This window comes from Enhydra lutris, unplaced genomic scaffold, assembly GCF_002288905.1.
Source record: "Enhydra lutris kenyoni isolate GAN:26980312 unplaced genomic scaffold, ASM228890v2 scaffoldscaffold1, whole genome shotgun sequence".
Taxonomy (NCBI): Eukaryota; Metazoa; Chordata; class Mammalia; order Carnivora; family Mustelidae; genus Enhydra; species Enhydra lutris.
This window is the reverse complement of record NW_019154085.1, coordinates 6,599,896-6,671,984: the sequence shown is the minus strand read 5'-3', so window position 1 is coordinate 6,671,984 and position 72,089 is coordinate 6,599,896.

Sequence of the window (72,089 nt, the reverse complement as noted above, 5' to 3'; positions counted from 1 at the left end):
CTGAGCAGAGAGCCCGATGCGGGACTCGATCCCAGGACCCTGAGATCATGACCTGAGCCGAAGGCAGCGGCTTAAACCACTGAGCCACCCAGGCGCCCTCTGTTGATATTTTGATAGGGATTGCATTAAAGCTGTGGATTGTTTTGGGTTGTATGGACTTTTTAACAATATTTATCTTTTTACATATGAAGAATCCATAGCTAACATCATACTCAATGGTGAAAAGCAGTTTTCCCCTAAGATCAGGAATAAGACAAGGGTGTTTAATCACTTTAAATCAACATAGTACTAGAAATCCTAGCCATAACAGTTAGACTAGAAAAAGGAATAAAAGGCATCCAAATTGTTAAGAAAGAAGTAAAGTTTCACTATTTGCAGATGACGTTATACTATATAGAGACTCCTAAAGATTACATCAAAAAACTCTAGAACTGATAAGTGAATTCAGGAAGGCCACAGGATACAAAATAAATGTACAGAAATCTGTTACATTTCTATGCACTAATAATGAAGTGGCAGAAAAAGAAATTAAGAAAACAATTCCATTTATAATCAAACTGAAAAAAATACCAAAGAGCTGAAAGACTTGTACCCTGAACTATAAAACATTGATAAAATAAATTAAAGACAACATAAATGGAAAGATATTCCGCATCGTGGATTCTAATAACAAATATTATACCTTAATTTTCATCCATAAATAAAGTTTCTGAATTTAGAATGATTATAAAATGACCATTTTATCACTTTTCACATACTTTTGGGATACAAGTAATGGACTATCCTCAAAGTAACCAATGTTGTAATGTAAAATTAAATTACTGCTTTGAATTAGTATGCTGGTTGCCTCCCATTTTACTCACCATCCGTATTCAAAACCTGACCTTGCCCATGCATCAGTCAATGGCCTGGCAATGCCGAGTTGCTGATAATATTTTATAACATTTACTTTCAATGTCTAGGGTTATATTGTCATGAAGAAGTTAAAAAAAAAGTTAATTAATCAGCACCAATCCCCAGGTTGATTGATTGATTGATTGATTGATTAGTTGATATTTATTTTATTTATTTTTTTTAGTACTGTTTTAGAAGATTCTGGGATAATTTCCTGGCAACACCCAGGAAAGTCTTCAAGGAGAATCTTGGATGATATCCTGACAATGTCATATTGCTATAGAAATTTCAGTATACTTATTCTTACTTTTTGTACTTATTTTGTCATAGATTTTAAAGCAGTTTATAAAAGAGTGCCAGTACACAGTTCATATTTTGGTAGTTCTAGAAAATCTTTGATTAATTTTAAATTTATAAGCCTTAATTCCTTAATACTATATGCTCAATGAAATATTGCATACCCTTTATCTTTCTTTTTTTTCCCTTTTCTTTATATTCTGTATGAATGTATCTTGTAAGTTTAGATCTATGATCCACTTTAAATTAATTTTTTGAATATGGCATGGGGTAAAATCAAGGTTATTTTTTCCTATGGTTATCTAGTTATTCCAGAAAACCTTTGGAAAAACTTTCCTTCCTCTTTTAGATATTTTGACACCATTCTCCAAATTATCAAGGGCCTTATAAATGTGGGTTTATTTCTAGTCCTTCTTTATACTTGTATAAAGTATATGAAGTATACTTTATACTCTGACATGACTATGTCAAAGTCATGCTATCTTGATTATTATAGTTTTATTATAGTCCTTAAAATAAGACAATATAAACAGCACAGTATTTTTCTTCATTTTTGAGATTGTTCTAGATATTAACATATTTTCATTTTCATATAATCATTTAAAGAATACATTGAGCTCCAATCATTTGGTGAAGAATTAACATTTTAACAATATTGAATATTTCAGTACACAAACATGAGGTATCTCTCTGGTAAAATAGGCATTTTCACATTTTCATAGCAATACACCTCAGGTAAATGTTTAGTGTTCAGCTCTTGTCAGAATATTTCTACTTATTTGTAAGCATAGCTTTCATGGATGCTTTAAACTTTAAATCAAAAGTCGGACACTTAACCTACTGAGCCACCCAAGCACCCCTTTTTGGACACTTAACCAACTGAGTCACCCCTTTTGGGGTGCCTGACCTCTGGCTCCACACACAGCACAGAGTTTGCTTCAGATTCTCTCCCTCTACACCTCCTCTGTCGCCACCCCACTTGTGCTCTCTTTCTCTCTCCCTCTCTCTAAAATAAATAAATAAATCTTAAAAAACTGTTTTGTTTATTCATTAAAGCATATGTGTCATCTTGAGACTCATTGTCTCTTTGAGAATTGAAACATTTAAAGAAATTTTTGTGGGAGTACTTCTGGATTTTATCAGGGATATCTTAAGAGTTTTATTGGGGAGGCTATGGATTTGTTATGCACTATCTTTTGGAGTGTTCATTATTTATTTTTAAATAGACAATTTGACTCAAACTGCAAATTCTGTGCCTTATTGGGTAGCTAAAATCTCAGTTAAGTTTTTGCATCTTTAGCTGGGTTCTGTCCCACACACGCATGGGTTGATGATAATCAAAGTTTTGGACAGAATTTAAATACAAAATATAAGCCTCCTTTTCTTAGTATCCACCTCTCTATCCATCAGCTATGGTGCCCAACTCTGTGCACTACCTCTTCAGAGCAGGGAGACTTCAGATTTTCTATTGAAATTTTAATTTCCTTATGCATTACTAACTTGGCCTTCCTTCAAGAAGGAAGTGGTTTTTTCTGTTCTAATTAATTATTCTCAAAAAATTTTATGCTCCTCCATATCTTTCTCCTATTTTTGTTCATTCTCCAATGACTTCAAGTGTTTTATTGTTGTTGCTTGTTTTTCTTTAAATATAATACTGTGCAGAATTTGGAGTTGTTAGCTAAGTAAAGGTAATATCAATAAAAAACTACTTAGACATGCTGAAAATTAACAGTTAGATTGAAATTACCCTAAAAGTTAATGTGACAAAAGCAATTACTCATATACTTAATTTTGTGGTAATATATAGGAAGGTCTTAAAGACTTTTTGAATACTTTTAATATTTTCCCCTCTATTAAATTAGTAGAACAGATACTGAGAAAACAAAAATCAGTTGTAGAAAGAACGAATACAATTTTATACAAAATAAAATTTAATTTTACAGGTTTTATCTTGTGAGATACTTGAAATGTTACTACACTTGATCTTAGCCAAAAGGCCGAGAAGTGATGATACTTGAAATGTTACAAAGATAATAGATTTGGATTAAGAATAGTGACCTATCAGAATTATTGAATGAGTAAATGAAATGTTCACATTTGCTTTTATCCGTCTTTATACATTACCGCAGAATGTCATTAATAAGGCTCATAAATACTACAAGTAGCACTGTTCCTTTTATGGGACTCTAATTAGTGATTGCTAGGATATTTTTAAGTTTAAATTTTTTATATTCTCTAAGTCTATAAAAAACAAACTTTGAAACATAGTTTAAAAATTAAAAGACAAACTTTGTAATCAAATAGACAGGATTTCAAGTCCCAGCTTACAGTCTATAAAAATTTTGGCAACTGACTTAATCACTTTAATCTTCATTTAAAAAAATGTGTACGAAAGCATGTAATATATAGTTTTTACTGTAAATGAGAGTACAATTTAGTCAGCTGTCATATTGACCTTACATGTTCATATCACTCACTGACCTCAATCATTGAAAAATATAAAACCATTAAGAATGACGTTTAAACTATATATTCCCTGAAATACTTACGTTTAAATATTATATTCTAGTATAATGTAAACTATATCCTAAATCTGCTTTTGTTTACAGAGCTCTAATTACATATCTTTCTTTCTATTATTTCTCTCAATCCTTTCTTTTGTCACATAAATTTCTCTCACCTAATATGCATATAAAATCTACACCTATCCTCAGTTTATAATCTTTTGGAGAGTACAAATTATTTTTTCCCCTAATCTATGATGCTTTGAGTTGCCACAGAATTTAATGTTAATGACAATTTGTTTTCAAAGTATGTGTAACCCAGTTTTTAGCTCAGTTTTTGTTTTTTTTGTAAATTCTGCAAAAACAGTTGGGAAATTCAGTCAATTTATTTTTATTGGAAATAATGTGACTCAAAGCTCCATTGACAGATAAGAAAAATGGGGAATGCAAATGATGATGAACATCTCTAATTTTTTTTCAAAATATCTCCTATTAGGGTAGAATTTATTAGACATTTGGAAGTAATTAAATGGGTTACAAATATTTTAATATCCAATGTATAAATATATTCAAGGTATAAGCAAAAGTATGTGTTAGTCTCCCATAAAAGCAAATCAAACTATTCCTCTCTCTTTTCCTAAAACCAAAAATATTGAAGGTTCTAGAAGAAAACTTATTAAAGTTTAAGAAATGCTTAAAGTATCTTTTTTTAAAAAGGTACTTTGGGGTTTATGGATGTTGCAATTAGGGAGAATGGGCTCAGCAATTATAAATATGCAAGGAACTGTCTATATATAGTGATAAAAATTTATGTTCAGAATTTATCTAAAATGAGGCATCTTGGGCTTATATTTTAGTTGTCTTGAAATAACACTTTATTGTGAATAGCATATCAGACTTTTAACTATAGTACAGCATGTTAACAAGTATTGTGGTTAATGAAAACCAAATTAGTGTAAGTAGTTTTATTAAATTGTCATGTGTTTGTTTTCCTTAAATATTTAGACTTCAGAGAAAGTAGTCTATTTGCTTGAGGTAGTGTAAGTAGTTTTATTAAATTGTCATGTATTTGTTTTCCTTAAATATTTAGACTTCAGAGAAACTAGTCTATTTAGTTTCTTGAGGTAATAATGCCAAATATAATTAAAACTACTCTCTAATAAGTGTACTGATGCCTACTGTTTTGAGTTTAATTTCACTAATTATGCTTTTGGTTAGCAGCCTACTACTCATTTAGCTAAAAAACACATACAATATTATTATTTCTGTGTAAAATTATCTTCACAGAACATTAAATAATTAAATGTAAGGAAAACACTAAGAAACAGGGAGTGAAGACTTGGTGCTATGATTAGCATTCATAAATACCAAAATAAGTCCAGCAACAACATGCCAGTATGTTAGAATATTACATACTGAGTTCATTAACACATAGGTTTGTCTAATATTTTTGGCCACTGAATAAAGGCAGATACTTTTTAAGTAAATGTAAAAATTATTATAAATGAGTTCTGAAAAATTCATTACACATTTTCACAATAAGTCAATAATAAAAGAGATAACATACTAATTTATATTTATGAAAAACAGCTCAAACATCAGCCAGGTGGTTCTGTGAGTTACTGTGTTTCCGGATCACTAGCCAGTATTTTTTCCTTCCATATTGCTTTGCAAAATAAAAAGTATACTTCTCATTAGTTATATTATGCATCTATGTAGAAGCTACATTAAAGATCAAGCCATAAAATTTGGAATATTGAGAATTAATTAGATTTGAATTTTTAACAGTGTTGTACTTGAAGAGAAGAAATTTGATGTTTTTTCTAATTCTCCCATAAATACCTTGACCAAGTCATGAAAAATTACATAAAATAAGGCATTGTTCCACAAGAATATAATTTTTTACATTTATTTTTCCAACAGATAATTATTATATATTAGGTGCCACATCCTGGGCTAAACATTTGAGATAAAAATCTGAATAAATCATTGTTCCTATCTAAATACTTCAGTAGTCAAAAAAACAGAGACAAACCTGTAATCAAACCATGTAATTAAGTATGGACTATAAGAGCAGTTTCAGAAAGGAATCATGAATACTTCTTAAGGAATCAGGTCCTTAATCAAGACCCAGTAATTACATGATTAATTTTATAAAACATTGTCAACGTGTTTTCAACCAACAATGTATAAGTGATCTGGTTGTCGACATCATTTTATATTACTATTTCTTGTTTTTTGTTTTGTTTTGTTTTCTTAAAGTTTTATTTATTTATTCAACTGAGAGAGACAGAGAGAGAGGGAACACAAACAGGGGGAGTGGGAAAGGGAGAAGCAGGCTTCCCACTGAGCGGGGAGACCAGTGTGATGTGGGGCTCCATTCCAGGCCCTGAGATCATGACCTGAGCTGAAGGCAGACGCTTAATGACTGAGCCACCCAGGCGCCCTTGTTTCTTGTTTTAAATTTTAGACATACTGATAGGTTTGTAGTGTTATCTTACGGTGGTTTTAATTTGTATTTCCCTAATAGCTAGTGATCTTGAACATCTTTTCATGTGCTTATCACCATATATACATCCTTTAGGTAAAATGTTTATTCATTACCTTTGCTTTTTTTTAATTAGATTTTTTTGTTGTTGTTTGATGGTTATATTCTGGGACTTCTTTATATATTTTAGATACTAATCCTTTGTCATATGTGTGGTTTATAAACAATTTGTTCCCAATCTGCATCTTGTGTTCATTCTCTTCACATGGCTCTTTACAGAGCAAATGTTTTTAATTTTCATGAGGTCCAACTTATCAATGTTTTCTTTTATTGATCATAATTTTGGTGTTAAATCTAATAGCTATCTGTCTTAAAATTTTTTTTCTAAAGTTTTGTGTTTTTTTGCCTAAGGTTTATATTTCTACATTTCCCATTTATTTAATTCCATAACTAATAATTGAGTCAATCTTGTATAAGAGGTGAGGTTTATGTGTGTCTGCTTTTGTTTGTTATTGTTATTTACCTATGAATGCCCATCTGTTCGAGTGCCATTTATTGAAAACAAAAAGCAAAAAATACCCCATTCTATCTCCATTGAATCATCTGTATAACTTTGTTAAAAATCAGTTGAGCATATTTATAAGGTTCTGTTTCTATGTCCTCCCTGTGGTTATATTTTTCTGTGTTTCTATCACTCTGCCGATACCACACTGTTATGTGACTATAGCTATATAGGAAGCTCTAATATTCAATACAGTGATATTTTTCATATTTGTTGTTACTAAGACTGTTTTAGATATTAAATTTTCCCCCATATAAGTTTTAGACTAAACTTGACTATGTCTACAGAAACATAAAACTTTCAGGGATTTTGATAGCAGGTGCTTTAAACTTATAGATCATTTTGTGATAATTAATACCTTTCTTATATGGAGTCTTCCAGGACATAAATAAAGCACATCTTTTTAAATTATTTAGATATTCTTTGGTATCTTTCATCAGCATTTTATAATTTCCAATACACAGAACGTGTACATGTTTTGTTAGATTTATAACTAAGTATTTTGTAATAATAAGAGTCCCAATAAGAGGGAGGCAACGTATTTCCTTCTCTTCTATCTTCTGGAATAGACTGTATAAAATTCATGTTAATTGTTCTTTAAACATTTTGTAGAATTACTAGAAAACTATCTGGAACTGGGGATTTCTTTTTTGAGAGCTTTTGAAATTTTAAAATAAATTATTTTAATAATTGTAGATTTATCCAATGGTCCCTTTCAAATTGTTTGAGTTTTACTTGTTTGTGGTTTTTTTCAGGAATTTGTCCATTTTATGTGTTGTTTAACTTATAAGATTGCTTATATATTCCTTTTCCTTTGTAATGGGTCCATTATTTGTGGCAGTATATCTTATTTCACTCTTGATATTGGTAAAATTTGTCTTCTTTTTTTACTGTTGTCATTTTTGCTAGAGACTTATCAATGTTATTGGTCTTTTCAAATAATCATCTTTTTATTTCATTGATTTCCTCTATTTTTTTTCCTAATTTCAATCAAAGTGGTTTTTGCTAGTGTCTTTATTATTTTCCTACTTCCAGTTGCTTTGACTGTATTTTGGTCTTTGGTTTCTAATTTCTTGAGGTAGGATACTGCAGTATTTTGAAAGAAACTTCTTTTTGAGAGTTTACTTAGATTGTTATTCATTGAGTTCAGTTAAGAAATAACAAGTTATAACATAAGAGTAAAATGGTCAATGGAATGAAAAGATTTACACCTAATTTTTAAACACTAATGCTAGATTAATAATTGTCTAGGGGATACCTGGGTGCCTCGTCAGTTAAACATCTGCCTTTGGTTCAGGTCATGATCCTGGGCTTCTGGGATCCAGCCCCATGTCTGGTTCCCTGGTCAGTAGGGAGTCTGTTCTCCCCTTCCCTCTGCCTGCCCCCTCTACTCTCCCTCTCCCCCCGCCCCTGCACTACTTACTCTAGCTTACTTGCTCTCTCAAATAAATAAATAAAATCTTAAAAAAAATTGTTGTCTAGAGATGTGAATTTAGAAATTAGTATGTGTAAGTATTTACATGGATTTAATTATGCAAGTATCAGAACATTTTGAGTTTATAAAATATGTCATTTATTTTACATTAAGTTTTTAAACCAGTGACAAATTCAAAGTGAAGTATTAGTTTGTAAACTATCTGTATAAAATAAAATGTGCTGAAAATGATTTTCATATAAACATAGGTAAGTATGATCACCCTAAAGTCAGTGAGAAAATGGCACAGAGTGGAAATGTGTCTAGGTAGTCTAAAATGGAATCAAATATAAATGATGCCATCATTTGTCAGGTAGATGGTAAAATTTGAAGAATGGGGGATTAGATGGATAACATCAAGAAAAATGTCAGAATCAAATTATTTACCAAAACATAGTAGTGTGTTTAAACACCATGAACCTGATGGTAACATTTAAATGTATATATTCAGGATAGACATAGACCATAAAATCCAGATTTATTTAACTATTTTTTAAAAATATTTTATCTTTGACAGACAGAGATGACAAGTAGGCAGAGAGGCAGGCAGAGAGAGAGAGAGGAGGAGCAGGCCGCCTGCTGAGCAGAGAGCCCGATGCGGGGCTTGATCCCAAGACCCAGGGATAGTGACCTGAGCCGAAGGCCAAGGCTTTAACCCACTGAGCCACCCAGGTGCCCCTTATTTAACTATTTTATCTGTACTTTTAAAAAACTTCTTTTTTATCTGTCCAGAGGGTAGAAGACAGACAATAAATAATCCTTATTTTTATTTTATTGTTTTTTAAAGAATTTTGCCCTATACCAATATTAATAATTTAGACCTACAGAAACAAGACTAACTCTGCAAAGCAAGGAAGACCATCAAGATGGATATTTTTCTTGTTGTCAGTTATAAAAATCCAAGGAAACATTAATTTCTAAACTTGAACCTTCTCGTTCTCTGGTGACATACGAACAGATTATCAATTCAATCAATATGACAGCTGCCTTCTTAATTGGAGGATGTGCTATGGAAATGTCAGGCAGAATTTGCTGCCTTAGTAATAACACACAAATTTTTCTTCTGTTGTGTACATCCTTAACCATTAATTACCCCAAAATAAGATTCTAACAAGCATACTTGTTGCGTTTCATAAACCAATATGTACCTTTTTATGTGAAGACCAAAAAAAAGCTTTTTAAATTTCTAATTAGAAGAAAAAATGTAGTAAATTAAACAGAAATTATTGTTGCTTGTATTTACATTTTTTCTCAAATTCCAGTGGCTTCATTATGTATTTGCTGCTGGAAATATTATCTAAATCTTATATAAACATACAAGGCAGATTCCTTCACTCCCCCATCTTTTCTTTATTGGGTAACATGCCAGCTCATGGAATAATGACTTAAAAAGTGTTTTTTTGTTTTTGTTTTTTTTGTACAAAATAGAATTCTGCGATTTTTCAAAAATGCTAATCATGATTTAAGCAAATAATTTTCTGTAAAATGATTCATTTTTATCATGGGAAGTAGACATCTTGGGTGAGAATGAAAATGTTAACCTTTGTTATTATTATTGTGGACATAGGTGGATCAGTTTATTAATCTAAGAAATTATGTATGGAATATTAGGAAGGAACAAACTAAAGTAGAAATAATTCTCATCGTGACACCTCCAAAACATTGGGCTCCAATATTCTTTTAAATAATAGAAAGTAAAATAATAGAAAATAAAACATAACTGGTTTAATTATATTTATAAATGTGACATAAGTAAAAACAATTGATAATAAGAAGAGTCAGCAAGGTCTTACTTTTTCCATTAAAGGATGGTTTCAAAATTGATAAGATTATTTCACTTTTTACAGTTTGTAAGATTATTTCATGGCTTTAGGCATGTTTGTATATTTGTAAAATAGTTTCCTTTATCACCCCTATATGCAAAGGCTTAGAGTAATCCCCATAGGGTAAACTTTTTGGCTTACTCTAACATTTTTGCAGCCTCTACACTGCTCCAGTACACGGAATAGCACCTTACATTGTGTCATTTTAGGCAGCCTGGCTGTATATTCCAGTGGTGGTCAAATCTGCAAAGATGGCTGGGATTTGAGGATCTTTTTCATGATTTATTAAATACATATTTCTCAAGATTCTACAAGCTTTACCCTTCGTTAAACAGATCAGCAAAAGTCCGAGACAAAGCTAACAATTCTAACCCCTAAATCCCATTTTTTTAAGTATATTTTAAGAAAATTACATGATCAGATTTCATTAAGGGTGAAATATGATGCAGCCGTAAGGGGAGGTTTTGTCTCCTACTGAGAATATTATCCATCGTGGTTTTCAGTGTATCTTCTGGAATCTTCAAGGAAATTAAGTCAGGGAATTTTTTTTTTTTTTTTTTTTGAGATTTACTTATTTGTCAGAGAAAGAAAGAGAGCGCACAAGCAGGGGGAATGGCACACAGAGCAGGCAGAGGGAGAAGCAGGCAGAGGGAGAAGCAGGCTCCCCGAGGATCATGGAGCCTGATGCAAGACTTGATCCCAGGACTCTGAGATCATGACCCAGTCCAAAGGCAGGTGCTTAACCGACTGAGCCACCCAGGCATCCCAAATCAGGGGAACGTTGCATTCCTATTTAATCTATATCCACAAGGCCATGAGAGTCATGTTGTTGTTTCTGTTCTTTCTTTTCCCCTAATTTAAATCTCAAATATAGGGGCACCTGGGTGGCTCAGTTGGTTAAGCATCTGCTTTAGGCCTAGGATCCAACTCCTTGCTCAATTGGAAACCAACTTCTCCCCCTCCTTCTGCCTGACACTGCCTACCTGGGCTCTCTTTTTCTCTCTTTCTTTCAAATAAATAAATAAAATCTTAAAAAAAAATAAATCTCAAATACATAGTTTGTTCTCATTCGCTGCTATATTGTTAAATGTTGTATCATTATATTACTCAATGTGTCTTCCTTGAAGAAATAAAGAAATTTAAATCAGGAAAACAACAAAACAAAACATAATTTCCTATTGATTTTGAAAGATCACTAGAATAGATAAATGTTGTTATACATTTGTCAAACCTATAGAATATACAATACCGATGAGTGGGCTCTAATGTAAACTCGGGACTTTGGGTGCTGATGATATGTAGTTGTAACAAAGGTTTGCTCTGGTGGGGGTGTTGATAATGAAGGAGATCGTGCATGTGTGGGGGTAGGGAGTATAGGGGCTGTCTTTATATCTTCCCCTCAATTTGTTGCTAAAACTACTCTAAAAAAAGTTAACAATAAAGGCCACCCGAGTTATTCGATCCTGTTTCCAATTTTAAATTTCAAATAAAAATTTTGTCCTCCTTTGATACAGCATTGCTCAACCAGTATTTTACAATATTTTAGTGTGAAATATTCCAAATATATAGAAAACTTTATAAGCATGCTTAAAATATCCACATACCAATGACCAAGTATTTTAAATTAATAGTTGACTTTTAAACTCAAGTCTTACTCATTTTAGAAAAAAAATTTCACATTTAGTTCATCCCCTATATTATGCCTCTGTAATGACATCTTTGTCACACAGGAGTGACTACTTGTCTGAAATGATACTGTATATTAACATATCTGAGAGAACTGTAGAATTTTTTGCATTTCTAGATTAATTTCTAGGTAAATTTATTTATAGACTTGTAGATTGGGAAAAATTCTCATAACTTAAAGTTTGAATATTAGTATTCATGCATATCCATTCATGTATGTCTCACTTTTATTCCTCAAAATAGTTTATAATTTTCTCCAGGGAGATTTTGTGTATCTTTTTTATGGATTCATTCCTAGATAATTTACACATTACACTAGGAATGGTATGTATGTTTTTTCCCTATTGTGTTTTCTAAATGTGTAATTCTGTGTCATACATAGGATCACTGACACATATCTAACTCCACAGAGTTTAAATGTAAAATAAGCTTTATTAGGTAAATTTCCAGGCAGAGAACTAAAAAAAGCACTCACCATTTCACAAATTCTCATTACCACAAAAGAATTGTGCTTAGGCCATCATATCAGGATGTACCATAGAGAAAAACTCCAGGAAAGGACTCACCTTAACAGTTCTACAAAGGGGAGCAGGTAGAAACTTCTCATACAGAATACAGAATTCTTAGGAAGAAAGACGTACAAAGCTAGGTACTGATATGGCCTGTGTGTGACAGACTACTGGAAACTAACAAGGTAGTTTAAAAGGGAGAGGAAAGAAGCCTTCTTTGCCATCTGGAGTTATCTTCCCTTATTAGGAATAAATCTGGTATCACTTATTGTTATTATGTTCATATTGCATCCAGGAACCTTACTACATGCTTAGTAAATCATTTTGTCTCTATATTTTTTGGTGTTGTACTTCAACAGTCATATAATCTGCAGATATGGATTGTTTCCCTTTCACTCTTAGCTGTCTTGCTTGTCGTGTCCATGCCTCTCTAAGCATGTGTCTTGACTTAATGTTTAAGTGTGCTGTTTGCTGTAGCTTTGTGCTGAAGATCATTATCACTTTTTTTTTTTTTTTTTTTAAGAGAGAGACCACATGTCAGGGGAGGAGTTGAGAGGTGCATAGGGAGAGGGTGAGAGAGAACCTCAGGCCGGCTCCACGCCAAATCCTGATACAGAGCTCAGTCTCAAAACCCTGATATCATGCCTGAGCCCAAATCAGAGTTGGTTCCTTAACCAACTGAGCTCTCCAGGTACCCCGATATTTATCACTGTAATGAAGTTTCCTTTCATGTCTAGATTGCTGAAGGTTATTTTATTTTAAATGCATTGATTAAGGTATAATTTTATCAAATACTTTTCTGTGTGCACCAGTGTTATCTTTACCATCATATAGATATTCAGTTGATTCCTCATTCTGATATAAACCATCTTATTCATTATTTGTTTTTTTTAAGTGTTCTATTTGATTGGCTAATGTGTTTTGTAAAATGTTTATACCTATGTTTATTTGTGAGATGAGTCTGAAATTTAAATCTCTGGTACTTCCATTGTACATTGTGTTTTCATATCAAAATTTACTCATCCTCAAAAGAAATAAGTATAGTATTTTTATTGGTATGAGATTTTACTTCATATTTAATGCTCATTGATATACTCAGATTTTGTCTTTATCTTTCAGTCTGTCTTTTTGAGTTATATTTTTAAAGGCATACCTGGGGGCTCAGTCAGTTAAGCATCTGCCTACGGCTCAGGTCTGGATACCAGGGTCCTGGGATTGGGTTCTGCATTGGGCTCCTTGCTCAGCAGGGAGCCTCCTCCTCCCTCTGCCAACTGCTCTCCCTGCTTCTGCGTGCGCACTCTCTCTCCCTGACAAATTAAATTTTAAAAATCTTTAATTTATATTTTCTAAAATATATTTTATTTTAGAAAATATAAAGATTTTTAAAATATGTTTTAAAATATTTTTAAAATATGCTTTATTTTAGAAAATAAGTAGCATAAAGTTTTTCAGTGTATTATTTAATGGTCACCCTTGCCTGTCTTAGGATTCTCTAAACATTTTTAAATAAGATCAGTTAAGAGCTTGAAAGGATACACGAGAATGATGGTGAGGGATGAAAGAAAGACTGAAAGTTACCCTTTTGTAGATCGAGTAGGCAATCACTTGACTGTTTGAAGAAGGACAGTCAGAGGACTTAACAATAATTTCTGCTTCAGAGAAACAAACACATCTTGACACAATCCCCAGAAAGACTCCCAGTAGCTTCATCATGATGTGGATCTAATGGGCCTTGTATCCTATTCTTGAGGCTTCTCTTATCCTTGAGATCTATCCAATCACTTCTGAAGTTTTGGGCTATGCCTTTATTGCCAAGTGCAGACAAGAAACCCAACACATTCCTGAGTGCATAGGTAGAGATGTTGGGACCAGAGGGTGGGTAGGCGGAGACAGTCAGTTTCCCATGATCACACCCTTACATCAGACTCAAGTTCACACCTGCTTACGATGTATTTCAGAGTTTGTCACTCTTAATGATCTTCTTGAAAATAGCTTATCTGGGGTGCCTGGGTGGCTCAGTGGGTTAAAGCCTCTGCCTTCTGCTCAGGTCATGATCCCAGGGTCCTGGGATCGAGCGCCACATCAGGCTCTCTGCTCAGTAGGGAGCCTGCTTCCCTTCCTCTCTCTCTGCCTGTGTCTCTGCCTACTTGTGATCTTTCTCTCTCTGTGTCAAATAAATAAATAAATAATCTTAAAAAAAAAAAGAAAGAAAATAGCTTATCTGTTACTAATCTCTTCTGTTGTTTTCCTATTAATTTCTTTTTAATTTCAATATTTCTTTTCCTCTTTAATCTATCACTTTATGTCTAACATCTTAAATTTAACTATAAACACAATTATGTTCAGTATTTTGTTTTCAAAATATATAATCTGCAGAGATTATTTAAATTTTCCTTTTTAGTTTTTATGCCCATAATTGCTTTATCTGATTAATTGAATTGGTTAACAATACCCATAGAGTGTTAAGTAGTCATGGAGATAGTAGCATTCTTACCTTTTTTCTAAGCTTTCTGAATATGTCAAAGGGACACAGAGTCTGACCTGAGGGGATCCATTGGCCAAATCTGTATAGTTTGAGCATCAACATTATGCTGATGATAATGATTTATATTGTATAGTAAAAAATAATTTTGGGATATATAATGAATTGAAAAAAGAGAAAGTGGGGAAAACTCTTCTTTACAGAAGAAGGTCAAACATAATAAATATAGAAATAATGAAAAAAAATTAGAAAGACCTCATTTTTCAACTCTTAAGAGAATCATTGATTCAAAGTTGTCATCAGTGGGTACCAAAACAATTGAATGAAGGCTACTAGTGTACAGGATATCATATTCTCAAATTATCAGCCTTTAGTGTGGTCTGTTTGGTGGATATTTAAAAAAAAATTTCCTTGAGCAATTCTAATGTCTTCCACATTGAGAAACACAGATGAGGCTCTTGAAAGTTAATATGCACATTGTTGAAGCAAGAGTAGAATGCAAGAGAAAGGGATCTTATGGTAGACATCTCAGTTCTGCTGCTGTTGCTTAAAAAAGAAATTTTCCTTCTGAATCTTTCCTTCAGTGCACTTTTCTTTGAGTTCATTTTTTTTTTTTTGGCTCTTTTTATGAGGAAAGTGGTAATATTTAGAGAGTTAACAGAAGGTCTTAGAGACCTGGGAGGAGAGGTTAATTTGCTTGCGGTTGAAGTGTAGTTAGCCTTAGACATGCTTTAGTGAAGGTATAAGGAGTTTTCAAATCCAGCCTAGACTACCAGCAGCCAAAAGTGAGGACACAAACAACACCATAGTAGTACTTTTATTGGCCTTGTCCTCTAACGTTTTCTCTAGAACTTGTAGACATTTGCTGTCGGTGAGTGACTAGATGTGTGTATCAATCTAATGTTGAACATAGATATCCACATCGTATTTGCTGTTATTGTTGTTACTGTCTTGTGATACCCTTCCATTCAAATTGTGGCTGATGTATTCCGTAGTCAATCTCCATGTTGCCTTCTTTAAAAGTACAGAAACAAAGAGGATCCTGACCTCTTTGTAGAGTCAATAAAGGAAATCTATATAAAGCTTTTTACGTTGTTTTATAAAAAGCAATTATGCTTTTAAATTTCACCTATTTTGTAGTTGATAAATTATATATTAGGAGTGTTAAGATTACTAATATATGTAATGATTTATAGTAGAAGAAGCATTTTCATAGGAATTGACAAAGAATCTTATTTTCAGATGGTATTATGAGTTAACCAATGGAAAATACAATACTCTTTCTACTAATTTTTTGTTCTGAATAATATATATATCTGACAAAGAATCTTATTTTCAGATGGTATCATGAGTTAACCAATGGAAAATACAATACTCTTTCTACTAATTTTTTGCTCTGAATAATATATATATCCTGTGCTCATTGAACGGCACCAAACTTTATCTGCTCTAAGATGTTTTAATTACACAATGTTCTTATATCTGCTTTGATACATGAAGAAATCATGTAAAGGAATATAAGCAAATACTATAAAATCACAAGTTTTAAAAAATAAAGTTCAGATTAATTATACAGTAAATCTCAAAGGCAACAGAAAAGAGTTGCATCATTTAGATTTCTTTCAAGAGAAACTACTGCAGGGGAATTAGATTAGACATCTGACAGCCTTCAGCTGCTACTCCTAGGCATACTGAAACCATGCTTTCCCTGGATGATTAACTCCTAGCCAGTGACTGAGCAAGATGAGGGTGCTATTGCGGGAATATTTCTTCAATAGGAAAGTTTCGCTTGAGATCTGTCCCTTGGCCTAGCCAAGTCTTTCTTATAACTGAACAGTGGTCTGAGGCTCTTCCTACTCAAACTTGCTTTCCTTGTTCCTTTCACAGGTGTCAGAACAGCAGTTCAGCTTGGAGGCTCTCTCTCTGCATAGTATTGCTCCCTCCCTTTTTATCCTTTATCAATCATAACTCCCTGTACATCTATACTTGTCCAGGTGTGCAATTCCTGGAGGATTCTAACTGAACTATAATATTGGTAGTTATTAAAGAAAATAGGTGGTATTATGAGACTTGGAGACTGGCTTATTTATTGCTTAGCTGGAAATGAAGATCCCATTCTGAAAAAATATGCATCAGGGCTAGTCCCTGGAAAAAATGGTAATGGAACTTTTACATCTGGTTACCCCAGTAAATGTCTTGGTGGGAGGGAATACCCTTGTCACCATAATAATACAGAAGTGGACAAATAATGTGAAGATTTTTGTATCATATATTAATACCCATCAGAAAATATGCACAATTAAGGAAGCATTGAAAAACCAATTTGGCAAACTGACTCAGCCATTGACACGAACCAGTCTTCATCATTGGCTATCAGGAGCTATCATAGTAGGCACATGAACAGAGTGGTCCTGTGGCAGAGACTGTGAAAACACACAGGCCAAATCATGGACTCTAACGAACACTCTAGCTATCGTTGTCTCTGAATGTCTATCCTACTTTACGCAAAGATCCCAATATGATACTAGTCCTTGTGAGGAGCATTGTCCCCTTGTTTACAAATAGATTGTGTTGAGCCTCTTATGTCCTGGAATATCCAGCTGTTCATCTTCACACAGAGAGATGCCTATTTTCAGTGACAATTTTCTTTTCCATGATACTAAGTCTTCAGCCATTACCATTAGTCTGGGGTTGCAGAATCTGATCTTCAGGTATGGCAACTCACATATTATCCCTCATGGGGCCCACCATACATTGAAGGTAGGGTAGGAGTTCGCCTATAATCTGGACACGACGTGCTCTATCTAGAGACAGGCAGCTTCATAAAGGGTTAGAATGAACTGCTGAAGAAACAGCAGAAGCCTTGGATCAGATGTGATACTCTACAAGGATTGTATGTCAATCTTCAGACACAATACAGGCACTGAATAATATATGTCTTTATGTGCTTTGTCCCTCATAGGAAGAATGCATGAGGTGGGAACCGAGGATGAAAGTAGGAATAAACCCAGTTACTTTATTTTCTGATGACCCAGTAGAGACATTGTCCTCTATCTCTGCAATTTTAGACTCTGCATGATTGGAGATCCACAATCCACAAAGGCAGTGCCCTCTTGCCAAGAAGACGGTGACTGTCTTATGGAACTACAAGTTGTATCTGCCAGCAGGGCATGCTGGGCATCTTGTGTCCAGAGACCACCATGGCCTGAGTATTATTACTAAGGTCTCTGAGCCTTCAGGAACATCAGTTTGGTTTATGCTGTTAGGACCTGCCAGGTTGATAGCTAAGGAAGAGGAGATTTTTAAATGGATTATGCAGGAGGGAGAGAATATGTAGTTATCAGTTGAAACCCTGAGGCTGATTTCAGCCATGGGAGTTGTGGTTTGTCCTACCAAAATATCCTGAATTTGGGTCTGTTTTTCTACTAATTGTCCTTTATTGTTTTCTACATTCACTCTAATATTGATTTAGTAATGTAATTATTGCATTAATCTAGCGTTCCAGTTATTACAGAGTAATGTCTCAGCCCCATTTTCTGATACACAGGGTCACTGGATTTTGAGGTTTATTTTACATTCTAACCAGCCTAACATTTAACATCATTCTGAACTCTCTGTCTTTTCCAAATACACTAGGGACTCTTATGCTTTCATGACTTTGTTCATTTTGTTTTCTCTACCTGCAGTTCAACAAAAATGGCGGGTAATATTCTCTCTGTCAGAGTTTTGGCAAATGCTGCCCCCCCTTTGATTTTATTTTATCTTTTTTTTTATTTTTAGAGATTTTATGTATATATGTATGTATGTATGTATGTATGTATTTATGTGTTTGAGAGAGACAGCAGTGGGAGGGGAAGAGGAAGGGACTCTCAAGCAGACTCCATGCTGAGCCTGGAGCCAGAGCAGGACTCCATCTCATGACCTTAATAAGATCATGACCTGAGCTCAAACTAAGAGTTGGATGCTTAACCAACTGAGCCACTAAGGTTCCCCAAATGCTGCCCCTTTTAATGGCCACTGCCATGGATTATGGAGGACTTCCCTGGTGATGGATTGTGAGACAATAGGGAAAATAAGAGTAGAAATTGAAGAGAAGAGTAGATTTCCACACTTTTGTCTGAACTTTAGGGGTTCCCTTTTCTACTCCTCAATACAGAACTAAAAACCCTGTCGTTGAGCTCTTCCTGTCAGCTGCACAGTGCATACTTCAGAGTTTCCCCCAATAAGCTCTGCTTTTATGATTTTTTGTATGTGTGTGTCCATTCTTTTCTTTCCTTATATTTTTTCCAATGGGGAAAACAGGTGAAATATGCTTGTTGTTACTTATAGGAATTGGAATGCTATCCTGTACATTGTGAATAGTTGTTTTGAGACTCAGTCCTGTTAAAGTCCTCTGGGGAATGTTCCTAGTTTTATTTTAGCAGGCAGTCAGCCTGGTTAGGTTGTGGATGCAAGTTTCATCATTCTGTTGTGGTGACTAATTCAATGAGGATTTCTTTCTTAAAAAGTTGAACACACTGGGGCACCTGGGTGGCTCAGTTGTTAAGCATCTCCCTTCAGGTCATGATCCCAGGGTCCTGAGATTGAGCCCAGCATTGGGCTCCCTGCTCAACAGGAAGCCTGCTTATTCCTCTACCACTCCCCCTGCTTGTGTTCCCTCTCTTGCTGTCTTTCTTTCTTTCAAATAAATAAACAAAATCTTAAAAAAAAAAGATGAACACAGCTGATTTTAAAAAAGGTAGGAGAGAAGAAACAAATCATAATATGAGGAATAAAAAACAGCATACTATACACTTGCAGGCATTAAACAGGTATTAGTATATATGAACATTATGCCAAAACATTTTTTAAAATTACATAATATTTAAAAATTCCTTTAAAACACCTAACAAAATAGGGACAAAAGAAAAAGAGGAACAGCTGTTTATCTATTGAATAAATAAAATAAGCGATTTAAAAATCCTGCAACAAAGATACCTGCGATAACTTTGTTGATGACATCATTAGATAGTTAGGAGGAAATAATAGGAAACTTACAAAAACATTGGCAGAAAGTAGGAAAAGATGGAAGATTTGGCAGTTTGCATCATGGGACCAAAGCAACCTTGGAACCAACCAGGACATTTCAACAAAATAAAACTTTAAGGCAATTACTCTCAAAAGTAGAAATAAATATCTGAAATAAAATACTAACCAGTCAAATCCACTGATATGTGAAATAGATTATATCTCATGATCAAGTTGCCACTATCCCAGAAATAGTGTTGTTTAATTGTATATTGTACATGTATTCTTAATATTTATTTTAAATTTCAGTGTAACACTAATTTTTAAAGTATATATTTAATAAAATAATGAATATTAATAAACTACATTTATTTGATAGAGAAGCTTACTATTTTCTAGACAATTCACCTAGAGGATTTATTTCCTCTCATAAATACAAAATATTGTCTTAGCAATTGTTTGCCTCAATATTCTCTTATTTCATAGGCTTACAAAGGGATACAGCATCCAATAGTTCATTATAATTATATACATAGTTGATAGGAGTGTACATGGCATTATTTATAACTTAATATTAATTTTTGGTTTTTAATCAATTTTAATTTTCTATAAATAAGACATGCATTTATATTCACTATGGAAAGGAATACAGAAATATATATTGTATAATGTGAAATTCCTCTGGAACTCTTTTTATTCCAAATACATACAATTATATGTGTTTAATTATCAAAATGAGTGAGATTTTTATCCTGTATTTGTTTCTAAATGAAGTTCTGCATTTTTAAAAACTCAAATGAACTTCTAAACTTAATTTAAATTGCTTTTAGCACATCGTCATTTTTCTTGAAAATTTTCCATGTCAATTCATGTAGTTCTGTCCTCCCATGATGAATCACTGTATGCTTAGTTTTCCAAAGTATACTTATAATTATTCACCTACTAATGGCTATATAGAATTTGTCAATTTATTTTATCAACATTATATAATGATTCAATAACCATATATATATATATATATACACACACACACACACTACATATATATGCCTATTTTAGGTTATAGTCTTGCATTTGTTTATTTAAATTGGACGTGTGCTGCCAAATTCTTCAAAAAATATTTTAATACTTCGTATTCTTGCAAATTAGTATACCCATTTCACCATATGCTTCTTGATATAATCGTTAGCAAACTTTTGGGCAAAAAACATAATATTTTTGCATTTGTACATCTCTTATTACTTTTGTGATTGAATGTATTTCCATGAATGCACTAGTTTTTTGTAATAACTGGTTTTTTGTAGTTTTGTGATTTTTTCATGCCATATTTTCTAAACTTCAAAGAAGAATCATGTTTGTACCTGTTATTTATGTGGACAGATAAGGAAGAAAAGTTACAGATAAGAAAGTTACTATTTCCTAGGTAATCTATCCTAGAGGATTTATGTCCCCTCATAAATGCAAACCACTGAGTATTAGCAATTGTTTACCTCAGTATTCTCTTATTTTCATAGACTCACAAAGTGACATGGCATCCCATACCTTGCTATAATTCTATATAGTTACGTGTGTACATGGCATTAATTTTAATATTTTTGCTTTTTAATCAGTTTAATATTCTATAAATAACATGTGCATTTGTATATGGGATGTAGTCAGGATTTAGAGGCATTATTGAAAAGTGGATTCCTAAAAGATGGATTAATTTGACATTGAAGGATGATTCTGTTAGAAGCGTGCCACCAGCATTAGGTGAAGGGACATCTTTCACTTGGTTCCAGGGCCTCTTGGCTCTACACGGCACTCAAGATAAAAACTGCTGACTGTTTCCTAGGAGGCCTGTAGAAAAATAGTGGCACTCCTTTTCCCACCCAGATATTCTTGGAGGGCTGTATCCTAGTGCATGGTAATCAGTCATCACCACTACAGATGCACGCATGTCACTTGCTTTGTGGCCTGTGGGTGTTTTTCTCACTGTAGTGGAGCCAAGCCTGAGCTGCTGCACCTGCCTACTGCCCATTGGCTCCCCAGCTGCTACCCAGAGACTCCACACGATGCAGTCTATGGGGAATGAATGCCCATAGGGCGGATTTGAACCCCCAAGAGGCAAGGAAAGGTAGGACACTTGTGGATTTTCTCCCTTTTTACCTCCAAATGGACTTCACAGCAGTTCCTAGAACATCTTTATCCACTCCCCCAAGACGGAACGATCATCTGTACGTACCGCAGGAACAGTAATGGACTCTCCATCACATTTGCTCTCCTGCTTTTCCTGCCTCAGTGCCCACTTCTTTTAGTTCTGCTTCCTTGAGACTGGGCTACAATAGACGTGGTGGAGGTGTCCTGTAATTTACCTGTGCTCTGAACCCAAGCTGAAGCAGTGCTTGAATATGGTCTCCATCATATCTATCTTTAGTCTGTGTATATGAATATCCCTTTCACTATTTCTTTTTAATTTAGATTTAAAATTGACTACTTCCATTAATCTTAGTGTTAAGACACATCCCAGGAGATAAGAAGACTATTTTCATTTGAGAAAAAGTGCAATTTCCTTGTACTATATATTATATCTGTCTTCAGAATTCTAACAGATTAAAAGCTTGCCCCTTCCACAGATATTTTGAAAATCTAAAGGATGTAATCACTGAAGAGGTTAGATCAAGCAAGTAGCAGATAACAGGAGAGGGGAACAATTAGAAATTCAGTAGGCGTGGGAGATAAACCTCCTACACCACATTTTGTACTGCTAAATTCAGTCATATATCCTTGAATCTAAACGTTCTCCTCCCCAGTGCTGAGCCTGGTGACTCATGCATACAAAAGTCAGTGTGTCAAACACACTTGGGCATTTCATTTGTAACATATAAACCACCTTTTAACTTTCACATGCCTCATGGAAATCGATTTATTTTACAAAAGCCACAGTTTTTATGATTGTCAAGGCTACAATTAAAGTTATATTCTCCATCAACAAGCTGGAAGGTTGAAAGTGAGGGAGAGGAGGAGGGTGACTGCTCTTTCTACCAGATCATACATTGGCATTTTAATGCAATTTCTAAACGTCCAGTGTCTCTAATACTTAAACATTGAGGAGAGATTAGAAACTACATACGGTATATTTTGTACTGGGACTTTGTAATTAGAATCTCATTTAGACTGAGTAAATGTGTGTCATAGGGTTATGACTAATTTCTGCGTACCTCAGTTTCCTCATTTGTAAGATGAACACAATAGTTGTGAGGTGGCAATGAAGATGAGATAATAGGGAAACGTTAGAACTCTGCCCGGTGAAAACTAAGGAATATTTAAGTTTTAACTATTATCAGTATTTGTTATAATTAATATTATAAGGCTCTATGACAGTAGGACTAATCATGGACATCCAAAGAGTTGTTTAAGTCTAAATAAAACTATTTACTACATCATAACTTAAAATTACAGCAAAAAGATATTCAGTTTTCTCAAATTCTGGCACTAATTTTAGTACAAAATTAAATGAAAACACAGACCAAGAACACTACTGTTCTCATTGTCATAGCCTTACTCTTGAAAAATTACTTCTATGATTGCTATTAAATACAATTATTAGAACAGCTGTAGAGAATTGAAATGGTCTAAAAATAAATTATAATGATTATTAAGATAAATACATAATACAGATAATTATAGCATGTCCAAAACATACCATATATGGGTAAATTGTTGGGTTGAAGTTTCACTGATGTACCTTTAAAACCAGACAGAAGAAAACACTTACTAAAAAAAAATCTCAATCAGTTGCATGTTGGTGACTTCATTTATAAACCATGTCAAGGCTCTGAAAAAATGCCAAGTAAAGTTATTTATCGTTTTCCATTTTTCCATTTTTAAAATGGTGAAGTGACTTTAAATCCTATAAGAATATGTAAAGTGTAACAGAGAATATATTAAGCAGTTTCAACAATCCTTCAAGTTATTTTCTTTTTTTTTTTTTTTAAGATTTTATTTATTTATTTATTTGACAGACAGAGATCACAAGTAGGCAGAGAGGCAGGCAGAGAGAGAGGAGGAAGCAGGCTCCCCACCGAGCAGAGAGCCCGATGTGGGGCTCGATCCCAGAACCCTGAGATCATGACCTGAGCTGAAGGCAGAGACTTAACCCACTGAGCCACCCAGGTGCCCCCTTCAAGTTATTTTCAAATGGATTACATATGAAGTTAAATTCTGTTAATGAAAGGAATTAGATATGCTAAAATAAAAAAAATGAAATGCAAGTAGGATTCTATAAATTCAAAACCAAAGTAGATAATATGCATGAATGAAAATTAATATAATAAGGGAAATTAATCATTTTGCAATTTTTGAAGCATAAGATACATTAGGAAAATTGTATAATTTGAGAATAAACTGCAGATTATTTCAAGATGCAGTAATCCATTTTACTCCTACAGTTGACCTAATCACTGCCCTCCATTTCACCACTAAGGTAACAACTAACCTGTGGATTATTTATATGAATGGAATCACACATATGTATTATTTTGTATTCTATTTTTATTACTTACTATCATTAACTGTGGCTTATGTATATTTTTGAATAGATACTACTATATGAATATAGTAAAATATGTGTATTCCTTCTACTGTTGATAAATATCTGAATTGTTTTCAGTTGACTACAAATAATGGTACCTTGAACATTATAAAATATGACTATATCAAGATTTGACATATCAAAATAAAAACATGACATATCAAATACTGTACTTTACAAGTTAAGCTGTTCTTAGAACAGTGCATTATTGTCTCTTTTTTAATTATCATAATGATTTTTGATGGCCAATGCATGGGTCCATTATTTTATTAGGGATCAAAAAAATTGATTTTCTCATTCTCCCATGACTTCATTTATTAGCTGAAATTATTTTATAAAGAGATACTTACTATCATTTACTTTTTCATTCCACAGTACTATTTTTCATATAAAAAAGTCCAAAAATATTTAACTCATTTTCTTGTTTTCAAATATTGATCTAGTTTAATAATTCAGTAATATTCTCCAATGTCTAATTAGTATTTTTAATGTCAGAGATTTTTAAAATACATTTGAAGTATTTTAATCCATTATAGCTATGATTCTAATGATCATTATTTCTTATTGGTTTACTTTTAAGAAGATAATTTCTTAAATGCTCTTTAATTAAATCATTTTTCTTTTTGTTCAGTATTTTTTGTTTCCTGTATAAGTAATCTTTGTCTATACAAAAATCTTGAAGTTATTTTATTTTATTTTATTTTTTTGTCTTCTAGAAGCACCAAGGATTATTGTTTCTACATATTCAGGGGGTTCTAGTTATCTTCTACACTATGAATGTTAATTATGTGGTGAGAAAAATAATACTTTATAATCACTTGAAATTGGTGAAACATGCTCTGTGGCCCAGCATATAGTCATTTTGTATGTTTTATATGAATAAAAAATATAGGTTCTTTAAATTTTGAATGCATCATTTTATGTATGTATAGACACACACACACATACATATATCTTGTTATATAAATAAATGTTTTCTTTTATTACGTAACCATGTGTTAAATCTTTCCTTATGATTGTCTCTTTAACTTTTGCTTCATGTGAATTAGACTATTTCATTATATGCACAATATTTAGAATTATTATATATTTCTGGTGGGCTGATTCCTTTACAGTTTTGAAATACTCCTTTTTTGAACCAAATTTTAGCTTAAATCTTCCTATACATATGAAAGTTTCTCAGTATGTTATATTTAACCTTTGTTTATATATAACCTTATTTTTAAGTCAGTCTGAAAGTCTTCGTTTTTCATTTGGAGCATCCAATCTAGTTATATAACATATATTTGAACTTAAGTCTTTCATATTAGTATTTGCTTTCCATAAATCCCCACTACTTTTTCCTTAGCTCTATTTTCCCCTTCATTTGATTTATTTGTTCTTTTCTATTTAAATCTTCCTTCTTACTGTGTTTTTTTTTCACTATTCTTGTAGTTATACCTACTCTTGCTATTTTTAGATACAAAGTAATTTATATACTGTATTCTAACTAATATAAATTACTCTTTCACAAATTCCCAGAGGGTAAAATTTCTAATTCCCATAGGGTGAAATACCTTAGAACACATAAATTCTATTTATACTACTCTGGTTTATGTACAAATCACACATTATTTCAACTCTCCATCAAAAGGTATAATTACTGTTATATATAATTTATATATGTTTAAATTTCTCACACATTTTGCCTTTCCATTACTATTATTTTTTGAATTATCTTGCTTTCTTTTCCTCTATCCAAGATGACTTTTCAGTATTTTACTTAATATGGTTATAATGGGGATAAATTAATTTAGTTTTGTTTGCCAGAAAAAGTCCTTTTTTCCTACACTGGCAATTACATTTGTTGTTGGATAAAACATGCTATTTTTTCCCCCTAGACTTGATTGTTTTTATTGACAAGTCAACTGTCATGATTATATATATATTATATATAATATAATGTATATAATGTATATATATATAATATATATATTATATGTGTATATATATATAAATACATATAATATATATATATATTCTCCTCTAGGAGATGCTTATAAACTTTAGAGTTCCAAGTATTTTTAAATTTGTAGTTTAATGACGTATTTACTTTGTAAAACCTGTAGCCATTATCTCCTTATATTCTATGTCCATTCCCTCCATTTTTTTTTCTTGTACTCCTGGAAATCTACATAAATGTATATTGTGATGTTTAACCATATTGCAAAAGATTTTTTATGCTCTTTTCTTTTCTTTTTTTTTTTTTTTAAAGATTTTATTTATTTGACAGACAGAGATCACAATTAGGCAGAGAGGCAGGCAGAGAGAGAGAGGAGGATGCAGGCTCCCCACTGAGCAGAGAGCCCGATGCGGGGCTCGATCCCAGGACCCTGAGATCACGACCTGAGCGGAAGGCAGCGGCTTTAACCCACTGAGCCACCCAGGCGCCCCTTTTATGCTCTTTTCTATGCCATTTTTTTCCTCTGCCCATTTTCTTTTACTATCATCCAGATCACTAATTTTCTCATAAGCTGTAACTAAAATACTGTTAAAATCATCCACTGAGTTTAACACATGACTTCTACAATTTAATTATTTTTCTTATTTTATGGTGTACCACCTTCATGCTAAGAATGTTTATTTTGTCTTTTAGTTAAGTGAATATGTGGAGGATAATTATTTCAAAGTCCCTGTTTAATAACTACAATGTCTGGATGTCTTTCAACTGTTTGTCCTGTGTGTGCCTTTTTTTTTTTTTTTAATCAGTTCACTGTATATAACAAATCACATCCAATTTAAGGTTCTGAATGGTGAAATCTCACTCCAGAGAACATTTAAATTTGTTCTGCATGACAAATTGGCTAAGATCACAGGACTCCAAAATCTTTTTAATCTTACCAAGGATTAACATGATTTGAACAAGAATTTCAGTCCTGTGAGATAGTGCAGCTTTACAACTATGGTATAGACATATGATCTCAAACCAAATTGAGGAATGTTTACTTTTCTCCGTTAGCTTTGCAGGCCATGACATGCATTTTCTTTTCATAATCATGAGGTAATTAAAAGCTTAGCTTCTTAGTCTCAAGTAATGGACTCAGCTCTCTAGGATTTTTGTTTGTTTTTTCTTTCTTTCCACTCTTACACCAATAATTTTTCACTGATTCAGAGAAAATAAAGTTATGGCAATATCTGAAACATGAATGGAAGGTTATTGCCTTTTTAAACTTTTGAACCAAACTTTAACAAATATTTTTGTATTTTTAACTACTTTATTGAGATAGAATTCTGGTAACATACAAGTTTCCCTTTTAAAGTATCCTATTCAATGTTGTATGTGTATGTGTGTGTGCTAATTCACAGAATTTTACAAAAATCACCATTTAATTTTAGAATATACTCATCACATTCCCCTCAAAAAAAAAAATCCTGTTATCTATTCACATTAATTTTTCATTCTCAGCCAGCATTTATTTTATCTCTACACAATCGGTAATTTCAGTCGCTATAGATTACCCTATTCTAGAAATTACATAAAAATGGATTCATACTACATGTGATATTTTATCAGTGGTTTCTTTCGTTTACTATAATGTTTTTTGAGATTCATCCATGTCATTGAATGTGTCAGTACTTCACTTATTTTATTTCTAAATAATTTTCCATAATATAAATATACCATATTTTGTTTTCTCACTCATCAATTGATGAATACTTTGGTCATTTCTACTTTCGACTCTTATGAACAAAATTACTATGAACATCGGTATACATGTTTGTATGTGGATGTACGTTTTCACTTCTTTTGGGCATTTATCTAGCAGTGGAATTGGGATCAGATGATAACACATACTTAATGATTTCAAGAATTCTAGGATGCTTTTCAAACTAACTTTTCCATAATTACATTCACTCCAGCTATAGAAGAGAGTTCTCTATGCCCTTGCTAATTATAATACTTTGTCAAGGTTCTCATTAACAAAATGTGCCATAGACTGGATGGGTTAAGCAGCCAAAGTTTATTTTCTCACCGTCTCGAAGCTGTCCAGACCATGGTGCCCAGCACAGTTGGTTTCTTCTGAGGCCCGTCTTCTTCACCTGCTCATGGCCACCTTCTTGGCTCCTCTTCACATGGTTGTCCCTTCCTACACACATGCATCTGTGATTTCACTCTGTGTTATCTATAACTTAACTTATTTATAAGAAAAGCAGTCATACTGGATTAGGGGCCACCCTAACAGCCACATTTTAATTTAAACTTTTAAAGGCCCTGTCTCTAAATAATTCACAGTTAGAGATACTCCCAGTTAGGGCTCCAATATGTGAATTTGGTAATTTGGTAGGGAAATATTCATCTATAACACCAACATTGGTTACCATCTATCTCATCAGAAAATCTTAGTGAGTGTGACTTGTTATTTCATTGTGGTTTTGATATGAATTTCTTAATAACTAATGACGTGCAACTTCTCATGTCGTTATTGGACATTTGTATATTTTCTCTGAGAAATGTTTATTTGCATCCTTTGCATATTTATTAATTGACTTATTTGTCCTTTTATTTTTGAATTGTAAGAGTTTTTTTTTTTTTTTTTTTTTTTTCTTTTTTTTTTAAATTTTAGTATTTTTTTTTTTTTTTTTTTTTTTACTGTATCCTCTATACAATTCGGTACATACTGAATTGTAAATTTGTAAATATAAAAATGTCCAATAACCACATGAAAAGTTGCACATCATTAGTTATTACATACCGAATTGTATAAAGGATATAGAGAAATATGTATATATTTATATATATATATATGAAATTTGGTAATATTTTCTTATATTCTGTGTTTTGCAATTTTACTTTCTTGATTATATTATTTCCAAGGCATTTTAGAAATTTTGGGGAAGTCTAATTTAACTATGTCTTTTTTTGTTTTGTTTTATAATCCTTTGTGCTTTTGGTATTGTACCTCGGAAACCATTGCCTAACCCCAAGTTACAAAGACTTATTTCCATCTCTTCTCCTAAGGGTTTTATAGTTTTAGCTTTTGGTCTAGGATCCATTAGGCGCTGATTATTGTGTGTGGTATGAAGGAGGGGCCCAGTTTTTTGCTTGTTGTTTGTTTGTATGCTTGTTTGCATGTGGATATTCCTTTGTCCCTGAATCATTTGTTGAAGATGATATTCTTTCCCCTTTAACTGTGGAAAACAGCATATGCCCCATTCAATGACTGATGAGTCCATCAGAATGTCTCTTCCACTTCAGGGAGCTGGGGAGGAAGGAGTCATCACTTATCTGAGGCCTCTGGAACAGTATTACAAGGCAGAGGTGTGAGGCTGAGGGAGAGGGATTGTGTGCAACCTCTAGTGTGAATGCTATAGTCTTCCTCTGTTTTTATCAAGTTTCAGTAGTTTTGCTAAATAAATATTTCTGAATTTGATGTAAGAATTTTTATTGATCTCCAGAGACTTTTAATGATTATCTTCACTGATTCTGACCTGCATAGAATTTTTACACAGTTCTGTTTTTATATATTAATTATTTGCATCTATCAACAAATATCTGAATATCCAAACATTAAATCTATTGAAATCCAAAAGCATCCCTAATTATTCATAATAACCAGGCAACTCACATAACTCACTAACCTGACTAATTTATAATGTTCCCTTTGGCAATGTATGTTGTTCCTCAGGCTACCATAAAAATAATAAGTTGATTAGCCAGTAGCAACGCCATGATTATAAATCAGTTATATGGTGATTTAAATAAGTAAAAAAGGCATGTAGAAAAGTATACTAATTTAAATTCTGAGGATTTGCTCTGACAGAAGCAGCTCTCATTAGAAATGGCAAAGTCAGTTGGTAGACAGTACCAAAATGACAGAGACCGTGCGTTCAAATACAGACAGTATGCTTGTATTTAATAAGCACAGCAGGTGAACAATTGGATTTGAAAGGGAAATTAAATGGGCTGACCCCAGTGCTAAGACATTTATTGTGTAGCTCTGCACTTTCTGTTCTATGATTACTGCAAAGCTCTTTTGTAAACCAATATGAAGGAACACTATTAGAGCAATTGGGCATCAATTAAGTATTGTAACCACAGGAGAAAACACAAATACATTTTTGAAGGAAGTCAGATTCAATCTGCTTTTATGTTCAGGCTATTGTCCTCTCCAATTTTTTATTCTTTATGCTGTGAATATCTATGGTGAACTGAGTATTTTCTTGCACTCTGGCCATTTCTTGATGGTTGATAATACTGTGGAGTGAAAAATTGCCTGGACTCGATATAATACTTTTCAACAGAACGTACTTTCCCAAAGAAACATCTTGACCCTTTTGGTGTCATTTTCATTATTAAGTATTCGTTTGTTTTATTCTTTCATATATAGCTTAACATAGTTAAAACTTCCCCAAAAATCTTTTTGTCACTACCTTGAATAAAACATTATTTTTTTTAATGGTTCTCTTTTCAAATATAAAAGCCATTATCTTAGGATAAACATGATGAAAAGATCAAATGCAGCATTAAAAGAAAGACTGTTATTTGGTGGAGAAGGAAGAACAAAATTTTGTGAAAAGATGGTGGGTTCCTCTGTGGCATTTTATTATTGGGTGTCTGACCATTATATCTAGATATATTGTGAATGCTAATGAAATAGTCAGGGAGTTACCCTAAAAGCATTCTGTCCTTAACCCCACATTTAAAATGGAATGGAAAGTAGAGTAATTCATGTTTGAAGCAGGATAAGCTAGTTGATCTAAGAGCACAGTGGAAAATATGAAAGCAGGATACAAGATGCTTCAGGTAATTATAAAGATGCATTTAGTCTCTAGTTACTTTTGACAAAGCTGTTTTTGTGATTTATGGCAGGTGCTTGTTTATAAACCCATTTCTGCACAGACACAGTGAAAAGCATTTATCATTCTGCTTGGCCTTCCTTATTAGATAAATGTCACATAAACATAACCTAAATCTGGAATCTTGCTAGTCCAGCACATACGCTGGTGGCATCTCTTTGACTACCTTCATTTTCCTGTTGATCTCCAGCAGCCAGGGAGCGCTTGACAGTGAGTATCCGTAGTCCCTGTGCTTTATTTACCAAACAGGAAAAAAAAATCATTCATAATACCTTAGGTCAGCAAAGTCTTATTTATCAACAACAGGCAACTCAATATTGATTTTGGTTTAAACATTTTACCCTGTAGCTGTTTTTGGCTAGTAATTCAGACTAACCAATATGAAAACTTTGATAGCTTCAGGACCTATGTATTTTGACAAGATGAAATTAATCAATAAAGGTGTCAGCGACTTGAATCCAGGTATCAAACAAACTGTCCACTCAAGAGATTAGAACATTAATTAATGTAATTTTTAAAGTCTTGAGAAATTTTATTTCATATTTTTTCATATTTTCTATGGATTTCCCCACTCCCCCAAGATTATCTTACTTTTAAAAATTGTCATTGTCTTCTTTGAAATATTATATTTATAATTCTTAATTGATATATGGAAATTTAGGAGTTTCAATGTGGCCTTTACTTAATGATTTATAATTTAATGTTAAATATGAAAAAATATGAAATACTTTCATATTTGTGGCTAAGGATATAATGCAAAATTAGTAATGAAAAGACAGCTAGTAAATCTGTATAATACATGACAAATAATGAAGATGAGTAATATATTAGAAACTTGAGATTGCATTAATTGTGCAAATGACACTGATGTATTAGTATGTTGATTATCCTGTCTGCAAAAAAAAACCATTTAAAACACAGGGGCTTGAGGGTTGAGATAGTTGTTAAATGAGAAATTCTCATGTTCACTTAAGTTTTATGGCTACCTATATGATTTAATACATTAAACATTATGCATAAATATTTTCTTATACAATTTTTAAATCTAAAATAGGATATAAACTATGGTTTTCCTTTTCTTAAACTATTTAAAAAGTGAAGAATCTCCAACTTACAAGCTCTATCATAACTCCCTAAAATTATTTTAGGCTTATAGTCAGGAGATATATTCAGCCATCTAATATAGGCAGAAACTGCTAGTGAAAGCCAGACAAAGACATTAAAGAAAATAAGTCTGAGAAGAAATACAAAAGCTTTGAAATGGAAGGACATTTGAATTTTATATGAGTCAGTATATAAAATTATTTATTGAAAGACTGATATAGATAATATATATGATGTATACTATTTGTGCAATAGATAATATATATTACTGAAGACAAAAATGCAATAAAACTTTTATATATAATTCTTTGTTTTTGTAAAGATTTTATTTATTTATTTGACAGAGAGAGCCAGAGAGCACAAGCAGAGGGAGAAGAAGAAGCAGGCTCCATGCTGACTAGGGAGTGGGAAGTGGGGCGTAATCCCAGGACCCTGGGATCATGACCTGAGCCGAAGGCAGACGCTTAACCAAAGGAGCCACCCGGGTGCCCCTTCTATATACATTCTTAATGTATTTATTATACAATAACTACTCATTTCAAAATCTATTACCGTCTATCATTATTGCCATAGGAAATATATTACTTTTGTTTATTTTTCTATTTCCTTTTAGGATTTATGCTACTAAAAAAATCATTTTGAGGGATGCCTGGGTGCCTCAGGTTAAACGGCTGCCATTGGCTCAGGTCAGGATCTCCTGGAATTGAGTCCTGCATGGGGCTCTCTGCTTAGCAGGGAGCCGCCTTCTCCCTCTCCTTCTGCCTGTTGCTTCCTCTTCTTGTGCTTGTGCTCTCTCTCTCTCTCTCTGTCAAATAAGTAAATAAATAAAATTTTAAATCATTTTGAGACCCCCAAAACCCATACAAAGGGCACTAAACAAAGAAACAATAAAACAGGATTACAATCATCAGCATCTATAAATTTAGTTACTCTTCACTCTTTTTACTTTTATTTCTGTATTTTTATTTAGGGAATTATATTAATGGGCCCCAAAAGAACACTGAGATCATGCCCGGTCAAGTACTAAGAAGTAAGATCCTCCTCACACCTGAAGTAAATTACAAATTTGCTCATCATGCATGAGATCTCAGCTATGCAAAAGTCATTTTCATTTGTGTAATATCTACTAGTCCATCAAGATTTGACTATAATCAGATGTAAGTTCTTAACATTCCAAAGACCATTCAGTTCAGAGAGGGGTTCCTAAATCAAAGACCTACAGAAAGACTCACTGAGACAAATACCTTCAGACACTGACTGGTTTGAGAAGAAAATGACCTGCATCAAGGATTCTAATTCTTGGTCATTTCCCTATCAAATGGTCCCCTATAATAATGAATGTTAGATTAACTTGATTTCATTAGTAACTTGATTAACTTCTTCTCACAGGCAAGAGGAGTTTTTCACACAGTTTTATGTCCACATTATCTAACATAAAACTTGGCATATTACAGATATTTAATAAAATTTTTATTTGAGTTCTTAGGTCAGGAAGGGATTGGTAGATTATCATCACTGCTTACACACAGACTTGAAATTCATTGCTTTACAACAGCAAACATTTATTTTTTGCTCACCTACCTTTAAATTAGATTGGAGTCACTTAATCTAATTGGGCATAGCTGGACTCGGCTCTACACTCAGAGAAATTTGGATTTTCTCCCCACATCTCTTATTTTCCTTGGAACAAAAGCTCCCAAGTTGCCTTCTTGCAACAAAACCCAGGAGTGTGAGAGTGCATCGTTGGGGTCAGTTACACGTCCCAGCGCCACACGCACACACGCGTGTGTGTATATTTAAGAGACGGTTCTTTATCTCTAGACTTAATTACAGGTGATAGTGTACATTCAACTTCTGTGACATAATGCCTGTGAACTTTCTAGTAGCTTTTTTCTAGAGCTAGGAAGGTTCATAAGACACCTTCAGGGTCTTAGAAAAGAGTTAGAGCCACAATCTTGATTTTATCTTCCTAGGAAGTTCTTCCTTAATGGCCCTGATTTGATTATTTGCCACTTCTGAAATTTTTAGGCTATTCATCTTTTCTCTAAATTGTGTTTGCAAGCTGGACATTCCTTTTGGTGCTTTTTATTTCCTATTTTCCTGTATATAAACAAGTTGCTTTTCTAATATTTGGCCACAAAACTTACCCAATGCTACAGGTTTGTTAAATACATGTTCCCTATTTCAAAAAACAAAAACAAAAACCTATCTTTAGTTCTAGAGTCACAGCCAAAACTGAGGGGAAGATACGGGGATTTCCTATTGCCCCTTGCTGCACAAAAATGGCCTCTCCCATTATCAAATCCCTCACTGGAATAGGACATTTGTTAAAATTCATGGACCTACACTGATGCTGATGTATATTCTATGGGTTTGCACAAATGTATAATAACGGGTATCCACCATTATGGTATTATATAGAGAATCTTCACAGCCCTAAGAATCCTCTGTGATCTGCTTATTTATCCTTCTTCACCTCCAAACTCTAGTAACCACAGATCTTTTTATTGTCCCTATAGTTTTGACTTATCCATAATGTCATAAAATTGTAAATGTATACTATATTGCCTTTTCTTTTTTTTTTTAAGATTTTATTTATTTATTCGACAGAGAGAGAGATCATAAGCAGGCAGAGAGGCAGGCAGAGAGAGAGAGGAGGAAGCAGGCTCCCTGCTGAGCAGAGAGCCCGATGTGGGGCTCGATCCCAGGACTCTGAGATCATGACCTGAGCCTAAGGCAGCGGCTTAATCCACTGAGCCACCCAGGCGCCCCCTATATTGCCTTTTCAAATTGACTTCTTTCACTTAGTATTATGCATTTAAGTTTTCTCCCTGTCTTTTCATAACTTTATAGTTCATTTCTTCTTAGTGCCGAATAACATTCCATTGTTTTGATGTACTAGTTTATTTATCCATTCACCTGCTGAAGAACACCATTGCTTCCAAGTTTTAGCAGTTATGAATAAAGCGGTTCCAAACATTCATGGACAAGTTTTTGTGTGGACACACATTTACAATTCCTTGGGGTAAATACCAAAGACAGGCATTGCTGGGTCATATAGTAAGAGTATGTTTAGTTTTGTAAGAAAATGCCAAACTGTATGTCCAAAGTAGCTGTATCATTTTACATTGTCTGCAGTGAATGAGAGTTTCTGGTGTTCCACATTCTTGTCAGCATTTGATGTGGTCAATACTCCTGATTTTGGTCATTCTGGTAGATATATAGTAGTATATCATAGCTGTTTTAATTTGCATTTCCCTGATGGTTGTAATGTGATCATCTTTTCATATGCTTATTTGCCATCTGTATAACTTCTCTGATGAAATGTCTGTTAAAATATTTGGCTCAGTTTTAAATTGGTTTGTTTGTTTTGTGTGTGTGAATTTTAAGAGTTTTATATATATTTTAGATAACAGTACTTTATCATATGTCTTTTGCAAATATTTTCGCCCCCTCTGTGGCTTTTTTCCTCATTCTCTTGAGATTGTCTTTAGCAGAGGAGAAGTTTTTAATTTGAATGAACTCTAGCCTATCAGTTATTTCTTTCATGAATTTGTGCTTCGGGCATGGTATGTAAATAGTCATTAGCACACAAGGTCTCCTGTATCCTTGGTATTATCTTCTAGGAATTTTATAGTTTGTGTTTTTACATTCATGTCTGTGATTCATTTTGAGAAGGTCTGTGTCTAAATTCTTGTTCTCTCATTTTTTTAAAATGTTTTTCTTTATTTCTGTTTTTCTAAGGTGGATGTTTACCTGTTTCGGTAACATTTGTAAAGCTCTCTTTGTCCCACTGCATTGCCTTTGCTCCTTTTCAAAAATCAGTTGCCTGTATTTATGTGGATATATTTTTGGGGTGTCTATTTAGTTCCATTGATCTGTTTATTTATTTTTTCACTAATACCTTGTGGTCTCTCTACATTTATAGTAAGTCTCTTGAAATCAGATAGCATCCGTCTTCCAACTTTGTTGTTCTCCTTCAATAGTGTTGGCTCTTCTGGGTATTTTGCCTCTGTATATGAACAGTTTATTGACACCTACAAAATAACTTTCTGGGATTTTGATTGGGATTGATTGAATAGATCAAGTTGGGGAGAATAGATATCTTGTCACTATGGAGTCTTCTTTTCCATGAACATTGACTATCTCTCCATTTGTTTCGTTGTTTGTTTGTTTGTTTTTTTCCTTTCAGCAGTTTTGTACATTTCCTCATGTAAATCTTACACAAATTTTGTTAAATGTTTTCCTAAGTGTTTCATTTTGGGGGGTGCTTATATGAATGGTATTATGCTTTTAATTTCAAATTCCAGTGTGTTCATTGCTATTATATAGGAAAATGAACTATATACTGTTTCATATTGTTTTAATTTTTTCAAAATATTTAAAATTTTCCCCTGTGATTTCTTCTTGATGCATATATTCTTAGAAGTATGTTGCTTAATATCACATATTTTTGGATTTTCCAGTTATCTTTTTGCTTTTGATTTTTAGCTTAATTCTGTTATGATCTGAGCATAGACATTGCATAATTTCTATTATTTTAAATTTCTTAAGGTGTGTTTTATAGGCCAAAATATAGTTCGTCTTAGTGAATATTCCATTTGAATTTGAGAGACATGTGTATTCTGCTGTTGTTGAATGAAGAATTCTGTACATTTCCATTATATCCAGTTGAATGATGGTGTTATCTTTAAGCCTAGTGGTGATAAGGCAAGGAAACACATTCTTCTTATGGGACTGAGGGAGTAGTGGTAGTGAATATTTTGTAACTTACACCGCATCTATAGACATGGAATCAATTATTCACTTCCTGGTAGCCAGCTATAAAACTGAATTATGTAAATTTATTTTCCTTCCCTTCCCACCCCCCCCCACAGTGAAACAATGTGGACATCTGAGGTTATTTATATTGTTTTCCATTAACAATTATATTCCTCACGATAAATTTGAGAGACCTAAAGTTGGAAATAACTGAGATTGCTTTTTAAGTGTACTTAGGTACTAAATTTTCTCTGATAGTCCCAGCAGGTTAGGCAATGATATATTTTGGGTTATATATTCCATATTTTCTGAACAAAAGATGTATACAATGTTGCTTGCAGAAAGTAAGATCAAAAGGATTGCTGAGTGTTTCATCAAATTTGAAAAATGTTCACTCATTATTTCCCCAAATATTTTAAGTCCTTTTCTCTCTTTCTTCTCCTTGAAGGTAACAATTACACATATATTAGTCCTGTTGAAGTTGTCCCATATCTCAATTGGTTCATAAATATTCCAATCTACATTAGCCAGTGAAATGTATAAATTTGCTATATCCCACTAAATATGATAACTTTCCGTAATCAGAGATAATGAATACTAAGAGAAAACAAACACACATGCAAGCAGAATTTGAAAATGTTAACACTGCCTAGACAACATCACATTTATTTTCACACCGTACTATTTGTTTAGATGCATTTGGCGTGTAGATTACATTATCTTGATGTTCTTCTTTAATAAAAAGAAAGAAAAAAATAGCCATTTTAATTAAATGTTGTTGATTTGAAGTAGTTTAAACTATGGATCCAAAAGAGCAACTCCAAGTTATGTTAATCCCTGAAAACTGAGAATTTGCATTTAAAAGTTTTCCAGAGAAAATAAAATGTAACCTATCAGATTTTTGGCCTTAGATACAAATACAAGAATCTCAAAGAAAGTAATCATATAGCTAGTCTTGTCTCACAATGGCATTACATAAACAAAAGTAATTGGGAACACAATGGTAACTGTTTCAACTTTTTAAAGAATTTGTGAGTAATTTCAAGATAATTACCACAAAATGTTATTTAATTTTTAAATTAAAAAAAATTAGAAGTTCTTTTAGTTCAGACGTCTGAATTCTAAGGTTTAAGGCTATTAAGACTTCTCATTTTAATTGCCCCTCACTATGTTTCTTTTTTTTTTTTTTTTTTAGATTTTTTTTATTTGTTTAACAGAGAGAAATTACAAGTAGGCAGAGAGGCAGGCAGAGAGAGATGGGGAAGCAGGCTCCCCGCTGAGCAGAGAGCCAGAAGCGGGGCTCCATCCCAGGACCCTGAGATCATGACCTGGGCGGAAGGCAGAGGCTTTAAGCCACTGAGCCATCCAGAAGCCCTGCCCTGCACTATGTTTCTACATCAAAAAAAAGTTACTTTATCTCAACTATGGTTTGAAATAACAGTAATTCAACCTCTGTAACTGCTATGAGTAATACGCATTCCTTTATCATACAGAAAAATTCATAACCTATATCTGCCCATCTCTTAGAAGCAATATGAATTGAAAGTGTGAACTCATCACCTATTGTTTCTAGATTATCTGGAATGAAAATCATTCCTTAAAAGAACTATCATATGTTTAAAAAAAAATGCTCATTATATAGTGTAAAAAGCAGCATCCTCAGGTAACCATATAACATTAAGGAATGCAGAGCTTGTAATACAGTGTGAAATCTAGCTTGTCCCACCACTGTTCCAACTGTCATTAAACCCACATTTGCCAAGTGGTCATTGAGTCTGTATCAGAACATACCCAGTTAGGGTAACGACCCATCATTGTCCAAGGCAAGCAATTCAATCATTAGACAACTCTGAGTATAATTCAAGAAACTTTATGAAAACATTAAATGTGACATAATTTTTATTGGTAAATCTGTTACTCTTCCATTATTGAGATAATAATTACGTTTGGATATTCAACACTCTGTCCTCATTTTAATCACTGGTCCACAGAGATCTAAAAATTTACAAATGAGACTATTTGAGGACAGCTCTCTCACTCTCCTCAAAACACCTCTTGCCAAAACCAAAACCAAAACCCAAACAAAGAAAAGAACAGAAAGGAAGAAAAAGAGGAAAGAAAGAAAGAAAAAAGAAAAATAAAGGAAAGGAATTCTTCCTCACATTTTTAAGCAACACTGATTCCATTAGCTGTTCTTTATTGTGGTTTAATATTCAGTTTAGTAACTGTCTTGAGCTTGAGTACGTAAATTGCATTCTAGACGCTTAACATATTTCTCAAAGCCCAGGGGGTGATAAAACTATTCAGTCAGTGATTTGTATTATATGTCTTAACCATCTTCTACACTGAACATTGTTTCTATATCTAGGAAGTGTGTGATTATCTGACATTTGAACATATACTTAAATGTGACCTACTAGATACATTAGCCTGAATTCTATGAGATGGTAAGTAAGGAAAAGTATTTGATTCAGAAGTGTGAATGACAATTTTTTCACAAGAATGTTTGTATTTGCTGAATGAGCAAAATCAGGGTTGTTTGTTTCACTGTTGGGTGGGAGAGCTTGAGTTGCTTTTTGCCTATTACATACTGATGGTTCTCAAATAATTTATTTTTTAAAAGATTTGATTTATTTCACAGAGAGAGAGAGAGAGAGCGTGAGAGGGAGCAGCAGACAGAGGGAGAGGGAGAAGTAGGAAGCCAAGCAGGGAGCCTGACACGGGGCTCCATCCCAGTTCCCCAGTATCAGGGCCTAAACCTAAGGCAGCTGCCAAAGGCAACCGCTTAAATGACTGAGATACCCAGGTGACCCGTTCCCAAATAATTTAGAAAATATTAAAATTATAATTGTGTTATCAATTTCTATTTTTTATCCTAAGAATTGCAGTTGCTATGCAGTTAGTTTGGACAGTTTAAGATTACAAAGTAAAAAATGTGATATAGATGATACATATATAAAAATTTCACCAGAACAAAAAGTAATACAACATCACTTCATTTTTACCCCTCCTCAATATGTATTGGAAATAATACATAAATGAAAAGGGAGGAGTCTTGGGAAAAATGGTTGATTAATTCTAACCGCCATACGTGCATATTACTTTTCTATGTCTTAGACAAAATTTATCATCATACAGAGCTCTCTGGTATCCTCATGGGCATTTTGAACACTATCTATGTAGATTCTTGCATTAGATTTCATAAACTTGGATAAACATAGCAGGATGAAAGTTGCTTGTAAAACACAATAGATAAACATAAAATCTTCTAGCTTGCTCTCTCCTACATTTGAATAGATAGTTGTTAGGACAAGTGCCAGTTCCCTTGAAGCATGTTACTCAATCATTCTTTGCAGTTTCACTCCAGGAATTAATGACTCCACAGTTATATCCTTTCCAAGTGACCTAAAATTGACAAGTAAAGTCACAATCATTTCTGGCATTTGAGACAAAGTTAAAAAAAAAAAAAAAAAGGTTGATTCAAGTTTTCATGGCTCTTTCTCTTGAAATTCCTTTTCAGAAACCTCTATATAGCTTTATTTGCCTTTTACTATATTTTGTAGTTGATAAATTTAGAAGTTCAATATTTTGAAGTATTTCAAGATAGTACACTCACCATTCTTTCCTCTTAAATTGTATTCTAGTTAATAGAGATTTTTTCAAAATATTTCTCTCTATAAAACTATTTGGATAAGATATATTTGTGGTAACATTATAGAAATTTATTTTAGTTTTAAATATAGCAATTATAACAATGATTTGTAATATTTACCTTAGATGTGATTTAAAAAAAACTTTAAGAATATATTTTTACTTTACCTAGGGGAAAATTGATTATACTAATATATATATAGTATAATTCTATAAATGTTATTAAAGTGTAGTAATTATTAAATATATATTATTATTAAAATCAATCATTGATTCAGTTATTGAATTTATGTAATATTATAGTTCTAAGAATAATAAAGATTACTTATTTTAGGGATGCCTGGGTGGCTCAGTTGATTAAGCAGCTGCCTTATGCTCAAGTCATGATTTGATTGAGTCCCACACCAGGCTCCTTGCTCAGCAGGGAGCCTGCTTCTTCCTTTGCCTGCCTCTCCTCCTGTTTGTGCTCTCTCTGTCTCTCTCTCTCTAACAAATAAATAAACAGAATCTTAAAAAATATATTTATTTTAATAGTTTTCCAAAAAAAGATATCCAAGAGAAGATATCTGATATGAAACTAGTGATTTTGATGATGAACAATGGCAAAGTAGAGAAATTGATTTTCAAATTTGTATTTTTGAAAGCCAAGATGATGATTCTTACCAGTGTTATTGATAAAATTAACAGGGAATAATAACCAAAGAGACAGAGAATGTTAATTAAGTACCTACTATGTATCAGGAATTCTTCTAGGTGGTGGGTATGAATATGTTTGAGAGCAAAGTAAATAAGGCCTCAGCACTCATGAATTTCACCCTCTAATTGAAAAGATGCACACACATGCACAAAGTTAATAAATTAACAAGCAAATTGTTTCTTAAATTCCATGTGTCAATGAAATCATATGGTATTTGTCTTTCTCTGACTTCTTTCACTCAACATAACGCCCTCTAGCTCCATCCATGTCATTGCAAATGGCAAGATACTCTTTTTGATGGCTGAGTAGTATTCCATTGCATACACTACATCTTTTTATCCATTCATCAGCCGATGGACATTTGGGCTTTAACATAATTGGGTTATTGTTGCTAACTCTGCTATAAACACTGGGTACATGTATTTCTTACAAGAATCAGTATTTAATCAATATTTTTGTATCTTTTGCTGGATTAGGGTAGTTTTTACTTTTAACTTTTTGAGGAATCTCCATACTGCTTTCCAGAGTGGCTGCACCAATTTGCATTCCTATCAATAGGAATGCAAGAAGATATTTGCAAATGACATATCTAATTAAACTATCTGATAGATAGATATGACATATCTGATTAAACTATCTATCTGATAGATTAAACTAACTATCCAAAATACATAAAGAGCTTACTAAACTCAACACCCCAAAGCCAAATAATCCAGTAAAAATAATGGGCAAAAGACATGAATAGACATTTTTCTAAAGAAGACATATAGATGGTTGGGGTGCCTGGGTGGCTCAGTGGGTTAAAGCCTCCGCCTTCAGCTCAGGTCATGATCTCAGGGTCCTGGGATCGAGCCCCGCATCGGACTCTCTACTCTGAAGGGAGTCTGCTTCCTCCCTCTCTCTCCCTGCCTGCCTTTCTGCCTGCTTGAGAAGACATCCCGATGGCCAACAGACACATGAAAAGATGCTCAACATCACTCAGCGTCAGGGAAACGCAAACCAAAACTACAATGAGAGACCACCTCACACTGGTATGCTATTTTTAATTTTGGGAAATTCACCTTGATTATTTATCCATAATATTTTTAAAAAATTCTTTACTTTTTAAAATTTCTCTCACATCCTCAGACTCCTTTAAAGTGGGTAATAGCACTTCTAATTCTATTTCCCAAATAATTTAACTTTTATTTTATATTTTCTATTTACTTATCTTTTAATTCATTCTCTGTTACATATTTATATATGTATACATATATATGAAATAAACCTTACAATATAAAAAAATAATTGCTCAGAGTATGAAGAAGTGCAATTGTGAGAAAGTATGGGTGAGAGTGGTGAGGTAGCTTTTGATAGTGTCAGTATATATATTTCTAATGAATATGAGGCATAAACTGAGAAATTAATGACAGACTATGGACAGCCAGGAGCAGATCCTAAATTTAAAAATTTAGAATGATTTACAATGAGAAGACTGATGTTAGAAATTGTAGAAGAACAAGAAGGGGGACATACAGGTGTGAAAAATATTACTTAGGTTTTCAAGGAATGAAAAACCTTTTTTTTTTCCAAATTAGAATAAATTACAATAAACCCTTAAAAAGAGCCTGTTGTATTTTTAAGGGTTTGAATTAGGAATACCAAAAGAGACAGTGGTCATGAAGTTGGAGGATAGATCCATTCATGGCGGTTCATGTTGCATGATCTCTTTAGTTGTTTGTTAAGGTCATTAGACTGTTTTAATAGACTGTGTATGCACTGGATCATCTTTGTTGCACCCTATGATAATGAAAAATTATTCAAAGTTAGTGGATGCATGCAAGGAAATTTGTGTGGATTATTTACAATACGAGATCAAAAGTGAGTAATGGATTATTGTCATTTAGAGTGTGATTTACAGTAGAATGCCTAAGAGACATATGCAGATTTATAGCTAATACAGTACTGCCAAATATAGCTTAAGATACTAGTTTGATTCCCCAAATCAGAGTAGACTATTGTGTAAAATGAACTTAAGATATACAAAGTGCTATACATATTTGTCCTCTTCAAAACAGCTATTAAAATACAAAATGGTAAGATTTCAAACACAAATTTTGAAACAAATCTACTTTTAATTAACTACATATGTTATAAATATACCAATTTATAGAAATTTGAATTGTAATTTTAAATAAACAGATCAATCTTTTGCATGTTTCTATACAACTTCTCAGGACTCTCTCTAAGGCAATACTTAATGAGTATACTTCCCAATACTAAATTGTCTAAGATATTAAAATAAGTTGACCTTGACCTTAACATATATTGTAATTCAGGTTTTTAGTCAGTCCAAATATCCATAATTACTGAAATACTGTACATGAATTTGGACAGAATTTAAAAGAACTTTATCTTAAAAAATAAGGTAATTATTTCAGCTATATCCTAAAATAATTGCCACAGTAATATTCTGAGTAAATATAATCTGTTTCTACAGAATTAAATACCTGGATAAAGTATAGATTTTTAAAGGATATAAGTATCTGGTTCTCAAACAATATTGGTGTCCTCTGAGTATGAGACATAAGAGATTGATTGAAGGAGACCCATCTTTAAAAGTTAAAGGAAAGACAGCAAGCATAATCGGTGAGAGAAGGACCTCAGGATACTAATTAATAGTACAAAAACTTATGAATGTGTAAAACTCACTGTTAATTGTAAATGCATCAAGGTCAGCTTCTCTAGCATTCTTTCTTTGAGGATAAAACTTCTGTATACTATTGAAGTACAGTTGTTAGCTTAAAGTAGGATGTTACAAGTATAAGACATTTTATATAAGCCTCATATGATAATCACAAAAGAAAAACCTGTAGTAGATATGCAAAAGATTATGATAATGGAGTCAAAGCATTTTGCTATAACAGTCCTTCAAATCATAGTGGGAAAAAGCAAGAGAGGAAAGAAGGAACAAAGTATCTACAAAATCTCAGAAAATAATTAACAGAATGGCAATAGCGTTATCTCTCAATAATTATTTTAAATGTAAATGGATTAAATTCTCCAATCAAAAGATAAAACAGATTAATGAATTTTTTTAATAAAGATCCAATGATATGCTGCTTATAAGAAATTCTCTTCACTTTTAAGGGCATATACAGACTGAGAATGAAGGGATAGAAAAAGGTATTTGAAACAAACGGTAATAAAAAGAAAGAAGGGGTTTCTATACCTATTTGAGACAAAAGGATTTTAAGCAATATATAGTAACAAGAAAGAAAGAAGATCACTACCTAATAATATAGAGAGAGAATCAATAAGGAAAGAGCAGATTTGAACAGTACAGATCAAATGTTTCAAACATATAAAGAACATTCCATCTAATGGTATCAGAAATTCCATTCCACTCAAGTGCACACAAAATATTTTCTAGTATAGATCATATGTTAAGCCATAAGTTAAGTCTCAATAAATTCAAGAAGATAAATATTGTATTAAGTATCTTTTCTGACCACAATGGAATAAAACTAGAAATCCATAACAGATAACTAGAAAATTAACAAAACATGAAAATTAAATACATATTAACAATCCAGTAGATCAAAGAAATCTAAAGGAAAATAGAAACTACCCTGAGACAAACAAAAGTGAAAATGCAGCTTTCCAAAACTTATGGGATATAGCAAAATCAGTTCTATGAAAAAATGTATAGCAGTAAATGCCTACATTAACAAAAAAGAGAGCTCTCAATCAAGAAAGAAAAAAAAGAACCAAATTAAATTATAAACCAAAGAGAAGACCTTACAACTGATAATACAGAAATATGAAGTCTCATAAGACTACAAGACTACATAAGACTACAAGACTACATAAGACTACACTAACAAATTGGATAACCTAGAAGAAATGGATATATTTGTGGAAAGATACAACCTATCAAGATGTAATCATGAAGAAACAGAAAATTTGAGCAGGCCAATAATGTTAATGAGACTGAATCAATCACTAATCAAAAACATCCAAACAAAGAAATGCCAGGGACCAAATTGTTTCATTGTGAATGCTGCCAGACATTTAAAAGAATTATCACCAATCCTTTTTGAACTCTTCTAAAAAATAAAAGAGGAAGGAACAGTCCCAAAATCATTTTATCAGGCCAGCAAAACCCTGATGCCAAAACTAGATAAGGACACAGGAAAAGAAACTACAGGCCAGTATCCCTATTGCATATAGATACGAGAATTATCAACAAAAAACTGGCCAACTAAATTCAACAGAGCATTCAGAAGAGCAAGTGACTAGTTAACAAGAGTGTATCATATAATTAAAAGTTGTTAAGAGAGTAGATTATAAAATTTTTCACCACATACAAAGAGTTGCAACTATAGGAGGTGAAGGATGTATTTACTAAGCTTACTGTGGTAATCATTTTGTAATATGTACATACATAAAATAATACATTGTATACCTTAAACTTATAGATTGTAGCATTTCAGATATATTTCAATAAAGCTATAAAAATAATACACTATAATTCCTTAAATATTTCATTGTAAAGGCTTAATATAAAATGTACTTATAAGTAATAGGAAAAACCAAAATAACAAAAAATACTGGTAGAGGAAATGCTTAAGCAAGTCAGAAGTATGATTGTGCACATATGCTAATGCCAAGTTTTGCTAGAAATCAACAAAATTCATAATAAAGCAGGTAGATATTTTTTACTTATTCAATCCACAAATATTCAACCATGCCAATATTGGAAGTTGGCAGTGCATTGGGAAACAGCCACTTTTGGGTACTGCTCCTAGAAGTGTGCATCTGTTCAAACTTTCTGGAGGACAATTTGGCACACTCAAAGCTCTCTTGTCTGACATGATCTGGATCAGTAATCAGTAGGTTAATTTGACATCCCTACCTTTAACAAATAATATAATTATTCACTAACTCCTAGGTGTAGGACCAAGACCTTTTCTTTGTATACAAATTCTTTGTATATGAAACTCTAAAGTCTACCCCTGTTGTCTTTTCTCTTTTTCTTAGAAAAATGATGCTTATATATACTACAAAATCTCATGCCAAACATTTGAAAGTGTCCTAACGCTACTTTCACTGAAAACTTGGGACACTTCAAATTCTTATCAATCTTCTACAGATTCTTATCTACCAGTAGTTACATAGAAGTTTTCTATTGATTTAATTTACTTAATTTCCACATATTCAACAACATTATCATAGATACATCTTTCAAGCTTATTTATCGTTTTTGTTAATTTTAATTATAATCTGAAATTATATAGGTATAAAAATACATATAACTGGAATAATGAATTGAGATGCAAATGTGATTAACTCAGTTCCTTTAAATAAAAACACACCTGCAGACTAGAGAGAGGGTGGCCAGTTCACCACAAACATTCAGTTTAAGTGTACTTACCTCCAGATAATTGAAAGAATTAAGCTGTCCAGATAGGTAAAAGTTAATTAGAAGACTTTCTACTGTATGTATCACAATCCTTAAAATGTTTTTTTTTATTTTTAACTTAGAATTATAAAATGGAAGTAAATTTATAAGTTTACATAGAAGGATAATAAATATAATAAATGAAATTATGTAATTAGTTTTATTTTCCTTCTCAAATATAATGCCATCATGTTAACATTACACATATTATAAGAAATAGTTATATATCACAGTCCTTATCTATAAAAATAGCATTATTAGTGATTGCTTCTTCATGTTTTCCTTATTTGTACCTGCTCTAAAAGATATAAACATGTATTACTATGACTCTCTGGTAATAAAAAATGAACCAATTTGTGGTTTTTATAAAATGATAAGTAAAAGAAAATTAAATTAGAAGACTAGATTTTGTTGCCTTTCCTCTTTTGTATAACTCTTTTTGTCTTTTTTTTTTCTTTCTATGGAATCAACATAAATTTGAAGCTCCAAAAATTTGTCTTTTTTCCCTTATATAAGGAAAATTAATGAGAAAATAATGATCATTTATTATTATTATTATTATTATTATTATTATTATTTTAAATGCAAGAGCTACTCAAAGAATTGTCAGGGATATGTTTGGCTTCTGTGAATACGCCAGGGAATTTAGAGAGTGGTGTTGCTGACATATATTCACCAAAGTGGCTTTAAAACTAGCTAGTTTTAACTTGCAACAATGTGGATGGAACTAGAGGGTATTATGCTGAGTGAAATAAGTCAATCAGAGAAAGACAATTAATCACATGATCTCTCTGATAAGAGGAAGTTGAGAGGCAGGGTGGGGGATTGTAGGGAATAGGGAAGGAAAAAATGAAACAAGATGGGATTGGGAGAGAGACAAACAATAGGAGACTCTTAATCTCAGGAAACAAATGGAGGGTTGCTGGGGGGTGGGGAGATAGGGTTAGGGTGGCTAGGTTATGGACATTGGGGTGGGTATGTGCAATGGTGAATATGTGAAATGTGTAAGCCTGATGATTCACAGACCTGTACTCCTGGGGCAAATAATACATTATATGTTAATAATAAAAAAAATAGCTCTTCTAATTAAAATAAAAATGAGACCATTATTCCATAGAAGAATTACTTTAAACGAACTCACAGAGATTGGGATATACACCAAAATGCCAACTTCTTATTTTTCAATAAGAAATACTGCTACCAATTACTGGAATAATGAGATCAGCTTGACTTATTCTTTCTCTAAGTGGACATTCCTGGGAGGTCAGGTTATGCCAGAAGATTGATTGTTAGTTTAAAAATCAAACAAACAAAAACAAATAAAAAACTCTAGAATACAGTACTTGTCTTTTTCTGGGACTGTAAATGCAATTATACTGAAATGTACTGATGTATCAACGTTCACAAGAATATGTCTTGCAAATGAGACTGCAGTTCTTGAATATGGTTGTACTGTATTATGTTCCTCATGAAGAACTGTTTGGTTCTACCAATACCGGTTTTGAAATTTTTACTTTTCTATGGCTCCAGAGTTAATCAAACACAATTCTAAATACTATGTTACTTCTATTAGTTTATTATCACCTTTACTGGAATTTTATCTGAACTTAAAAAATATTCAATGCAAGTTTGCATACCTTGTTTTTTGTTTGTTCAATTGATGTCCTATCTTGTACTGGAAAAAATTAAATTAAAAAATATTGGCATAGGTTTTTGCATATTTATATTGTGGCTTAACATTCAGAGTTGCTTCTTTTTTTTTTTTTTTTTTCCATTATTGCCAAGTTCCTGGAGAGGGTATGCTTACCAAATAATTTTTTACCACCAAAAATGAAGTACCAACAAAAAAGTAAGGATTTTTTAAAAATGTTATAACCTTAGAACATTGCACAAAATAGTTATTTTTAGTGAACATCATGGTTCAAAATCTCCTGACAAGTTACTCCTTTTTAGTTTAATTGTTCTATTTAATAGAATAAAAGCTATAGAGCTTCCATCATTTGCATGTGGATCTGGGAATTTGTATTCTTCAAGCTTCTTTCATATGCAGCTAATTATATGTTTGTTTGTTTTTTTAACACCACCTCACAGCATGATGTTCCAGTGCTCTGTATTTGGTCCCGCAGAATCAGAATTATTCTTCTAAAATTCCAAACCAAAATTCCTACTGAAGTTGAAGGATATAGTACCTACTCACATGCTATAACTAAAGATCTTTAGCATCTGAGAGCCATGACCCTATTATATAATTACCATAGGAACAGTGTACATAGGACTTCCAAAAATTAGGATCACTATAAAATAATGTATTTATTTATTTTAAAGATTTTATTTATTTACTTGACAGACAGAGATCCCAAGTAGGCAGAGAGGCAGGCAGAGAGAGAGAGGAAGCAGGCTCCCTGCTGAGCAGAGAGCCCAATGTGGGGCTCCATCCCAGGACCCCAGGACCATGACCTGAGTCGAAGGCAGAGGCTTTAACCCACTGAGCCACCCAGGCGCCCCAGTATAAAATAATTTAAAAGCAAGTCACATACATGACAGGAAAGAGAGGAATATTCACTGTCATACCAGATCCTTTCAATTGAATATCACATTATTTCCCTGCCTAATATGAGCTAACTGGCATACGCTATTTTGTTTTCTAGCTGCTTTGGAAGCACTCCGCTTAATCTGCAGTAACACACATGAGCTTCTATTTCCTTTACATAGTTCCTATAACAACAGGGCATGATCATTCTGAATGATGCTATAAAGTATACTAATCAAAGCAGATAGTAACTAGAAGCAGTTAGATGTTTGAAATATATTAGGCAATATCTTCCAATGACCCTAAAAGGTCATGTTGAATAGTTCTTTATATAGACACTTAAAAAAATTATATAAAAATACCTTTGAATTGTCAGTAATTCTTCCATATCGGTATTGTTTCTAAAACGTGTGTTTCATCTTAGTAGAATCTTCATGCTCTATTTCTTCTTTCATTTTAATAGAGTCTTTGACGATCTTCAAAACCAATGTGTGCTTATTTGCCAGAAATGGCCAGCAATTCCTGTACCGACCTATGAAAGATTACTAGTACCAAACTTTGTTGTGAAAGAGGAGAAGGCGGCGGGGGGGGTCAAGGTTCAGAGATGAAGACCCTTTGTCCTTCTTTGCTCCTACCTTTATAGGTCCTTCAGGATGATCACAGATCTTTATCACTATTTCTCGAGCACATGATGTGACAAGGGATGTTACTGGAACTAGGAAGATCTATTTACAGGAAAGATACAATATGCTAATCTGCGTGTCCTATGAGTTCTGCTAAACATAGCCTAAGGGACAGTGCATACATCTCCTAGATCACAGGGCAGCTCTTTTGGCTAAGAAAGCTTGAGGAGACTTTAAAAAGGCAAGGAGGACCATGAGGAGACAAAGCAACACATTGTTCATGGAAAATATAGGAGACATTTGATGTGTAGTGGCAGACAGTTTGTAACCACTGACTTTCAATAACATAAAGAATAGAAAGAGCAGATAAAGAATTCATGGATTGTTTGGGGAAATTCCCACACAGAATGTACAAAGTGCCAACGGTCTTCTTCTAACTTCCTGTGATAAAATATGAGAAACAAGACAAGCACTAAGGAAGAAATACTCAGTTTTTTAGAAGAAACTAGAGGAAATATAAAGGAGGCAAGATTTGCTAGATTTTTTAAAATTAAAGTTTTTAAGTCCTAATCCTTCTAGATATCAAGTTACTTGCAAAGTAAGAAATAAACTCAATACAATGATAAAATTCAGGACACTTACCAAATAATAGAGCATCAGGTTGAGTATCTCAAGGGCATGTATCCAGGGCACTTTGTTGACAGTCTGGAAAAAATTAAGGAAATGCCCATTAGAATTATGAAGGTTCTTATGGTCATTGTCCCACAGTATCTGACACATATTAAAGGAGAGATGGGCCTGTCTTGAAGATTTTTGTGTATTTAGCTTTTGTCTAATGTAGTAACCCTCAGTACCATCCACAGAGAATCCATAGGTTCTGAAGATAATTTTCCTTGCAGAAACATTATTTTGGCTTGAAAGACAGATTGCTCAAGACAACCCTACAGGGCTCAAGCTGTCCATAGGCAGGGAATAGGCTGAGAAAGTATTCAGACCATATCAACACACAGACCATCTTTAAGGGAAAGAAAATGTGATTCAGAGGTTGGAGCCAAGATCCCAGAAGTTGGAACTGAAAGCAATAAAGAGCCACTCCCAAAATAAAATGGAGCCCTAATCAAGAAACTAGTCACCTACAAAAATATAGCTATGACAAAATTTATTTTCAACTACATTCGGGGTATTTTGTTATAAAACGAAAGATAACAAAAACAAACATCAGCTACTACATTTCTTATATTACCCTTGTCTACAGAAGCGTATTTTCCTTAGAGATTGGGGTGGGCCTGGACCCCCCCAAAAGTATGTATTGACTTAATTATCAAGATTAGTAAATACATAGGAGAGGAGTCACATTTTTTCCCCACAGTAGAGCCAGATTTTAATAAAGAGCCTAAAGAACCACCCCATCTTTTATTGTATTTTATTTTACTGTTTTCCTTTATATAGTCTGTGTTGCATTAACTACATTTCTAAATTCACACATATAGTTCTCTATAGGAATCTATCTGTTCCACTCATCTGGTTGTTTAGTGTTGATTTTCATTTCTTCTGAAACTGAGAGTGTTGCTGATTTAACAACCTGCTCATATAAAAGAGACCATTATTCAATATGATGGGACCTGCTGGGAACAATTTCTTATATCACATCACAAATATTATCAATGGTAAAATGTGGAGACTGTGACAGATGGAACACACAATTCACTGAAAGACATTCTTGCTATTTAAAATTGCTTGTGTGCATCCCAATCTTCCTGTTACATGAGAAAGTGAAGATTTTTGCCTCTGGATCTTAAGAAAAACATATCACATAACTCCACACTATTGATGATTATTTTTAAAAATCTATGTTCACACTAGACCATTGTATTCAAAATATTGAAAAAAAATTGGTAGTATTGCTTATCTTATGACTCCATCTTATTTAATTTGAACTATAATGGCAATACCTATAGAGAACATTCTAGGAAGTAAAAATATCAGCCTGCCTTCCAGCATTTCCCATGGATATGTCATGTAAAGCAGATGGCCTGAAATCACTTGATATTATTTATTATCCTTATTAAAACTTGTATTAAATTTCACTAGGACTTGAATCTCTTGTGCTAAAAATAATTTCTATAATAAAATTTGTTCGATTATTAGTGAAACAAATTATTCATTGCAGTATTTTCTAACTTCTTCCATGCAGTACTTATCGATGTCAAAAGGGCCATTGAATTTAAGAAATTCTGATGGGAAAAAAAAAAAAAAAACTGAAAATTTAATCTTAGATTGTATCATAACTTTTGTTATGCTAATAACTATGGTGCATTTTCAAAAAGGTCTATAATCATGCAAGACATTTGCAACTAGAAGCTTTGTTGATATACTCATTTATAGCTTTCTGGAATTATTTGAAGCAACTTAAGATAATCAGACCTATAAAAAGACAGGATAAATCAAAGTTAAGAGAGTAGTAAGTTCTAGACCAAATTATAACTTACAGTGGCTGAGAAAAATTTGGCAATTCTCCCTACCCCATGCCATTTGTAAGTGAAATGCTCTTTATGACATATGTTCCTCTTGAGAAAGGGAAAAACGAAGTCAGGACGGCTGCTTTGGGGAGCTCCCTCGTCTTGCTGTCAGTTTGTGCTTGGCTTTTCTTTTCTACCTCAGAACAGTTTATACCATGGACGCAGCAAGCTGCTGCGCAGGGAAAACGTTACACTAACCCAAAAATGAGCAAAGACTTGCCCTCAAGTGGAGAGTCCCAGCAGTGTAACTGCCAGGTGTCAGGCTCGCTGCAGTTAAACTGTGGGAACTACTGTATTTCCACATTTGTAATTTGTGGTTCCAATACATGTGGAGTTCTTTTTCTACATTCTGAACAAGAAATCATTTGCAGGAAGCATAAAATCGTGAGTGCAGATGATTTTCCTACTCTATTAGTACTCTGTTAGGATTACTTTGATAATGACTTGATAATGGAATTTTCAATATAAAAAGGAAGTTTAAAAAAATTTATCATGGAACTTTATATTATATCTGAGTCCTTGACTTCACATTTGGATGCTGTTTAATGTGTTAGAGATAGCTGTTTAGCCTTTCCTATTTAGTGATATTTAAAATAAACCTTACTTAAAGAACAATTGATTTGTAATAAAACAAGAGATTTTTTTTAAAGATTTTATTTATTTATTTGACACAGACAGAGAGAGAGATCACAAGTAGGCAGAGAGGCAGGCAGAAAGAGGGGGAAGCAGGCTCACCGCCAAGCAAAGAGCCCAATGCGGGGCTCGATCCCAAGACCCCGATGTGGGGCTCGATCCCAAGACCCTGAGATCATGACCTGAGCTGAAGGCAGAGGCTTAACCCACTGAGCCACCCAGGCGCCCCAACAAGAGATATTTTTGAGAGATATTTCTAAATAGTATTTGCTGAATCTCTTTTACTAGAAAGAGTGTAAGTGGACAATCATCATTAATATAATTTCTGAAAATATCACAGAGATATTTGAGGGTAGTAAAATTTGATGGGATTGAGTCTGTTTATTGGATAAATAAATTCTAAAACATAAGGAAAACATTTTGTTCTCAGAGGCTTTGCATTCATTAGTTAAAAAGACAATGAATGATAATTAACTTCAAAAAGTAATATTTACGGGACACCTGGGTGGCTCAGTTGGTTAAGCAGCTGCCTTCGGCTCAGGTCATGATCCCAGCGTCCTGGGATCGAGTCCCACATCGGGCTCCTTGCTCCGCAGGGAGCCTGCTTCTCCCTCTGCCTCTGCTACCACTCTCCCTGCCTGTGCTCTCTCTTTCTCTCTCTGACAAATAAATAAATAAAATCTTAAAAAAAAAAAAAGTAATATTTACTTGGAATATGCATCATCAATAATGCAATGAAAACAGTTTTAGACTCTAGAAATATAATAAAAATAGTGTATTCTGAAAGTTAGCTAAGATTTTTATCACATATTTTTGAAAAAGCTTATGGTTTTCATAATTAAATAGAATAGCTTAAATATGAAAAATGAGAGATGTGTAACTCTGGTTATTTTGATTTTACTTTTTATAGTATTTGCTTCTATGGCAGTGATAAAGGGTTGGAAAGTAATCTAACTTTTGGGGGGGGGGTCTATAAGTAACACACAGTATCTCCTTTCATTAAAATAGGTTGAATTTCTGTCTAAAGTTGGAAGTTTACCACAATCTAATTTATCTGTTTGCACTATGAGACCACCTGTTTTACAATGAAAAGCTCTCAATCCACAGACTAAGCCATCGTGGAGAATAGATCATTCATTTATTTTGGAAAATAGCATACAATATCTCTAAATATTCTGGACAATCAAGAATGATTTTCTTCTCAAGTCTCAACAGCAATAGGTAAGGCATGATTAAGCCAGGAAGCATTAGAAGAATTATACGTAAGTAGTTTACCTACATTTTGGGGTTATTATTAAAAGACCACATTGTGTCTTTTATTCCAGGAAACGAGAAAGACAGTTCACATGTGAGGCTCTGCTAAGCTGAAGACGGTGAGAGTGTGTCGCTCTCTGCCTTCGAGATTGCCCAGCCAGCCGCAGCCGCAACCCAGCCTCACAAGGGACCTCGCATCACCAACCGCCACCTCCGACTCCTTCTAGGTTTTAAACTGGGATAAAGTGAGTAAAGCAGATTTTCCATTTTATTTCACATTCCACTTTGGGCACCAGCGAATAATGATTTCATGATAATTAAATATTATACCCTAAAACATAGACTTTAATCGTTAGTTTTACTAAAAAATGATGTTAACCTACAAAATAATATTTAAAATTACCTTGTTTCACTGTAAATATATGACACAAATCATTTCAGCCTTTTTAAAAAATAAAGGAAGCAGTTAGTCACCATAGATAATCTAATATAAATACTGCGTAGATATTAAGAAAGGAAAATATCTTTAGAATTTTAATTTAATTTTCCTTTCCTATAGGCAATAGGCTTTATGCTGGTCATCAGAGGAGTAAACTTCCTAGCAAGATTAGCAACCTAATCATGGAAGTATGACTCTTCCACTGATTGACAAATTTACTAACTTACATGTGTCCATTCATTCATCGACCAATATTTATTTAGTTTCTACATGTGAGAAACTTTTAATGACTTATACTCTGGTAAACAAAAAAGAGACCCTCAGGAAGCTTATATGGTCACACACTTATAAGACATGAAAAACAAAAGTGAGGACAAGAGATGCAGTGGTTCTGTAAACCAGGAATGCCAGTGCCCACAGTCCAAACACTTTGACAAACATACTAATTTTAGCGCTGGTGAGACTGGATTAAAAGAAGATCAGACTACTCTCTTGTCCACAAAATAGTTGGCTTCTTGGGAGTAAGCAAAATCTTACATTTTCCTTAAGAAGAAAGTGAGCTGAGTGGGATATTGATTTTTTTGGGGTGGGGTATTGATGTAGATATTAGGGAAAATATATTCTTGTTACCCATCTATTAGCAAGCTTCCCTGCTTTCTGAAGTGACCAAGGAATTGGGGTTCTTAATCAAAATTCATAGAGGTATTAAAGAATATATACTGAGCAACTATCCTATATCTGAGCATATAGCAATGATCAGGTAGAGATGATCTCTGCTTTCATGAAGGGTACTCGCGGGGATAACCGATTTCTAATGCAACAATCAATAGTAGACGTAAATGAAAACTGCAATGTCAAGTACTTGTTGCACCTGATAATGGGATAAGAGAGACTAGAATAAAGCACAACATTAAATCGGGTGGCATCCTGCACACGTCCTGTATTCCCCATGCCTTGCACTATCAGGCTCAAAACATATTCCTACTGACATCTTTGCTAAATGAGAAGGACACACTTTTATAACAGATTTGGAAGGCAGACGGGAAAGAGAAGCCATCTTCTTGCCGTGGCAGTGACACATTCTGGCAGATTTTACATATTTAATGGCTGGACTCCACACTCCAATGCCTCATCGCGGTCTTCGCGATGGGATGTTAGGGCGGTGTGTGTGACATCAGGAGTAGCGGCAACAGCTTCCCGGCCACCGGAGTTTAACAATGAATCACCATTTGTTAAAACGAATATTCTAATTTCTCCCCTCAATTTTTGCTCCTGTTACCCTCCCCTAAATTTTTTTATTACCTATTTTGGTATGAGGCACTTTCTTTTTGAAATACCTAGAGAAATTTTATTCACTAAGCTTTGAATGCTGTAATTGTTCAAGAAACACATGTCTATTTGCCCCACTCCCTAGCTTCCAGCAGCCACTGCTTTATTCTACTGAATCTGACTTTTTTTTGAATCTGACTTTTTTAAAGATTTCAAATATAAATGATACCCTCCAGTATTTATATTTCTCTGTCAGGCTTATTTTACTTAATCTATATCTACACCTCTCGTCTATCTATATGTAAAACATCTTCATTTATCCATTCATTCACTGCTGGATACTTAGATTATTTCCATAACTTGGCTATTGTGAATAAATTCTGCAGTGAACATGTGAGTGCATATACCTCTTCAATATCCTGTTTTCATGTCCTTTGGATCTATACCCGGAAGTGGGATTGCTGGATCATATGGTAGTTCTACTTTTAAGTTTTTAAGAAACCTCCATGGTGTTTTCCATAGTGGCTGCACCAACTTGCATTCCCTCTAACAGGGCCTAATGGTTCCCTTTTTTCCACATTCTCACCAACACTTGTTCTCCCTTGTCCTTTGATGAAAACCATTCTAACAGGAATGAAGTAGTATCTCATCGCACTTTTGATTTACACTCATTTCTTTGATAGTAAGTGATGTTAAGCATCTTTTTATGTACCTCGAGACCATTTAGACAGCTTCATTGGAAAAAATGCCTATTCAGTTCCTCTACCCATTTTTAAAAAATCAGATTGTTTTATTGTTTGTTTGTTTATATATATATTTTTACTATTGTGTGATTTCTTTGTATATTTTGGATATAAATACATTATTAGATATATAATTTGCAAATATGTTCTCACTCAGTAGGTTGTATCATTATTTTGTTGATGGTTTCCATTGCTGTGCAGAAGCTTTTTAGAGTGATGGTGTCCCACTCGATTTATTTTTGCTTTTGTTGTCTGTACTTTGGGTATCATATTCACAAAATCATTGCCAACATCAATACTAAGGATCTTTCTCTTGTTTTCTTTTCAGACTTTTGTGGTTCAGGTGTTTAATTCTTTAATCCATTTTTTTTTCTTAGTTGATGTGTGTATGGTGTAAAATTCGTTCTTTTGAATGTGGCTGTCTAGTCTTTCAAACACAGTTTATGAAGACCTATCCTCCCTCCATTGTATATTCTTAGTCCCTTTGTTGTAAATTAATTGACCATATGTGCGTGGTGGTTTATTTCTGGGCTCCCTATTCTGTTCCATTGATGTATGTGTTTGTTTTTATGCCAGTAGTATTCTGTTTGATTACCATAGCTTTTTCATATATTTTGAAATCAGAAAGCGTGATGCCTCCAGCTTTGTTCTTTCTTGAGTTTATTTTATCTATTTGGGCTCTTTTGTGGTTCTATACAAATTTTAAGGACTGCTTTTTCTATTTCTTTTTTTTTTAAGATTTTATTTATTTATTTGACAGAGAGAGATCACAAGTAGGCAGAGAGGCAGGCAGAGAGAGAGGGGGAAGCAGGCTCCCCACTGAGCAGAGAGCCCGATACCTGGCTCAATTCCAGGATGCTGGGATCATGACCTGAGCCAAAGGCAGTGGCTTAGCCCATTGAGCCACCCAGGCACCCTGGGACTGCTTTTCCTATTTCTGAGCAAAATGCCTTTTGAACTTTGACAGGGATTACATTAAATCCTTACAATGCTTTGGGTAGTATGGACATTTTCTTTTTTAAAAGACTTTATTTATTTATTTGAGAGAGAGAGATAATAAGAGAGAACGTTAGTGGTGGGGAGAGGGAGAAGCAGGCTCCCCACTGAGCAGGGAGTTTGACATGGGGCTTGATCCCAGGACCCTGGGATCATGACCTGAACGGAAGGAAGACACTCAATCAACTGGTCCACTTGGGTGCCCTGGGGAGTATGGACATTTTAACAATATTAATTCTTCCAGTCGATGAGTAAAGTTACTGTATTCCAGTATTTCTTTCCATTTATTTGTGTCTTCTATTACTTTCATCAGTGTCTTATAGATTTTAATGTACACATCTTTCACCTCCTTGATTAAATTTATTTTTAGGTATTTTGTTCTTTTTGATGCAATTATAAATTAGATAGTTTTCTTGATTTCTCTAAGAGTTCACTCTTAGTGTATACACAGTGAAACACAACTATCTTGTGTACATTGATTTTGAATCCTACAACTTTACTAAATTTGTTTTATTAGTTTTAACAGTTTTTGCTGGAGTCGCTAGGGTTTCTATGCATAACATGTCATTTGCAAATAGAGACTAATTTACTTCCTTTGTTTATTTGGGTTTCCATCTTACATCCTTTTCCTTCTGTGTAGGGGAGTCTGTTTAAAACATCTTGAAGGAAAGATCAACTGCTGATGAATTCTTTCAGTTTTTGTATGTCTGAAACTATTCTCCTTTAATATCTAGAAAATACTTTTGCAGTGTATTGACTTACAGATTGTCAAATTTATATTTTAGTGCTTTAAAAATCGCTCAATTTTTTTCTTACTTGCATTGTTTCTTGCAGGAAATCTGCCTTTATCTTTGTCTTTGTTTCTTTTTATATAACATTCCTTTTAAAATATAACTAGTATTGAAAATTTTCTGTCTTGAGATAACTATATATCCAACTATATATTCAGATGTAAGGTATACTACAGAGCAAGAGACTTTGTCCTCCTTGACCAGTTTCCCCTGATGATAACATCTTGCAAAACTGTTGTGAAATATTGCAAACAGAATACTGACATTGACAGAGTCAAGCAAAGGAATGATGACCACATCATCCCTCAGGATATTCTTTATAACCATATCCATCTTCTGCCACCAAACAATTCCTAAACTCTGACAACCACCACTTTGTTCTCCATTTCAAAATTTTGTCATTTCAAAAATGACATGTAAATAGAATTACACAGTGTGTGGCCTTTTGGACTGTATTTTATGCTCACCATAAATTTTCTGGAGATTCATATATATTATGTGTATCATTAATATCTTCTGTTTAATAGTTGTGTGGTATTTCATGGTATGTATATAACTTGTTCAAAAATTCAGTGTTTAAACAATGAAAGGCATAGACTGTTTTCAGTTATTAACTATTATAAACTAAGTTGCAAAGAATATTTGTGTGCTATTATAAATTAAGTTGCTAAAATATTTTTTATGTGAACATTAGTGTTCATTTCTCAGATAAATACTCAAAATTGTGTTTTATGGGTTATAAGCTAGTCAACATACTTCATTTATAAGGAACTGTGTAACTCTTTTCCAGAATGCTTGTCCCACTTAAATTCACACTAACAATGCACAATTGACCCAATTGCTCTTCATTCCAGACAGCATTTAGTGTTGCACAACTTATTTTTTTAGTCATTCTGTCTGTTATGTCATAATATCACATGCTGTTTTCAATTTGCATTTACCTAATAGGAAATGTACTTAGTTACCATCTGTATGCATTCTTTTTCATTATTATTTACTTATTTTAAATTCCAGTACAATTAACATACAGTGTTCTATTACTTTTATGCATAAAATATAGTGATTCAATATTTCTATGTATTAGTATATATTACAATAAGTTTACTCTTAATCTCTTCACCTATTTCACCCATCCCTCCACATGCTTTCAATCTAGTAACCACCAGTTCTTTATATTCGAATATATAAATATATCTATGTATAGATAGATATATTTATATATATATTTATATCTGTTTCTTTTAATTCTTAATTTGTTTTGTTTCTTAAATTCCACATATGAGAGAAATCACATGATGTTTGTCTTTCTCTGACTGACTTATTTCACTGAGCATTATACACTCTAGATTGACTCATGTTGCATATGGCAAGATTTCATTCTTTTTAATGGCTGTGTTTTATATATATATATATATATAACATTCCAATATATATTTATCCTACATCTTTTGTATTCATCTATCATTGGACACAGGTTGCTTATATATTTTGGCTCTTATAAATAATGCTACAATAAACATAGGGATGCATATATCTTTTCAAATTAGTGTTTTCATATTATTTGTATAAATATCCAGTAGTGGAATACTGGATCATTAGTTTTTTAAATATTTTGAGGAACCTCCGTACTGTTTCCAGCAGTAGATACAGAAGTTTGCATTCCCACCAACAGTGTACAAGGGTTCCTCTTAACATCCTCACCAACATTTGTTGTTTCTTATATTTTGGATTTTAGCTATTCTGACAGATTTTAGTTGATATCTCATTGTGGTTTTGATTTGCATTTACCTGATGATGAATTTGCTGAGCATATTTTTATGTGTCTATTGGCCATCCGTATGTTTTCTTTGAAGAAATGTCTAATCATGGCTTCAGCCCATTTTTAATTGCATTTTTGGGGGTTTTGGTATTGAGTCTTATAAGTTCTTTATATATTTTATATACCAATCCTTTATCTGATATGTCATGTGTAAATATATTATCCAATTCAGTAGGTTATCTTTTCATTTTGTTGCTTTTTTCCTTTGCTATACAAAAGATTTTTATTTTAATATAGTTCCAATAGTTTATTTTTTATTATGTTTTCCCTGCCTCAGGAGACAGAGCTAGAAAAATGTTGCTATGATTGACATCTAGGGGTCTCTTTTAGTATTTTTGTGGTTTCAGGTCTCTCATTTAGGTCCACAATCCATTTTGAGTTTATTTTTGTGCATGGTGTAAGAAAGTGGTCTAATTTCATTCTTCTGCATGTAGTTGCTCAGTTTTCCCAACTCTGCTTCTTGAAGCTACTTATTCCAATTGCATATTCCTATCTCGTTTGTAGAATATTAATTGACCATATAATTGTGGGTTTGTTTCTCAGTTTTCTGTTCTGTTCTATTGATCCTTTGTCTGTTTTTGTGCCAGTATCATACTGTTTTGATTACTACAGCTTTCTAATATAACTTGAATTCTGGAACGTGATACCTCCATTTTGCTTTTCTTTTTCAAGTTTGCTTTGGCTATTTGGGATTTTTCTTCTGTCTCCATACAAATTTTAGGATTATTTGTTCTAGTTCTGTGAAAAAGCTATTAGTGTATTGAAAGGAATTGCATTAGATCTGTATATTTCTTTGGATAGTATGGACATTTTAACAATATTTTTCTTCTAATCCACGAACATGGAACATCTTTCCATTTGTGCCATCTTCAATTTCTTTGATCAGTGTTTTATAGTTTTTAGAGTATAAGTCTTTCACCTTGTTGGATAAGTTTATTCCTAGGTATTTTATAATTTTTGGAGCAATTTTAAGTGGATTAAAAAGTTTCCTTAATTTCTCTTTCTGCTACCTAATTGTTAGTATATAGAAATGCAACAGATTTCTCTATATTGATTTTATATACTATGAACTTCCTTAATTCATTTATCAATTCTAGTAGTTATTTGCTTGACTCCTTAGGGTTTTCTATATATAATATCATGTTATATGCATGTTATCCTTCTTACCCATTTGGATGCTTTTTATTTCTTTTTCATGTCTGATACCTTTGGCTAGGACTTCTGGAACTATGTTGAATATAAGTGGTGGATATCCTTGTCTTATCCCTGAACTTATGGGAACAGCTTCAGTTTTTCACCATTGAATATGATGTTCACTATGAGTTTTTCTTTTCTTTTCTTTTTTAAGATTATATATTTGAAAGAGAGAGAAAACAGAGGGATGGACAGTGGGAGAGGGATATAATCTCAGGTAGACTCCCCAATGAGTGTGGAGCCTAATGTGGGGCTCGGTTTCACAACTCCAAGATCATGACCTGAGCTGAAATTACGAGTTGAATAATTAACCTACAGAGCCATCCAAACATCCCCACTATGGGCTTTTCATCTAAGGCCTTTATTATGTTGAGGTTTGTTCCCTCTGAACTTACTTTATTGGGGATTTTTATCATGAGTAGATGTTATACTTTGTGAAATTCATATTCTGTATCTATTGAGATGATCATATGGTTTTTATCCTTCCTCTCATTGATGAGATGTATAACTTTTATTAATTTGTGAATTTTGAATACTTGCTTACACCCTGGAAATAAATCCCACTTGACCATGGTGAATGACTTTTTTTTTTTTTTAATGTATTGCTGGATTTGATTTGCTGGCATTTTGTTGAGGATTTCAGACATATTGACCTATAGTTCTCTCTCTCTCTCTCTCTCTCTCTCGTTTTTGTTTGTTTGTTTGTAATGTCTTCATTTGATTTTGGTATCAGAGTATTGCTAACCTCATTGAATGAATTTGGAAGCTTCTCTTTCTTTTCTATTTTTGGACTAGTTTGAGAAGAATATGTATTAACTCTTCTTTAAATGTTTGGTAGAATTCACATGTGAAGATGTCTGGTCCTGGACTTGTTGGGAATTTTTTATTACTGATTCAATTTCATTGCTGATAACTCATCTATTTAAATTTCCTATTTCTTCCTGATTCAATTTTGGGAAATTATGTTTCTTAAGAATTTATCCATTTCTTCTAGGTTGTCTAATTTGTTGACATATGATTTTTCATAATCGCTTATAACCCTTTGTATTTCTGTGGTATTTTTATTTCTCCTCTTCCATTTCTGGTTCTGTTTATTTGAGACTGCTCCCTCCTCTCTCTCTTTCTTTTATTTCTGATGCATCTGGCTAGCAGTTAAGCAATTTTGTTGGTCTTTCCAAGAAGGAGCTCCTGATTTAATTGATCTTTTTATTGTTTTTGTTTTTGTTCTTATTTTTCTTTTCTTTTCTTTTTTTTTTTTTAATTTCTGCTCTAATATTTATTCTTTCCTTCCTTCTGCTGGTTTTGGGTTTTGTTTGTTCTTCTATTTCTAGCTCCTTTTAGTGAAAGCTTAGGTTCTTTATTTGAAAATTTTCCTGCTTCTTGAGGTATGCCTGTATTGTTATAAGCTTCCTTCTTAGAGCAGCTTTTACTACAGCCCAAAGAATTTGGGTTGTTGTATTATCATTTTTATATGTCTTCGTGTATTTTATGATTTCCTCTTTGATTTCTTGTTTGGCCCATTCATTGCTTAATAGCATGTTATCTAACCTCTATGTATTTCCAGATGTTCTATGTTCTTTCCAGATCGTTTGTGTGTGTGTGTGTGTGTGTGTGTGGTTGATTTCTAACTTCACAGTATTGTGTTTAGAAAAGGTGCATGGTATTACTTCATCCATTTTGAATTTGTCGAGACTTGCTTTGTAGACTAACCTGTGACTTATTCTGGAGAATGCTCATGTGTACTTGCCAGTAATGCATGTTCCACTGTTTTAGGGTGGAATGCTCTGAGTATATCTGTGATATTCTTCTGGTCCAATGTGTCATTGAAATACACTGTTTCCTTATTGATTTTCTATTTTGATGATATTCATTGAGGTAAGTGAAGTGTTAAAGTTCCCTACTATTATTGTGTCACTATCAATCACTTACTTTATGTTTGTTAATAGGTGCTTTATTTATTTGAGTGCTCCCATGTTGAGGCACAAATAATTACCACTGTTATATCTTCTTGTTGGACTTTTCCCTTTATGATTTTGTAGTGTCCTTTTTTGACTGTTACAGTCTTTGTTTTAAAGTCTATTTTGTCTGATAGTATTGCTACTCTGGCTTTCTTTTCACTTATATTTGCATGATAAATGGTTTTCTATCTCTCCACTTTCTTTCTTTCTTTTTTTTTTTTTTTTGCACTTTCAATCTGAAGACCTAAAATAAGTTTCTTATAGGCAGTAAATGCTTTTTTATCCATTCCATCACCCTGTATCATTTAATTGGAGTATTTAGTCCATTTACATTCAAAGTAATTATTGATAGGTATGTATGTATTGCAGTTTTGGTATTTGTTTAATAGTTATTTTTGTCATTCTTCTCTGTTGCTTTCTTCTCTCTCTCTTTTTATTTTTCCCTCCAGGGGTTTGCTTGCTTTCTTTAGTGATGTATTTGGGTCCCTTTTCTTTATTTTTTACATATCTACTACTGGTTTTTGATTTGTGGTTACCAATAGGTTTATAAGCAATATCTTGTGCATATACCAGTCTGTACTAAGTTGGTAGCTGCTTAAGTTTGAACCCATTCTAAAAGCACATTTTTACTTCTGCCCCACGTTTCAGGTATATGGGATCATTCTTTATATCCTTTTATTTTGATAATCTCTTGACTGATTTTTATAGATAAAGGTGATTTTTACTGCTGTTGTGCTTCCTAATTTTCCTTACTCCTTCTTATGGTCTTTCCTTTCCACTAATAGGATCCTCTTTATTATTTATTTATAAGGCTGATTTAGTGGTGATGAAATCATTTAATTTTTGTTTGTCTGAGAAACTCTTTATTTTTCTATCTATTTTGAATGATAGTCTTGCTGGATAGAGTATCCGTGGTTGCAGGGTTTTTTTTTGTTTGTTTGTGCTTGTTTGTTTTTCTTTCTTTCAGCACTTTGAATATATCATGCCACTTTCTTCTGATCTGCAAAGTTTCTCCTGAAAAATCAGCTGATAGCTTTGTACAGTTTCCTTTATAAGTTAATGATTTATTTTCTCTTGCTTTTTTATTTTTTATTTTATTTTTTATTTTTTAATTTTTTTTTAAAGATTTTATTTACTTATTTGACAGACAGAGATCACAAGTAGGCAGAGAGGCAGGCAGAGGGAGAGAGGAGGAAGCAGACTCCCCGAGGATCAGAGAGCCCGATGCGGGGCTCGATCCCAGGACCCTGAGATCATGACCTGAGCCGAAGGCAGAGGCTTTAACCCACTGAGCCACCCAGGTGCCCCATTTCTCTTACTCTTTCAAAATTCTCTCTTCATCACTACTTTTTGCATGTTAAGTACTGTGTCTTGTCGTGGACCTTTTTTGGTTGTTTTTGTTGGGTGGCTCTCTGTGCCTCTTGGATGTGAACATCTGTTTCCTTCCCCAAATTCAGGAAGTTTTCAGCTATTAGTTCCTGAAATAAATTTTCTGTCCTCTTATCTTTCTTTCTTTCTTTTTTTTTTTAAGATTTTATTTATTTATTTGACAGAAAGAGATCACAAGTAAGCAGAGAGGCAGGCAGAAAGAGAGAGGGGAGGAAGCAGGCTCCCCACTGAGCAGAGAACCCAATGTGGGGCTGGATCCCAGGACCCTGAGATCATGACCTGAGCCTAAGGCAGAGGCTTAACCCACTGAGCCACCCAGCCGCCCCTGTCTTCTTGTCTTTCTTTTCTTCTTTTGGGATCCCTATAAGGCAACTGTTGTTACATTTTTGTGGTGGTGTTGAGTTCTCTTAGTCTGTTTTCACTTTTTATTATTATTTTTTTCTCTCTCCCATTCAGTTTGATTGCTATTACTCTGTCCTCCAGTTTGCTAGTCTGTTCTGCTTCCCCTAGTCTACTATTTATTCCTTATAGTATATGGGATTTTTAAAATAATTTTTATTGGGAAGAGGGACAGAGGGGAAGGGGGAGAGAGAATCTGGATGTAGAGCCTGATGTGGCGCTTGATGTCATGACCCTGAGATTATGACCTGAGCAGAAATCAAGAGTCAGACACTTAATGACCTGAGAGCCACCCAGACACACCCCTTTAGTATATTTTTCATTTCAGTTGAGTTCTTCATGTCTGATTGGTTCTTTTTTGTTTTCTCTCTCTTTTTAAAGGGTATCACGGAGGCCCTTCATTCTTTTCTCAAGTCCAGTGACTATCTTTTTGGCAATTACTGTAAATTTTCTGTGAGGCTTATTATCTCCATTTCATTTTATTCTCTTGCTGTAATTTTGTCCTGTTCTTTCATTTGGGACATATTCCTCTGTCTTCTCATTTTGTCTAACTCTCTGGGTCTCTTCCTATGTGGAAGAAAATTACTTATATCTCCAGGTCTTGAAAGTAGTGGCCTTATGGAGAAGCCCTATGTTGCCCTTTAGCGTCATGTTCCTTGTTCACCAGAACCTGGTGCTTCATGGGTGTCTCGTATGTTATAAGCATCATACTATTGTGATTAAGCCACCTTCTCCTTCAGTCCAGTCATCTGCAATGACTCTTTTTTGCCTATTTTGGGCAGGACTAAGTCCCTGTGTTGTTAGTGGGCCAGTCTGGGACTGCTTTGTTCTTGAGTTGGGTCAGAACAGGTTTTTGCCAGAGCTACAGTTGCATGGAACTATAGGATCCTCTTCCTGTGTTGTACCTTCACAGGCTTTCATTCTTGACCAGGGCCTTCAGTCAGACAATTTGTGTGTGCCTGTTGTGGGGTCTGCTCATCTCCCTTCTCTGTGCCTGTTGTCCCTCCTTCCCTGGGACTGACTCACAAGTCTGACCGTGTCTTTGCCCTTTCTATTTTTTTTTTTTAAATATGGCCTCTTCTCTGTGATCAGTTGTGGAGAGTCTGTGCTGCCAGGTTTTGGGTCATTTTCTGGGTTACTAACAGTGATGTGGGTGTTATCTAAGTATATCTCTGGAAGGAGGTGAGCTTAGGACCCTCCTACTTTGTCATCTTCCCCCAAAATGCATTTGTATACCTTCTCAAGTGACAGGTCTATTGTCTCTTGTTCATTTTCCAATTAGATTATTTGCATTTTTTTACATTTAATTTGAGATATTTCTATATTTTAAGTACGACTTTAATCCTTTTTGAATTATATGGTTTGCATATTTTTTATCCCAACCTACTGCATGCTATATCAACTTCTTCACATGGTCTTTTTGCAGAGTAAAAATTTTTATTTTAATGAGATCCAATTTATCAATTTTGTCATTATAAATTATGCTTTTGCTTTCAAATATAAGAGTTATTTGCCTATCCCAGGATCCCAAATATATTCTCCTATTATTTTCAAAAAACAATTATAGTTTAACATTTTACATTTAAGTCTAAATGTAAAAAAAATACATTTTTGTATAAGGTCTGAGAATTAGGTTGAGATACATATTTCTGCCCACAGGTTCTGCTACTATATGTCAAAATGTCTTTACTTCCTCCACTGAATTATTTTAATATCTGAGTGTCAAAATCAGTTGGACATATTTGTCTAGGTCTATTTTAGAGTTCTCCCTCCTGATCTGTTGATCTATGAGTTTATCCTCTCATCAGTACCACACTGTCTTGAGTAGTGTAGCTACAGATTATACATGCGCACACAGACAGATTCTCCTAGTGTTGTCAGAAAGACTCCTGGTTCAATCAGGGGAGGAATAATCCCCCTTGTGTTGCCTTTTGTTGCTAGGTTGTGGGGAAAGGAAATGCTAAATCAGGGTTTCTTTCTTGTGTTGAGCCGGGGAATGTGAGGACATTCTGACACTATTGTTCTTTCAGTCCTGGAGTTCCTTGCTTTTACCACCTTTCAGAATTCTCTTTGATTGTCTTTTGTATTATTTCCTTGGTTTATAGTTGTACCTCATACTATACATCATTTTGTCCATGCCAGAAATAAACATACTTTTTGTTAGCTCAGTTGGCGTTTTAAAATCTGTCCATCAATTGTTTAGCTTTAGTCAACCTTCTTTCTCAGAAAGAACAATGATTGGAGCAAAAAGAAATTGTAGGATGTGTCATTAATAGTCTAGTACAAGTACTTTATTTTTGAATATTTGCTGGATAGACTGTTTTCCTCAGAAGAACCAAATTATTTACATTTGACTATTATTGCATGAGCTCACATCATTTCTTTTTTTTTTTTTCCTGTATTTTTAAATTTAGGGATACAAACTTAATTTTAAATGTAAATTGTCCTTGGTTTTTCGTCTACAAACAAAATTAATTTCTTATTTTCTACTATCCAAACTGTGAGTATATGAATAACTTTAAAATAGTTGTACTTTCTGAAGCAAAGTCTAAATTTCAAAGACTAGAATTATTTACTAATTATTTAATAATGGAGTAAAACATATAACTTGAATGAGCAAAGAAAATTTTTTTCTGCCCTGTAATGATAATATTATGAACCTGCTGCTTTTAGATGAAGCAATAAAAGTATTTCATAACCTGACTTAGACCAAATGAAAGAGGGTTGTAAAGTGAATTTCATTAAAAGCATTTATTCAAGTCCATAACTGGAGAAATGACGAAGTTCTATTTAAGTTGGAGACATTGCAGGTATGGAAATAACACTCTTTATTTCAGTAAATTATTACCATAAATATGGTTATTTAGTATATAAGGGCTCTTATTTTATAACACTTAATGTCCTGCCTCTCTCTGCCTGAATGCAAAGAGCTATGGTTAGAGAGTTAGTCAAAATTTCATCAAGAATAGGAGACAGTGGTGCCTGGGTGTCTCAGTCATTAAACATCTGCCTTCAGCTCAAGTCATGATCCCAGAGTCCTGGGATTGAGCCCCTCCCCCCCACCCCAATCAGGCTCCTTGCTCCTTGGGAAGCCTGCTTCTCCTTCTCCCACTCCCCCTGTTTTTGTTCTCTCTCTAGCTGTGTCTCTCTCTGTCAAATGAATAAATAAAATCTTTAAAAAAAAAAAAAAGAATAGAAGACAATGTTTGCAAATCTATGTGTCATAGTCTTACTGTTAAGCCTGAGTTTTCGCGTCCAAGAGACCACCAAGGAGCCAAGCACTGATGCAATCACATGAGGGTTTATTTGACAAGCTTAAGCTTGGGCCCAAGTATACCTGACACAGCAGAGTAGGGACTTGGACCCTGAACCAAATTACATTAAAATTTTTTAAAGGCAGAGTAGGAGTGGACTTGGCAGTGGGTGAGGACAAAGGGGATTATAGATGATGTAAGTCACTAAGGAATTTTGGAAGCAAGGTCTCCAGGACCTTGAGGGGCTAGCTATTGTTGGGAGAAAGGTTATTCATTGCCAGTAGTAAAAATCTTCTCGTGAGACCCTTTAGATGTATATCAGTGGGCCATATGCTTGGGAATGATTCTCGACACTATCTTGGAGGTTTAGAAATAAAGTTTCCTAAAGGAATTGTTAAAGTAGACTTATAGGATCCTGGTCGGACCTGTCGGGGTAGGGGGTCGGTCAGGCTAGGATTGTCCTTAGCAAAACCTCAAGGTGAGGGCAGTTAAGTCCCCAGGGGAGAGCCACTCTGTCTGTTTCAAAGGCTTGTCAGTAGGTGAGGAATTTTAATGATTTTCTTCTGCCTCTTTTTCCCACATCAGCTAAACTTGAGGTGGGATGGCCTTAATTTTCTTGGCCTCCACACTACTAACCTAAAAAATATTCTCAGTATTTTTCTTTTAAGTTATGCTTAACACAAACTGCCAAAAATGCACTCCTGCAAAAGTATTCTCATTTAGAACAACTAATTGTATAGTATTATAATTTTAGTTAATTAAATCTAAAACTGGTTTTAGTCATATTTATGAATTTTATCAATGGAAAATGAAAAAATGAAAATGAATTTTTTAAACTTTCATGACTTCCTTGTTAAAAAATTTTTAAGTAAACATGTTAACAAAATTGTGGTTATAATTTCACATTCAACTATTTGCCTTTTTCTAGCTAAATGTTTTCTCTTCAGTGCAGAATTTTACTAATTTATGAACCACCCCTTGCCACAGTAATAATTGTAAACTAACAGCATTTATTATTTTCTTACAAATGTTTTATATACATCAGTTAACACATAGATTAGTACAAATAATCACAAGTGATTTCAGCTTGACTGCAATATTTCTGTGATTCAATATGATTTGATAATATTGTCAGTTAACAGTAAACAACAAAAATATTGTTTTACATTGGATTGTAAAATTATCACAAGAAATTAGAAAATAAAAAATTAAAATGTGACATTAAGCAGTTAATTATCAATCTGTAAAGCTCTTTTTAAACTTTCATAAAGGTTCAGTGCAAAATTAGAACATTATAAGGTCTTGGAAAGGCTTAATCTTACCAAAGGATCATTTTTAAATCCCTCTTATCATTTTTAATAGGCATATATGTAATTTCAGAATACCAAAATGAAACGTATAAATAAAAGGAGACAAATTCTATTATACTCAGATTTTGACTGTGAGTTAGTCTGTGATATCAAAGCAGACGATGAGAATAACTGGTATAAAACAGGAATCAGAGTTGCCTTGAAGATTCCTTCTTTCCGATATAAAAACATCTCAAAATACAAAAATGCTCTTGGTATTGATAAGACAAAACATCCATGTTCACAGTAACTAGGAAAATTGCCTTAACATGGCAAACCAATATATGCATTTCTTTTTTCATATAAAATGAGGATATGTAACGGGCTAGTTGTGTCGAACATATGATTTTTTCATTAGACCAGATATACCCATCTTATTAAAAAAAATCACTCTATTTTCCCCAGATTTTTTTCTGAATTTGGTAATTACTATTCAGTTTTGTCCCCAAACAATATGTGTAAGAATAGAAGCTAGAATCCCTAGGTTTGGATTCTAGTTTTGTTATTAGCTGTGTGACCTTAGGCAAGGTATTTCCTTATACACCTATGCTATGGTTTCTCCTATACAAAGGATAATAATAATATTTAACTCATAAGACTGCTATAAGAATTAAAGTCATAAGTATAAAATACTTAGAAAAATGACTGACACAGTGAGAGCTCAATAAATGTTTTTACTAGTATTATTTACTGTTAATATTTTCAGAGAACTATATAACACATGGAGCTCTTGATTAGTTTTGGAAAGAGTACCTAAGAGAGTTGTTATTCTTAGCATTTGCATACAACCTTTTTAGGGAATAATTTTGAAGTTTGGCATTTACTAAGGAATAAAAAAACTAAAAAATTTAAGATTAACTACTCTACACATTTATTTATTAAAGAATCTCCTCAATATTTCTGCATCCTATTTAATTTGAATTATATCAAATTGTACTTGTTTATGAGCTCTGGTATTTTGGCTAGATCTATATGCACTAAAATAGAACTGGAGGGAAGTCTATTGAAGTGTATAATGACACATGGATCCGATGATACAAATATTCTTAAATCTCTAACTTTTAATTAACAGAACTCAGTACACTGTTTCTTCACTATGCGTGTGCCTCAGCAGATTTTCCTAATTACTTATATTCTAAAGTGTATATTCTACCTCCCCAGTTAGAATTGACACTCAAGATTATGCTATTCAAATTTTAATCCCTTGAACCTCCATATTACATATTATTAAAAATATATACCCATTTTTCTCATATATCTCATATAATTAATTATATATAATATCAGATCCATTTGATATCTTGTTACTTATCACTGACTATTCTAAATTTAACTACTGTATAAGGGTGATTCATTTACTGACGATTTCTTTTTTTTTTTTTTTTAAGTTTCATTTATTCATTTTAGAGAGAGAGAAAGAGTATGAGCAAAGGAGGAGGGAGAGGAGAGAGAATCCTAGACAGACTTGCCGGCCAAGCTGGAGCCTGTTTTGGGGGGGCTCGAGGTGGGGCTTGATCCTAGGACCTTGAGATCATGACCTGAACTAAAAACAAGGTCCAAGGCCCAAATGACTGAGACGCTCAGGCACTCCCTTTTACCGATTATTCCTAAGAGCGAAAGGAAACTATTGTTACTGAGTGCAATTCCAAGTAACAGTTTAGAAGGTTTAAAAAATAAGGTCCAAAGATACTCCTTTGCTAAATGGGTCTTAAAAAAGGCTATAATGATGATAATGGCATGACACCCTTTTCATTGTAGCACAGTTGGAACAGTGTTAAACACAAAATAGCTCAGTCGCCTGGGGTTTATTATCTTTTTTATGGATGGGGCAATATCTTAAGGTTTCATGTTTATCTATATTTGTGCATATACCATATTGACACAAACTATATATGACTATATATTACCACCTGGGTGGTCCAACTCTTGACTTCAGCCCAGGTCATGACCTCTGGATTGTGAGATCAAGCCCCATATTGGGTTCTGTGCCTAGCAGGGAGTCTGCTTGAGGTTCTCTCTCTCCCTCTTCTTCTGACCCTCTGTCAACTCCCGCTTCTGATCTCTCTCTCTGCAAAATAAAGAAATAAATGTTTTTAAAAGTGACAAATTGAACCAAAACTCTTTCAAATAGTTGATTA